The sequence below is a fragment of the Coregonus clupeaformis genome, chromosome 23 (assembly GCF_020615455.1).
Source record: "Coregonus clupeaformis isolate EN_2021a chromosome 23, ASM2061545v1, whole genome shotgun sequence".
NCBI classification, from domain to species: domain Eukaryota; kingdom Metazoa; phylum Chordata; class Actinopteri; order Salmoniformes; family Salmonidae; genus Coregonus; species Coregonus clupeaformis.
The window spans coordinates 14,821,402-14,893,490 of record NC_059214.1 but is presented as its reverse complement, the minus strand read 5'-3'; the positions used below and the strand labels follow the sequence as shown (position 1 = coordinate 14,893,490).

The following is a 72,089-nucleotide window of genomic DNA, read 5'->3' as shown; positions in this document are numbered from 1 at the left end:
AGAGCGAAAAATTATCCATTTACATGAAAACTGTTGCACCTACAAACCTTTTTAAGTCCAATGGTCACTTTAAGGACTATATAGTCACGTTTTAATCCGACGTCTAGAATTTGAACTAGTTAGGCACAGAAAATACTCAGAAAACTCAATTACTAATGACCCTGTTAAAACATCTGGTATGTGGTTCTTGGTAACGGCTGGACGGCTCATGACGAGAGTTGTTGATTTGCACAATTTCATTGAGATTAGTAGCATATTGGCTTAGATATGATGGTAGAGAGATTTGAATTTAACATTGAGCTTCAACCAATGCTATCGCACCCTACAATAATAGACCAACACATTTTCTTTCAATCAAGCTATGTTTTTTCATGTAAATAATATATTGGGAAAGAAACGGTTATATAGTACGATATATAACTTTACAGTACCAGTCAAAAGTTTGGACACACCTACTCATTCAAGGGTTGTTCTTTATTTTTACTATTTTCTACATTGTAGCACAGTCCTCTCGCTGCTACTGTAGTGTCCCTTTTTGTTACAACAACAAACAAAAACACCCATACCTCAGCTTTCACGACTTCCCAAAGGATGCAACTTTACGTGACAGCTGGGTGAGAGCAATTAGAAGAGAGGAGGGCCCTGACTTAACTATTTTATGCGGGAGCCCATTCGTCTGTATCCTGCATTTAACCTGGCCAACATCTACTTAACACCAAAAGGCTGTGCTCGCATTAAGACCGTTCTGTCGGTTCTCCTGGAAGGACTAGGGGAAGAGCCTGCAGTCTCGGGTCTCTCCCTTTATAGAGCAAGTGTGCGACTGGGAACCAATGTCTGGGAACAGGAGGTGGATGTCTCCGCAATGGACAGTTTTGGTGCCTCTGCACTGACTGCACCGGACCATGACTATGCCTGCCCTCCTCTCCCTGGTGAGTAACATGAACTTAAGTTTTCCAGATGGTTGATGATGTGTTGTAGCTCAGTGTTGTAGTTCTGCAAACAGTTCCTATAATTCAGGTATTGCATTCAGCTTTTGAAATAACAATAGCAAAACTACTAACTCGCTAGCCAGCTTGCTCTGTTCTCCCACACTGCTCTCCAACTTAAGCCACCCTCCCCTTAGTTCCTTGAACCAACATTTCTTAAACCAAATAGCACTACCATAACATACCTGATTCATTACATATGTCCTGAGACCTAGACTAACTCAGAGTTGGTTTACTGTGTCATGATACTGACAATAATCAAACTGAATAATAGTACAATTTTGCCATATATATGATCCCTTTCTTTTCTATAGGTGTGTTGGATGTTGCACTAGATCAATTCAAGGAGCTAGAGCTACAAGGCCCACAGCTCTCTGTTCACCATCTCCAGCTCCAAACATTCTGTGCATCCGGTGAGGTTCTGTGCATCTGACTTCAGGTTCTATACCCGGTTCCACTCAGAGAAGGTCTTCATGGTGTTCTGGGAATCCATTGCCCCCTCTGCCTCCAGGGTAATCTACTGGTCCAAGGCCCAGAAGGTTGGAATGGTAAGCGCAACACCAAGCCCCAACAGGAAGCTGCCACTTATTGACAAGTGTTTTCTTTACTGCTGTCGAGTAGCAGCTGGGCTGAAGGAGAAGGTGTTGGCGGACATCTTTGGCATGAGTGTCCCTACAGTGAGCCGCATTATAATAACCTGGACCAACTACCTGTATCTTGTCTTGGGGTCTGTGCCCATTTGGATGTCCAGGGAGCAGTTGCAGGCAACCATGCCTGACAAGTTCCAGGTGTAGTGTCCAGACGTCCGAGTTATCCTGGACTGCATAGAGTTGAGATGTGCCAATCCCTCCTCTCTGACATTACAATCGGATACCTTTTCATCTTACAAAAACCACACCACTTTTAAGGGCCTGATTGGGAATGCACCTTTTGGAGCCACCACCTTTTGTACCCAAGCTTTTCACTGGGTCCATCTCTGATCAGGAGATCACGCGTCTCTCTGGAATCCTCATGCTGTTTGAGCCTGATGATGGATGCTTGGCAGACAAGGGGTTCATCATAGAGAGGATCCTGTCAGATGTGGGGGCAACGTTCATCATTCCCCCATTCAAAAGCACAACTTAGCTAACGTGGAAGGACACCGAGCGAACGCAAGCCATTACACTTCTGAGAGTGCTATTGGAGAGAGCCATTATGAGGGTGAAGGAGTACCATATCTGGAACACGATTATCTCACTCAATCTGGCAGGCTCTGTCTGTCACGCCCTGGCTCTGGGGACTCTTATATGTTGAGCCAGGGTGTTAGTTTCTATGTTTAGTGTTCTATGTTCATGTTCTAGTTCATGTGTTTATATGTTGGCCGGGGTGGTTCCCAATCAGAGGCAGCTGTGGCTTGTTGTTTCTGATTGGGAACCATACTTAGGCAGCCTGTTTTGCACTTGTCATTTGTGGGATCTTGTTCCGGAGAGGTTTGTGTTTGTTAACCTTAGGACTTCACGTATCGTTTTGTTATGGTTATAAAGTACTCATTAAAAGATGTACGCATATCACGCTGCGCCTTGGTCCACTTCTTACGACGATCGTGACAGAAGATCCCACCAATTAAGGACCAAGCAGTGTGTCCAGGAGCAAACGCCGGAGGTAACGCTAGTGGATGTCCTCCTCGGTTGGGGGAAGATCACCGAGGAGGAGGCCGTCCGCTACCGGAGGGCGATGAGGGAGGATGTCCAGGCAGGAGAGGAGAAGCGGCGCCAACCGGGCCGTCGTCGGACAGGCGAGAGGCAACCCCAATAAAACATTTTGGGGGGGCACACGGCATGGACGACGGGGCTGCTGGAGGCAGCTACAGGGCGAGTTTATGGATTAGGAGAGGAGGCCACCAGGTTTGGGGGGCTGGAAGGGAGGTTGGCGGAGCCTAGAGGTAGAGCAGAGCCAACTCCCTGTACTCAGGCTAGGCAGCGTGAGACTGGGCAGGTTCCGAGGTATGCGGAGCTGCGTACTGTGCCGCGAGTGGTCCGGCACAGTCCTGTACGTCCTGTGCTAGCACCACGCACGTGTCGTGCTAAGGTGGGCATGCAGCTAGGACGGAGTGTGCCGGCTCAACGCTCGTGACCTCCAGTACCCCTCCTCCGTCCCGGATATCCTGCGCCAGTGCCACGTGCTGTAGTGCCAGTACGAGTGCACAGCCCTGTACGTCCTGTGCTGATGCCTCACACAGAGTGTGTAAAAATAGGCATTCAGCCAGGACGGGTTGTGTCAGCTCTTCGCTCCAGACCTCCAGTCCGTCTCCACAGCCCGGTCCGGCCTGTTCCTGCTCCCCGCACCAAGCCTGTGGTGCGCGTCGCCAGCCCGGTCCGGCCCGTTCCTGCTCCCCGCACCAAGCCTGTGGTGCGCGTCGCCAGCCCGGCCCGGCCTGTTCCTGCTCCCCGCACCAAGCCTGTGGTGCGCGTCGCCAGCCCGGCCCGGCCTGTTCCTGCCCCTCGCACCAAGCCTGTGGTGCGCGTCGCCAGCCCGGCCCGGCCTGTTCCTGCCCCTCGCACCAAGCCTGTGGTGCGCGTCGCCAGCCCGGCCCGGCCTGTTCCTGCCCCTCGCACCAAGCCTGGGGTGTGCGTCGCCAGCCCGGTCCGGCCTGTTCCTGCTCCCCGCACCAAGCCTGTGGTGCGCGTCGCCAGCCCGGTCCGGCCTGTTCCTGCTCCCCGCACCAAGCCTGTGGTGCGCGTCGTCAGCCTGGTCCGGCCTGTTCCTGCTCCCCGCACCAAGCCAGTGGTGCGCGTCGTCAGTCCGGCACAGCCCGTGCCTGTTCCACCGGTGCCTGGTCAGATACTGGTCAGCTGCTCCACACCGGAGCCTAAGCAATCCGCTCCACCGATGTCTAGTCCAGCTCCAGCCAGCGGGGCCAGACCAGACCAGGGCCGCTACGGGGGGAAAGCTAGAGAGTGGTGGTCACGCCCGGAGCCGGATCCGCCTCCGAGGCGGTATGCCCACCCGGCCCCTCCCCTGTTGGGTTTAGTTGGCGCGGTCGCAGTCTGCGCCTTTGAGGGGGGGTACTGTCACGCCCTGGCTTTGGGGACTCTTAAATGTTGAGCCAGGGTGTTAGTTTCTATGTTTAGTGTTCTATGTTCATGTTCTAGTTCATGTGTTTCTATGTTGGCCGGGGTGGTTCCCAATCAGAGGCAGCTGTGGCTTGTTGTCTCTGATTGCGAACCATACTTAGGCAGCCTGTTTTGCACTTGTCATTTGTGGGATCTTGTTCCGGAGAGGTAAGTGTTTGTTAACCTTAGGACTTCACGTATCGTTTTGTTGTTTTGTTATGGTTATAAAGTACTCATTAAAAGATGTACGCATATCACGCTGCGCCTTGGTCCACTTCTTACGACGATCATGACACTGTCAATCAACTGTGGACGAACTGCTGCTTACTGGTGAACTACCAGGGCCCTCTGGATCTCAAAGGTGATAAGCCAGTGTGAAAACATGCTCAAGCAGGGCACACACACAACAAATGAATGATTGATGATTTTAGTTCAATTATTTAGGACATTATAAATAACTGCTTTATACCTACATGTAAATATGTTTTTTTGTGATTATTATAAATTGATCTGTTCACAGACAAGATATGAATTTGGGATAATTTGTATATTGAATATGTATTGATAAATATGTATTATGAATAAGATGGAGTTTTGGAATGTAGTGTTTGCATAATGAATTAATCTGTTAAAGATATTTAAATTTGAACATTTTATTCAATAAACACATTTGAATATTCACTCTGTGACATGTTATGTTTAGCCTGTCATAAAATAACAAAGACCACACAATTGAATCAGGAGAATCATTCACTCTATTGCTTTAACCGACGCCCTTATCCAGAGCAACTTACAGTAGCGCGTGCATACATTTTCATACTGGTCCCTGTGAGAATCAAACTCACAACCCTGGCGTTGCAAACGTCATGCTCTACCAACTGAGCCACACAGGATAGACAAACAACAAGATCAATTCATTAATTACAATTGTTTCCACCACATACAGTTTTGATTAGTTATATGCAGTACATCATATGTACATTGCCTTGGGCAACAATGTTACAGTGCCCTGCCAAGTAGGATTGTCTCACCTGCTACACTACATCTTAAGGTACACATCCATGTAGGTGTAGAAGAAGAGGTCAAGTTTATCTCTCATCTCTGCTATTAAAGCATCATCTCTCCAACTCTCTCTACTGTAGTGTCACTTCTAGTGCTTGTAATGAAGTCGCACCAATCTAAACCGGTTACAGCCAGTTGGCCCTGAACTTGCCAGTGATAATTATGGCTGTTTTTGAGCTTGGCATGGCCATTGACAAACTTAATGTGCTTCACATCAGTTACACTCTCAACATCAGGGCACTTTATCTCAGTTAGCCCGAAGGGTGGTGCTGCAGAAGATCCATAAACTTGCCCAACAGGGCTTGCCCCAAGATGGGGTGAATCTGGGCGCACAACGAAACCACAAGGTTTGACCGAGACATTAAATAATTCAGAGTAGTTCTATAGAACCTCTGGCTCAAGCTGAAGACTCGTTCTCGTTGCTCGGTTTGCCGTTCACCTTTAAACATTCTCATGGCTAAGACCTGGCAAGATGACTCCCCACGCATGTGGCATGCCTCCCTAAACCGGCTAGCAGTCACACGTGGTTTCCTCATTTCCTTCCATAGTGGACAGGCAGACTGCTCGACTGTGCCATTCTCAATAGCAGATGACAATGCTGGTGACACCTTTAAGCTCTCCAAGTGGTAAAACTGAGTGCAAGTAAGGACAAAGTTTAAATTACTGTGCAATTGACTTTATTTTACTGGGACTTGGGGGAATGCATGAATATCTGGATGCTTTAGAATCTCTCTGGTGACAGTTGGGAGACACTGATATGACAGCACTGACCCAGGGGGCACTGGACCAAATCTAGAGTCAGCCAGAGTAATTTCTTACAGTCCATGCAGCACCTTGGCAATGGCAGACTGGTCTCATGGTCCTCAAACTTGGTCCAGCAGACAGCACTGTCATGTCAGGAAGGGGCCCTGAAACGCATAAAAAAGAAGCATAGACAAGGGATGAATGTCAGCCAAGATTGTAAAACTTTAGTGCAATAAATTTCAACACATGAGTGAAGGAAACGTGTGAGCGTAATGGGGACAGCCTTGGGATGCCAACTTGTTTAAAGAGTAAAGAGTGATTGCACAAAACTCTCCCAGCTGCACATCAACAGAAGAAGCGGTTTACGCTGACGGGCTCCTTGGGTGCTTGCAATGTGATCTAAAAGAACATGTAGGGGTAACAAAATCATCACATAGTCGTCATACACTGTTCATGATCATCTGCGGCAGCAAGGTCATGATTCCTTCTCTTCAATTCTCACATTAAAACATAACAGACCAATTGTAATAAAAGTTTACTGTACTACATTTTAATGTTATCCAGCTTCAGATCAGTAATAACAAAGGAACTAGGCCTACTGCATGTCCAGGGACATGAGAACAGATACAACCAGTTTCATTATTTTGAATATATGAACAAAATAAACTGCAACCGCAGCAACACTAAGCACTAAACTGCCGATCATATCTCATAACCTGCAGTTAATGGGGCTCCTCATTCTTCCTCATTGACCTGTGATACCTTGCCTTTACTACCACTGCCTACTCCTGGTCTACTATATTTGACACTGTACATTCACAACAGAGAAATAAAGAAGAATGTTAAGTGACAACATTAAATTGATGTATGCTAGTAAGTTACCATTGCTACTCTTAACGGTAGTGAGATGGGTCTAGCTAGCTAACGAGCTACGTTGCTAGAAACAATTAATAGATGAGTGGCTGGCCAAATAGTTAACGTTAATTAGTTAGCTAGCTAAGTCTGACAAATGTTAAGTAACATTAGCTAGCTAAATCATGTTAGCACTAACCAATTTGGTAACGTCTTAGCTACCGTTAGCTAGCTACCTAAGTTGGCTAGTTAGCTAGCTATCTCAACGGGTCGCTTCAAGTACTAACTTACCTTGATAGTTGAAGATACTGTATATTGTTCGTGGAAGAACTTGTATCCTTTATCAAGTTTAGATCTCTTCGCCTGGCAATGTTTGTGAACGATATCAGCCACATCACTCTTGCCGAACTTTGGCAAATTGAGCAGTGACTGGGTAAACTCCCTGTTCGAATTCTGGGGAAGACTACAGATGACAACCGGATATCGTCATACACTGCTTGGCGTGGGAGGAAGTTGTCTGTTACGGTCGTGAAAAAAGCCTATTCAATGTTTAAAAAGGCTTCTAAAGTTTGTAATTTCCACTTTCAGACTTGATTTGACCTAAAGAAAAATGTATCAACCCCTGCGAAAATGTCCTTTAAAGTGGAAGTTGACCCATTTTTACGTGGCCTTATTTTCAACTTTCTGTGCTTGTAGTTGATCCCACAAACCGTTTTTTAAATATTTTGTTTCGTTACAGGGAAAATTGGTCGACACATATTGCTGATTAATCACTTGCCATTATCTACAATGCATGATGAAAATGTATTTAAAGAATGTTAGAAAATGCTCCAAAACACTCCAAACCAACTCATATTACATCCGAATCCCATTCTGAATGATGTCTCTGCACTTATTATTATTATTTAAGTGTTCCACTGTCCCATAAATACATATTAACATATTTTGTTGTTGTTGTTTTCTTTCTCCTGAGGAAGCCACAGGTCATACCAATGGCTCCAACTGTGGCCACAATGGTGAGAGAGAAGATGACGTAGAGAGCCACCTCAGCATTGCCAGGTGAGATCTCCATACCCAGGAAGCCCACTCTCTGGACTGGCATGGGAGGAGCAGGAGGAGGAAGGGTGGTAGGTGCACTTATTCCTAAGGAAACAGAATGACAAGACACAGAGTTTGGAAATAGGCATGTATCACATTTTTTCATTGTATAATAATTAAATCTGAATCAAGAACAGATGCCTTCTCATGGATAGACGTTTTGACATAAATCCCACTTATTGGGGCTTTTCGTGCATTTCAGTACTGTTTAGAGGACAGAAAATATAGCAAAGTAAAGAGTATGTTCGTATAGATTCTCTGAAGAAAGTAAGGGTCAGGATTCAAACACTTGTGAGCCCCAGTGTGGGGTCAGGGAAGCTATTGCATTTTTTGATGGTGGCATAGCTAACAGCAGAGCTCTTGGGTACACGTGGAAAGTTGGGGTCAGAGCGGTTCACATAGAACAGGCCAAATCTTTCGGAATAGTCCGCATCCCACTCAAAATGGTCCCTTAGAGTCCAGGCTGTGTAGCTTTGAAGATCCACCCCATCCAGCAAATATGCTGAAAAGAGAGGAGAAAACATGGTGACGAAGGCTCTAATGTGACAGGGAAACATTTTTACATTTACATTTTAGTCATTTAGCAGACGCTCTTATCCAGAGCGACTTACAGTTAGTGTGTGCATACATTATTTTGTTATTTTTCATACTGGCCCCCCGTGGGAATCGAACCCAAACCCTGGCGTTGCAAACACCATGCTCTACTACCTGAGCTACATCCCTGCCGGCCATTCCCTCCCCTACCCTGGACAACGCTGGGCCAATTGTGCGCCGCCCCATGGGTCTCCCGGTCGCGGCCGGCTACGACAGAGCCTGGATTCGAACCAGGATCTCTAGTGGCACAGCTAGCACTGCGATGCAGTGCCTTAGACCACCGCGCCACACAAACTGGAAAAAATATAATTGACAGTTACACATAAAATACATATACAATTAAATTAGCAAAATGTACTTAAATCATATTATCAACTTGAAAACAACTAAAGAATATTGCCAATAAATGAAAAATTATGATGGCTAAACTTGAAATAGTACCTGTGTATCAGCAAAATGATAATTCATTGGACATTTCACTTCCATAGCTGATGAGAATAATGTGTGCTATGCCTTTAATGGCCTGGTTAAAATGGAAGTTTACCCCAAAACACTTCTGGGCCTTTTATAACACTAGCCTGTTTGTTTGTTAGCACCCCAGACAGTTTTTAGGGCCTGAGTAATTAGATGTAGGTAATAAACTGATTCTATCCCCGCCTTCCCCATAGAAACCCCATGCAACTTCAAAGTACATTATAAATACCTCCCAAACACACCACTCTGGCCTCCCATGACCGCAATAGTCCTTGTAATTACTTTCTCGGCACAATTTTTCAGATAACTTATTTCAGTAGGCTCATTTTTACCAATATATTTTGTTATTTTTGTATTGAAATCCAGGAAGTGGATTAATGCGCGCTGCTAGTGGGGACCTAGGTTGGGACTTCCGAGGTGGGCGTGGTTGAAGGATGTAAAGAATAATTTTCTGTTCTCACTCACAGTATTTGTCAGATGGAGAACGAAAAGTAAATTGGAGACCTGCCTTATTTTCAGAATGGTACAGTTGTGCCAGCCTTACTGAGGCTGAGTTGTTCCATTTGCGGGCTGACCGAGAGAAAAAGAGCTAGAGAGAGACAGGACCGAGCAGATGAGGAGGAAACTCAGGCTCTTCCCAGAATGCATGGTGACTGGTGGTGCAGTTGCGGGAGATGCCTATTGGCTAATTACTCACAGGATATTTCTATTACTCTCTAATATGAAAATAAATAGCCTACCTAATGACAGCCATCCAACTGTATTTTAGAGTATCCTGCCTACACCCAATAATGTAACTGCCTACTCTAGTCCCCTTCTAGTTTGTCTGACAATGTGACATGCTGGGTAGGTAAACGGTTTCTAGAACGAGTGGAAGCACGCCATAGAATGTATGGAACGCGCACTTCACAATCTGGGTCTACATAAACAAGAATTTATATTACCGAACAGTGTAAGAAGGATAAAGTCAATAGTGGTAGTAGAGAAGAACATGTTGCTTGCAATTGCCAGTTTAGCTTTTATACCAATAATATCCTAACTAGCCTGTAAACCACACACAAGAGGAAGAAAAACAGCCTCACACTTGACCAGTAACACCCTTTGAACAATGAGTTGGCTATATAGTCTTCAAGTATACCAGAACAAGAGAGCTGTCAATAATATTGCGACAGGTAGCCTTTCGGTTAGAGTTGCTGCTTCGAATCTCCGAGCCGACAAAGTGAAAAATATGTCTACGAGCCCATGAGCAAGGCACTTAATTCCTGTTAGTCGCTCTGGATAAGAGCGTCTGCTAATTTACCTAAATGTAAATGTATTGTGCTGTCATCAATACGGCTTATAAATGAATATGCTTAATGATCCCTGAGCCTGTTATATTTTATGTTGTATAGGCCTAGGCCTCTTGATTGTTATACCTAACATTGTCATGTCTTTATTTTCTGTCTCTCCAGACAATACAGACTGGTCTCTTATCGGATCAGCCTGGAGTGGATGCTGAGGGGAGAACATCTAGGTTGAGGCCAGCAATAGGTACTCCCAGCCTCTGTGGTGGCAGCAATTACATCTAACTACCCTGACCCCAACAGCAGCTTCATTGGATTCCAGGAAGTTAAGGGGGCTCATAGCATCTTATACGAATAACATTTTCAAGAAATTACATTGTAGTTCACATTATTTTTAATAAACAATTTTATGTTATTATAAAACATAAAACAAGAATTGCACAGTTACTATGCCATTCACACTGTCACTCAGCATTAGCTAGACCAGGGATTTACAAACATGTTCCTGGAGAGTAACCGTCTTGTAGGTTTTCACTACAACAGGTGAGCTTGATTAGGGTTGGGTTGGATTGAAAACCAATAGGACGGTAGCTCTCTAGGTACAAGGTTTGAGAACCGTGGGTTTATGCATACTGAACAAAAATATAAACGCAACATGTAAAGTGTTGGTCCCGTGTTTCATGAGCTGAAATAAAAGATCACAGAAATTGTCCATATGCACAAAAAGCGTATTTCTCTCAAATGCATGATCATTACACAGGTACACCAATAAAATGCCATTCTAAAATGTGCTGTTTTGTCACATAACACAATGCGACAGATGTGTCAAGTTTTGAGGGAGTGTGCAATTGGCATGCTGACTGCAGGAATGTCCACCAGAGAATTTAATGTTAATTTCTCTACCATAAGCCGCCTCCAACGTCGTTTTAGAGAATTTGGCAGTACTTCCAACCGGCCTCTCAACCGCAGACCACATGTAACCATGCCAGCCCAGGACCTCCACATCCAGCTTCTTCACCTGCGAGATCGTCTGATGCGCAGGGGGGGGGGGGACCTCTTGCTTTCTCATCCAATGTGTTTTGAGAAGGAGATGAGGAGAGAGGACGCTAGGAGTATGCAATTCAGATCTTCCCACAGAATCCTACTCATTACTCCATGTTCTGGCTCAGGCCTGGGAGGCAGCCCGGTTCCAAAACTTCACCCAGTGCAAAACACTCTTACCAGGGCGCCCGGGCCAGATTAAGGGTGCGTTCGTAAATTCACTCTGATTTCAGAGCACTCTCGTCTGAGTGTGCCAGAGCGCAGAATAACTGATGAATTTACAAACGCTCAACACCCGTTGAATATGGCCTGTGTCAGTAAACATCGGCAAAAAAGCATATTTAAATTGTTGCCAGCAGCACAATTACAGTCACCAACGTTCTGGATAACATGAAAACAGCCTAACCAGCTCTGCTATTGCGAGTAAAATGGTCAGAGTGAGGTGTTCTCTCATTTGTGTCTGGAAGTAGCTAGCAAGCTAGCCTACGTTAGCCAGTTAGCTTGGGTGCTTGACTGCTGTTGTGAGGTCAGAACGCTCGGATCAACCATACTCCTTGGCCAGAGCGTCCATTGTGCGCTCTGAACGCTCCGAGAGCAAAACGCTCTGAATTTACGAACGGACAATCTGACAACGCTCTGAATTTACTAACGGCCAGAACACACTCTGAGCGCATTAAGGCACTTCAGAGTGAATTTAAAAACACACCCTTATTGAATCCCCTCATTTAATAGAATGGGTGTTCCCATTCAAGACAATGATGGCATAATGGGTGGACTGTCGGCCATTGCGAGTGTACCCATAGGAGCAAAGCAGTAAGTAAAAGCATAAAGTAAAAGCAGGTGTACCCATCAATCTGTGCTGTGATTTGTTGAATCAACTCAACTGACAATACAAAAAATACATTCCATTGCATGAGCCACATCAGTTAACATCATTTGAAAGAATATTCTACATTACCATGGAAATTACTGCATCACGCACGGCTAGCGGTACCGATGTGCCAAGTCTGGAACCAACAGGACCCTGAACAGCTTCTACCCCCAAGCCATAAGACTGCTAAATAGTTAACCAAATAGCTACCCGGACTATCTGCATTGACCCTTTATGCACCAACTTTTTTGACTCATCACAAATGCTGCTGTTACTGTTTATTATCTGTCATTTTATTCCTAGTTATATGTAGATATCTACCTCAATTACCTCGTACCCCTGCACATCTACTCGGTACTTGTAACCCTTGTATATAGCCAAGTTATCATTACTCATTGTGTATTTATTATTACTTTTCTATTATTTCTCTATTTTCTCTCTCTCTCTGCATTGTTGGGAAGGGCCAGTAAGTAAGCATTTCACTGTTAGTCTCCACCTGTTGTTTACGAAGCATGTGACAAATAACATTTGATTTGATGACAACACCAGGCAGCCATTGAAAGTGTACCCATGAGTTGACCAGTCAAATTGCCAGGGTTAGAGGTTCAAAGCCCGTTCTATTAATTCTGATGTCTATGCCCATGAGTTTACCAGAATGAATACACCCCTGAGGTTGAGAATGGTGCTGTTCCAGGTGGTCTACATGGCAGTCACACTGCACTCAGCCAATGATTGCATGACATGTTATTGATGGCGTTCCACAACATCACACTGCCATCATTAGACTAGCTAAAGTTTGTTGCAAAGTTAGGCTGAAAAGTTTTGCCACCGGCTCCTCGTTGGTTGGTTTTTCAACCAGGGCGATGTTGGGAGGTAGGTCTGGTGTGTCAACTTTGGAGTCTGGGTCTTTGTATATGATCTGTTTATCTTCCCGCCGCTTGACAGGTTTGACGGGTTCTAAAGTTGAATGTCTTCTGTTCAGACACTCTTCTCTCTACCCAGTCCTTGGCCTGTTTGGAATACTCTACACGGTTTCTCGGATTTCCTGAAAGATGTGTAACAGAATAACAAAACAATTTTTTTATTAGTCGTAATTAGTCTTTCCTTGCATCCTCCTGATCATTTATTGGATGAGGCATGAGTGGAGGAACATTGGGTCCCCTCTTTGAAAAGGGTGTGAAAAGGATACAATGTTAGATGTGAGGAATTATGGTTCATTGTCCTATTCTCATGTCTGTTCCACCACCCTCTCCTTCTTCCATTCCCTCCCAGGCTGGTATAAACAGAAAGAGTGATTGGTGATGTTGGCTGGTATAAAACAGAGAGTCAGTTATTTCATGTCAATTCAGGGCATGAGCTGACATTCTAAATGTTTTTATTGAAATAATGTAAAGGTTGGGCTAGTTTGTTGTCATTACAACTCATGCACCAGCTAGGGCCAGAGGCATGTATTTATCTACTGTAGTTCGTGGTGTTTTTAGCTTAGCTACTACCGTAACGGTAACGTTATCCTGTCCTACTGATTATTTCGTTTTTTTAGCTTTGTGATGCAATTCCCTTTTTTATTATAACGTTACTGATAAGAAATAGTAAATTATTTTCTACTAGGCATCATTTTTCTGTAGTGCAATTTATTGCATACAATTATTTTCCCTAGTTAAAGGAGATATCCCTATTTTTCTCCCACGTTGTGGAAGCTTGGCGAATTACAACAACAGTTAGGCTAGTTTCAAACAACTCTCCGCCCTGCCCTCCCCCGCCCCCTTTCTCAACAAGCCTAGTCACTCCCCCTTTGCAGGCTCTCTTCCTATCATTCTAAAACGTGTGGATTTGTTTACAGAGGCATAGCTAGCCAGCCAGCCAGCCATTTCATACAGCTACAGCAGCAGTCTACTAGCTAACCACTGGACACACAGAATGTTGAGTGAGGAGGTGAAATAAAACGTTACACTCCAAAAAGTATGTTATTAATAATATAATATAATATAATTATATTATTATATTATTATTGTAATACCATATGGCAACGTTGTACAATTTGTCAAGTTTCCGTGATGTGTTCTGTCGGTTCCCTTGCTAGCCTTGCTAATGTTTGCTAAAACGTTAAACTCCAAAAAGTATTTGTAGGGTAATACCATATGGCAACGTTGTACAATTTGTCAAGTTTCCATGGTGTTCTGTGGGTTCCCTTGCTAGCCTTGCTAACGTTTGCTAAACCAAAGCTAGTTTGACACTATAGCTAGCTGCAGTATTTTCAACCCTTTTAAATTGTTTTGTAATAGCCAATGTATGTAAGAAAGTATTTCACATAGCAGGACATCTAACATCTAGCTAAATTCATTCATTGTATACGCAGGTTGCGTTGGACAATGTTGATCGCAGTCCAACTAGCAGGGCAAGAGGCAGGGCTAGAGGGAGAGCCAGGGGTAGAGGACAGACAGGCAGAGGCAGGGCTAGAGGGAGAGCCAGGGGAAGAGGACAGACAGGCAGAGGCAGGGTTAGAAGGAGAGCCAGGGGCAGAAGACAGGCAGAGGCAGGGGTAGATGGAGAGCCAGTGGCAGAGGACAGACAGGCAGGCAGCAGAGAGACAGAAATGAGGATGAGGAGAGGATTTTTGCTCCCCGACGTGATATAATGGCTGCCACACAGGTTTGTATTATTATGTTGAAAATGCCTATAGATTGAACAAAAATAATGTATTTTTTCTTGAATAGTATGAACAGAATAATTGGTGGCTGAATACATTTTGGTTTTTGGTATTTCTCCACACATACTACTTTCAAAAGAAACATGATCTAGTTTGATCAATTTGCAATAGAAAGCAATGTTTGAATTGGCTTAATCGTAGACCTTGACCATACATATGAGAAATTTCAGCGAAAGTCAGGGTTGGTTTTTTATGTCCTAGAGATTTAGCGGCGGCGGAATGGTGCACCTGTGGCAACTGCAGGGAGATGGCTACAGAGAGAGAACGTGTTGCGGTCAGGGACCAGACCTCTGTGTAAGCCAGCTGCCACATTTCGCACATTACTGCCTAGACAATGGATATTTACGTTTGCACAGGTGGTATAGGGTTGACGTGTTGGCAGTGGCTGATGCAGCAGAGCCTGGAGATGACACCCGGGAGTACCAGCATGCTGCCTACACACAATTTGTGATGTGACAGCATGATGCCCTTGGTGCAGGAAACCGAGTTGTTCTCCCCAGTTGCTGTGTTTGGAGAATCAGGGACCCTTTCCCTCTTCCCCATTCACAGTATACTGGGTTCCACCCCAGGCGCTAGGATTCTCAAAGCGTGGCAGGATGACATACTAGTGTTATGCCCAAAGAATGTCAGTTGCCAGACACTTATTGGCATCATGTCACGTGCTGTGAACAGAACACAACCTCTCCCTCAGTTTGCATTCTCTACACACAAACACCTGCGAGGTGCATCTTCAGGACATCAAAAACCTTCTTACTGGGCACACCATGTCATATCAAAGATTCTGAAGGTTGTTCGTTTATTTCTCACCCAAAAGTGTCATCACGGCACTTTCTCCGGCACATCAAAGTTTAAATGGGAAAATTTCAGATTGTATTTATACATCTGAAAGTATGCTTGAATAAATCATAATTTTACATTTTTATGTAAAATTTACACATTTTAGACAACATTCATCTATATTGAAAATTGGTTACCATAGGCATAATCATACGGTTCAAATGTCACCCTAAAAACAACAGTTAATGCCAATGACTTGTGCCAGGTCTATGCAGGTAAATGATAACTTACTACAAGCCTTGCAATTCAAGGAGACATGGGATGTCCAGTGAAATAAGACAGTGAAATAAGACAGAGGCGTGAAATTATTAGGTTATGGTATCGAGAAGAAGAAGGTCTGCTTTTATTATTACTGAAACAGGATACAAGTGGAAAATATAAAGATCCAGTCCATTAAAAAAATTGGAGGCCCCTTACACTTCAGTGTAAAAAATTCTAGCAAAATGTATAGCGCATAGAATTAAAAAGGTATTGTCGGACATTATTCATTATAATCAGACAGGTTTTTTACATTGACGATACATTGAAGATAATATAAGGCAAGTACTAGAAACAATAGAACACTATGAAAAATCTGGGAAACCAGGCCTGCTATTCATAGCAGACTTTGAAAAGGCATTTGAGAAAGTACGACTGGGGTTTATATATAAATGCCTGGAGCATTTCCATTTTGGAGAATCTCATAAAATGGGTTAAAATCATGTATAGTAACCCTAGGTGTAAAATCGTAAATAATGGCTATTTCTTAGAAAGTTTTGAACTGTCGAGAGGAGTGAAACAAGGTTGTCCACTATCGGCATATCTATTTATTATCGCCATCGAAATGTTAGCTATTAAAATCAGATCCAACAATAATATCAAGGGATTAGAAATCCAGGGCTTAAAAACAAAGGTGCCATTGTACGCTGATGATTCATGATTTATTTTAAATCCACAACTTGAATCCCTCCACAGCCTCATAGAGTATCTAGATACATTTTCTAACCTCTCTGGATTACAACCAAATTATGATAAATGTACTATCGACGCCAGGACAGCGGAGTCACTCACCACCTTCCGGAGACACTTGAAACCCCACCTCTTTAAGGAATACCTGGGATAGGATAAAAGTAATCCTTCTACCCTCCCCCTACCCCCCCCCCAAAAAAAATATATATATTTTTTTTTGTTGATATATTGTAAAGTGGTTGTCCCACTGGCTATCATAAGGTGAATGCACCAATTTGTAAGTCGCTCTCGATAAGAGCGTCTGCTAAATGACGAAAATGAAAATGTAATGTAAATGTATATTACGTATTGGATCAATAAAAAATACAATTTTTACATTACCATGTAGTTTACCAATAAAATGGTCTGATGGTGATGTGGATATACTCGGAATACATATCCCAAATGAAATACATTATATCACTCCAATACATTTTTATAGAAAGTTAGCAAAAATAGATAAGATCTTGCTACCACAGAAAAGTAAATACCTGTCAATTTGTGGAAAAATCACCCTGATTAACTCTTTAGTATTATCCCAGCTTACCTATTTGCTTATGGTCTTGCCTACGCCTAGCGAACAGTTTTTTAAATTATATGAGAAAAAAAGATTCCATTTTATTTGGAACGGCAAGCCAGACAAAATTATATGGGCCTATTTATATAATGAATATGAATTCGGAGGACAGAAATGATTAAATATTAAAGCATTAGACCTATCACTAAAAGCTTCAGTCATACAAAGTTATACTTAAATCCGAACTGGTTCTCTAGCAAATTAGTAAGATTGTCTCACCCAATGTTCAAGAATGGCCTTTTTCCCTTTATTCAGATTACAACCTTTCACTTTCAGTTATTTGAAAAGAAAATCATCTCCCAAATATCACTATTTCTAAAACAAGCCATAAAAAGTTGGTTGCAATTTCAATTTAATCCTCCAGAAACAACAGAACAAATAATGCAACAACTATTATGGTTAAACTGAAATATACTAATAATAAAAAAAAAAACATAGTTTTTTTAATTTAAAAAAAATAAAGGTATAATCTTCGTAAATTATATCATAGGTAGGACTGGTGGAGTTGTCGCACATGCAGCTAACAAAAACATATGGAAATGTCTGCTCTACCCAAAATTACAACCAAATAATTGCAGCATTAGCTCAAAAATGGAAGAGGAAAGTGGAAGGGTGAAAAAGTAAGGAACTTGTCTGTCATAATTGGTTAAAGAAAATTGTGATAAATAAAAAAGTATACCAGTTTAATTTAAAGACCAAAGGATTGACAGCCGTCCCATATAGATTGCAAAATAGTTGGGAAGAGATTTTTGACGTACCAATTCCATAGCATAGTGTTTGTGAACTGATATGCAAAACGACACCGGATTCAAAATATATAATTTTACAATTTAAATTATTATATAAAATTCTTGCTACCAATAGAATGTTATTTATATGGGGGATACAATCTTCCCAGCTCTGCAGATGTTGCTGCGAAGAGACAGAATCATTAGATCATTTGTTTTGGTACTGTCCATTTGTAGCTTGTTTTTGGATACAGGTCCAGGAATGGCTAAAGGATTGCAATATTTACCTGGAGCTAACCCTGCAGATAGCACTACTGGTTGATCTAAAAAGTTATAGTCAATCGATGAACAATATAATAATACTTTATAGCAACAAAAAATTATTTTCAATTTACAATCTGTAGAAACAATAAGAATAGAAGGGTTTGAAAAAAAGACTTGTAGACCTCCACAAGTCTGTTTCATCCTTGTGAGCAATTTCTAAATGCCTGAAGGTACCACGTTCATCTGTACAAACAACAGTACGCAAGTATAAACACCATGGGACCACACAGCCGTCATACCGCTCAGGAAGGAGACGCGTTCTGTCTCCTAGAGATGAACGTACTTTGGTGAGAAAAGTGCAAATCAATCACAGAACAACAGCAAAGGACCTTGTGAAGATGCTGGAGGAAACAGGTACAAAATTATCTATATCCACAGTAAAACGAGTCCTCTATCGGCATAACCTGAAAGGTCGCTCAGCAAGGAAGAAGCCGCTGCTCCAAAACCGCCATAAAAAAGCAAGACTACGGTTTGCAACTGCACATGGGGACAAAGATCGTACTTTTCGGAGAAATGTCCTCTGGTCTGATGAAACAAAAATAGAACTGTTTGGCCATAGTGACCATCGTTATGTTTGGAGGAAAAGGGGGGTGCTTGCAAGCCGAAGAACACCATCCCAACCGTGAAGCACGGGGGTGGCAGCATCATGCCTTAGGGGTGCTTTGCTGCAGGAGGGAATGGTGCACTTCACAAAATAGATGGCATCATGAGGAAGGAAAATGATGTGGATATATTGAAGCAACATCTCAAGACATCAGTCAGGAAGTTAAAGCTTGGTCGCAAATGGGTCTTCCAAATGGACAATGACCCCAAGCATACTTCCAAAGTTGTGGCAAAATGGCTTAAGGACAAGGTATTGGAGTGGCCATCACAAAGCCCTGACCTCAATCCTATAGAACATTTGTGGGCAGAACTGAAAAAGCGTGTGCGAGCAGGGAGGCCTACAAACCTGACTCAGTTACACCAGCTCTGTCAGGAGGGATGGGCCAAAATTCACCCAACTTATTGTGGGAAGCTTGTGGAAGGCTACCCGAAACGTTTGACCCAAGTTAAACAATTTAAAAGGCAATGCTACCAAATACTAATTGAGTGTATGTAAACTTCTGACCCACTGGGAATGTGATGAAATAAATAAAAGCTTAAATAAATCATTCTCTCTACTATTATTCTGACATTTCACTTTCTTAAAATAAAGTGGTGATCCTAACTGACCTAAAACAGGGAATTTTTACTAGGATTAAATGTCAGGAATTGTGAAAAACTGAGTTTAAATGTATTTGGCTAAGGTGTATGTAAACTTCTGACTTCAACTGTACGGATGTATATGTATTTATGTGTATATGAATGTATATGTATATATACACTGCTCAAAAATATAAAGGGAACACTAAAATAACACATCCTAGATCTGAATGAATGAAATAATCTTATTAAATACTTTTTTCTTTACATAGTTGAATGTGCTGACAACAAAATCACACAAAAATTATCAATGGAAATCAAATTGATCAACCCATGGAGGTCTGGATTTGGAGTCACACTCAAAATTAAAGTGGAAAACCACACTACAGGCTGATCCAACTTTGATGTAATGTCCTTAAAACAAGTCAAAACTAGGCTCAGTAGTGTGTGTGGCCTCCACGTGCCTGTATGACCTCCCTACAACGCCTGGGCATGCTCCTGATGAGGTGGCGGATGGTCTCCTGAGGGAGCTCCTCCCAGACTTGGACTAAAGCATCCGCCAACTCCTGGACAGTCTGTGGTGCAACGTGGCGTTGGTGGATGGAGTGAGACATGATGTCCCAGATGTGCTCAATTGGATTCAGGTCTGGGGAACGGGCGGTCCATAGCATCAATGCCTTCCTCTTGCAGGAACTGCTGACACACTCCAGCCACGAGGTCTAGCATTGTCTTGCGTTAGGAGGAACCCAGGGCCAACCGCACCAGCATATGGTCTCACAAGGGGTCTGAGGATCTCATCTCGGTACCTAATGGCAGTCAGGCTACCTCTGGCGAGCACATGGAGGGCTGTGCGGCCCCCCAAAGAAATGCCACCCCACACCATGACTGAGCCACCGCCAAACCGGTCATGCTGGAGGATGTTGCGGGCAGCAGAACGTTCTCTACGGCGTCTCCAGACTCTGTCACGTCTGTCACATGTGCTCAGTGTGAACCTTCTTTCATCTGTGAAGAGCACAGGGCGCCAGTGGCGAATTTGCCAAGCTTGGTGTTCTCTGGCAAATGCCAAACGTCCTGCACGGTGTTGGGCTGTAAGCACAACCCCCACCTGTGGACGTCGGGCCCTCATACCACCCTCATGGAGTATGTTTCTGACTGTTTGAGCAGACACATGCACATTTGTGGCCTGCTGGGGGTCATTTCGCAGGGCTCTGGCAGTGCTCCTCCTGCTCCTCCTTGCACAAAGGCGGAGGTAGTGGTCCTGCTGCTGGGTTGTTGCCCTCCTACGGCCTCCTCCACGTCTCCTGATGTACTGGCCTGTCTCCTGGTGGCGCCTCCATGCTCTGGACACTACGCTGACAGACACAGCAAACCTTCTTGCCACAGCTCGCATTGATGTGCCATCCTGGATGAGCTGCACTACCTGAGCCACTTGTGTGGGTTGTAGACTCCGTCTCATGCTACCACTAGAGTGAAAGCACCGCCAGCATTCAAAAGTGACCAAAACATCAGCCAGGAAGCATAGGAACTGAGAAGTGGTCTGTGGTCACCACCTGCAGAACCAGTCCTTTATTGGGGGTGTCTTGCTAATTGTCTATAATTTCCACCTGTTGTCTATTCCATTTGCACAACAGCATGTGAAATGTATTGTCAATCAGTGTTGCTTCCTAAGTGGACAGTTTGATTTCACAGAAGTGTGATTGACTTGGAGTTACATTGTGTTGTTTAAGTGTTCCCTTTATTTTTTTGAGCAGTGTATATTAACATTTTTTTTTTTTGTCATTTTAGCAGACGCTCTTATCCAGAGCGACTTACAGTTAGTGCATACATTATTTAATTTTTCATACTGCCCAACCCCGTGAGAATTGAACCCACAACCATGGCGTTGCAAACGCCATGCTCTACCAACTGAGCATCATCCCTGCTGGCCATTCCCTCCCCTACCCTGGACGACGCAGGGCCAATTATGCGTGCCCCATGGGTCTCCCGGTCGCGGGCGGCTACGACAGAGCCTGGATTCGAACCAGGATCTCTAGTGGCACAGCTAGCACTGCGATGCAGTGCCTTAGACCACTGCCCCACTCAGGAGGCGAGAGAGAAAAAAACAAATGTGGGATTGGAAGTGGAATGTGACAATTACATTGATGGAAGTTACAATCTATCTGCAATATTAAAGCTTATCTACCCCCTAAAAAAAATAACAAAAAATTATTGGTGGATCAACGGATCTAGCTTTGTAAAGACCTCTATAAATGTAATCTGAACTAACTGTTTAAAGGCCCACTGTCGTCACATGATCACCCCATTCAAATGACATCTTGTGTACACCACCTATCACAATCTAAATCAAAATAAGGTTCAGGTGTGCAGCAAGGGGTTTGGGGAGGGGGATGGTCTGCTCTGTGTGTTTCAATAGGCTAGAATCACGTTATCACTCTTATTTTGTCTTCTAAACCAATGATTTGTTTGCAAGTTGGGACGTGTGATGTCACTTTTTGAGAAGAGCCTTTTAGGAGGAGCTGCTTGCCAAATTGAATGGGGTGATCATGTGATGACGGTGGGCCTTTAATGAAGTAATGTACTCTCAAAAGTAAGGCCATGTTTACAGAGCAAAGTAAACCTAAGAAAATGTTCTGACACTGTAGGCCCTCTTCACAGCCTAAGGATATCTACATCAATCCTAATTTCATCCCATTCCTTCACTATGCCAGCCAGCCATGGAGTTTAAGCTCTCCATGTGTCCTGTCATCAGTCTCTGTGTGTGGCCTGGTACATGGAGAAAGTGCTGCATCAGTTTTGGGGGTTGGGACTGGGAGGCAGGCAGGGAGGTATCCCCCTAGTCGCTTGATAGTGGAGGCTTCACAGGGGTCTTTAGAGAGGTCCAGCAGCAGGGGTCTTGGTCCATCAGGGCCTTCACTGTCAATCTTGAGATGTATTTCAACAGATAAGTCAGCAAAAATATAATTGTTACTATGAGGGGCAAAGAATTCTGTAGTGCAAAAACTAAATGAAACCACTTCTTTCAAATTCTGTCATTGTATGTGGGTCGTTACCTGGGTTTCACACAGGGTTGCTGAGCTGGAGGAAGTTTCTGGAGCTCCTGCATGGTCTCGAGGTTCACCCAACCCTAGGGGGGAGGGAAAGAATGAGGAATGTGGAGGTTAAGTGTACCGATAACGTGAACTTATAAATTAATTAATATAATATTAATTGACTGCATAGGAATCATCTCCTACAGGCTTTGCTATAACTCACTCTGAGGTCTGATGCAATTCTACCTGATATTCCTGCCTTCAGTGTTTTACTTACCTAGGCCTCTTCTCACTTGTGATTGCACAAGTTCCTCGGTTGTTGGTGGAGGAATAGGGGGTAGGGTCTTCGGGCCTTAGGGTTCTTCTCCTTGGCATCCGGCCATCAGATTCTAATCGCTTTATCAAAAGTTGCATTGACGGTCCGGAATGTATCCATTTGTCTTCTTAGTCTTTAGTGAGTAGACACCAATGTTTAGATTTTTTTAAATACAGTCTTCTGTAGCTATAAACCAACATAATTTGAGAGTATGCTTTGTGTTATAAACTATTTAAAATGTACTTTCAAGGACACTTAGTAGGCTCACCGATCTTGCAATTGGAGTACAACTGAACAAATAAGGTTTTGCTTCACCTCCCTCAATGGTTTAGAGAATGGAGATTGGCTGGTTTTCATTACAGTGCAAATACACTTAGAAGTTTCTGTTTATATTCAATGACTACATTTCTTGCATCCCACGTCCTTGCCTACTTCTCAATCGTATGGTAGAAGACGGTCCAGGGTCACTCCCCTCGGACCCTCTTCTCCAATAGGTTTTGAGAAGGAGGCAAGGAGAGAGGATGTAAGCAATTCAGGAAATATGAATTTAGAAAGACCCTGTGTTTGGCCAATGTGTGAGTGCGAACAGGTGCGTGGGGCAGACTTGAAAAGTTATGTTGTTCAAAGCTTCCTTCTCTAACCTATTGACTTCAAATAGAGTGGGGACTTACATATTGGTGCCAAATGAACACAGACAAGTCATAATGAATTTGTCATGAAATCAACTAAATTGTAATCCTCCTTTGGCTGTGTGCATGTCAAACATAACCCTGATGCAGGGTTTGCCAACCCTCTCCTCTGTGACCAATAGACCAATATTTGTATACATTTTCTGGTGGTCCCCGAGGACAGTGCTGCAGTAATGCATAATGGACCATTATCTGTAACAAATTAGAGGGAAGGATTCTTGAGAAAATATGTAACCAACCTGAAGTTCAGATATTTTTGAAGAGCCTTCAGCCACCTTGTGTTGAGGACAATGTCTGTGAGAGCTTGATGTGCTGGAGAGCCCTTTGTGATCCATTCCTTGGTGTGGTTGTCCCCCAGGCGGTCATGTTCACAATGTCCCAGTGTCCATGTGTGTTCATTCACCACATGGTGAATAACACCTCTCCGCAGGTCCTGAAACATACAATCGCAATGCATTGATTTTTAAATAATCTGTGTCATTCCCCACTTTGCCTATTGCAGATATGATTTCAGCCACTCAGGGACAAGTGCTAGCTCACAGCTAAGCACAAAACAGTAAGTACATAATCGCTCAAACATAACACATAAATGAGAGTAATAAATAAGACAAGATAAATATTACTTACAATAAACTCCTCGTATATGTTCGCCCTTTATAGCACCACCAAAAGTGGTTGACAACCTCCTTCGTCACAGGATGAATTCTGCCTGGCCTTTAATCTGTTATGTCTAGATGTGATAACAATTCCAACACTGGAGCAACATCTTCACATCATAAAAGTTAAAAAATATATACTGTGATACCTATCATTATATACTCACTGCATGGATTTTCTTGCCCCGGTTCTTGGCTCCATGCCACATATTGAGAGAGTGCTGTATTCCGCTGTCTTTATATTTTCCTTTCACTGGGTGTGAAAAAATATGATATATATTTCTAAAACGATTCAATCTTGCAAAATAATAATTTTAGATGTGCATGTTCATAACTGAACTTACTCATGAGAGCAGGTATTTTCTTTTAGCGGGATCTCCATAATCAGCTGATCCATGGTCCTAATGAACGCCTCTTTCTCCATGATGACCGAGTTTCTCTGGGTCTCCCTCTTGTCAATGTTCACTATGGAGATGATGTCTATGGAATCATTCTCCAATATAGTCTAGGTGCAATACTGTGAACAGTAGCCTGGCGAGTCCATGCGGCCATCAGCTGAAATTGAGAGACATTGAAGTAAGAAATAAAAAAGCAGGACATCCGTGTTAAATACTTGTGGTGTACACTTTCTTTGGTTCGCAGACGGTCAATGATCACAGCCCTATTCTCCATCCAGAACAATTTTATTGAGTCAACACAGTACGAGTCTTGAATATTGAAAAAAGTGCCACTGGAAACCATCCCCATGTTCATGAATTAGAAAAGGAGGCCAATTTTTTCCTCACAAATCACTTGATGTGGGTCAGATGTGTCTGTGGATGGAGGTGCGTCTGTGGATGGAGGTGTGTCTGTGGCAGAAGAGTCTTCTAAAAGGTTGGAGTCATGCACTGTCTCTTCCACACTGATGACCGGTAGTCTACCAATGCACAGCTGTGGATGGAGAAATCCACCCGTTCTGTTTCAACACAGAAAATAATGTTGATAAACATTTTCGAAAAATTGTAAAGATGTAGCATAAGATGCACATACATTTTTTTTATACATTGCTAAAGGCATGGAATGATAAACCGCACACAAAATGAAGGAATGTATTCTTCGTCCGAGCTGCTGTCCCCAGAATCTTCAAACTCGTCAGACTCCTCTTCATCAGAATCTTCATTCACCTGTGATTCCTTTGAGGGAATCCAGGTCTCATCAGCACTACTCTCGTCAGCACCAATTTCATCATCCCAATCGATGCTATAACAAATAAGACAGAATAATAATATAATGGTAAATTGTAAATACAAAAAACTAAAGTAAGCACACTAGCACATCACAAATACTAAGAACAATCTTACACTTACACACTATTCATTAGGTCATTGACCTAATCTTCATTTACTTCTGTGGTCTCTCCGGAGATGCTCATATTCATCAGGCTAAATAGAAGTGATAGAACATAACAAAAAAAGTAAATTTACTGACTAAGATCTGTACAACATTGGCAATACACATGTAGGGTGATAATGTCTGGGAATAGTTCACGGGAAAAAAAACTTTAGTGTAGCCTGTTTTCACCTTCTGTTGCCTCCATGGTGCTCCCATCTAGCTCAACCACTCCAGGCTCCTCCATGGTGCTCCCATCTAGCTCAACCACTCCAGGCTCCTCCAGAAACTCATCCCTCCTTTAGAAAAAGACAGTTGGTTATACTCCAAGCATATAGTATCTTCATTACTGGCAAAAATGTTGAATACTAGAGAGAGAGACATGACAGTACCATAGAGATACACTCCCACATAGGCTACTCAAAGAAGCCAGGCACAAAGAGAGGGACATAAAAACACAGAAACCAACCATAAAGGATGCACACACATCTCACTATCCAATAGCCATCATTGAAAGGAATAGGAAAAAGGTATCTATCTATTATCCTATTAAAATTAAGCATGTGTTCTCACCTATCTGACAGTGTGGTGCTGGATGCCATTCCAATGCTTGATAAAGCAGGCAGAGGTTTCTTGGAGTGGATTGTGGTGGGGCATTTTCATAACTAGAAGTTGATTAATTACATTTAATTATTCACGCATGTCTCATTATTATATCACATATCTAGCTAGCTAGCTTGCTAATGTATGTCACAAACCTAGCTAGTGAGCTTGCTTGTCAACTCTCTACCAAGCTACATAATGTTAGCTAGCTAGCTAACATTGTTTCAGTAATGTTCTGTAATAACGTTAGTCACTTGGAAGTCTCAAAAAGGCGAGGCAACTATACTGCCGAGCACCATTACAGCTGCTAACGTTACAGCCGAGCGCCATTACAGTTCTATCACTCTCAAACAGAGAAATGCACATGAAACGTTATCTAGCCGCCAACAGCTTCTACCCCCAAGCCATAAGACTCCTGAACAGCTAATCATGGCTACCCTGACTATTTGCACTGCCCCCCCCCCCACCCCATCCTTTTTACGCTGCTGCTACTCTGTTAATTATTTATGCATAGTCACTTTAACTCTACCCACATGTACATATTACTTCAACTATCTCAACTAGCCGGTGCCCCCGCACATTGACTCTGCACCGGTACCCCCCTGTATATATAGCCTCCCTACTGTTATTTTATTTTACTTCTGCTCTTTTTTTCTCAACACTTTTTTTTGTTGTTGTTTTATTTTTACTTTTTTTGTTAAAAATAAATGCACTGTTGGTTAAGGGCTGTAAGTAACCATTTCACTGTAATGTCTGCACCTGTTGTATTCGGCGCATGTGACCAATAAAATTTGATTTGATGCAAAATGTAGGTAGGTTCTAAATGATCATGACTCTCAAAAACACATGCTTATGTCAGTATCCTGACTGGTTTTACATTCCATTCACAAACATCACAGATAACATTAGCTAGCTAGCTACTGTAGATGGTGCAACGTCTTGGTAATGTTACCTGTCAAGCAGAAAACAGGCCATCTCTGCATCAGACTTCAGCCCTTTTAGGGCCATAACTTCTCTCCAGCGATTAAAATTGTTACCTATATTTACTCTGGGTTTTCCCAGAGCCTTATCATTTAGTCGCTGTGCTACACTTTTTTTGGCACCTGTATCCACAACCAGTGGGGCTGGGCGCTTGGCTAAGAAATTTGCCATTGTTGATTGCGCTCGGAAGAAGATGACCACGCCTCCAAGTGACACTGCTCAAAGAGGGAGGCTGCAGCCCTCCAATTCAAAAACAAGAGACGCACCGACTTTTGTTGACCAATGGGAAAACTGCAATTTTGTAAGGGCCCAAAGCATTTAAAAAATAATTATAATTGTGAAACACTATCATTCCACTATTACTGCAGATATATTATGGAGATTTTATGACATTATAATGCATAAACTCTACATAATGCTCCTTTAAGGTCCATGAGTAGGACACAGCCCTAGCCAGAGCCTTATACTGAACAAAAATATAAACGCAACATGCAACCATTTAATTGATTTTACTGAGTTACAGTTCCTATGAGAAACTCACCTCCTGTAGCTCAGTTGGTAGAGCATGGCCGTTGCAATGCCAGGGTTGTGGGTTCGATTCCCACGGGGGGCCAGTATGAAAAATGTATGCACTCACTAACTGTAAGTCGCTCTGGATAAGAGTGTCTGCTAAATTGACTAAAATGTAAAATGAAATCAGTCAATTGAAATAATTTCATTAGGCCCTAATCTATGGATTTCACATGACTGGGAATACAGATATGCATCTGTTGGTCACAGATACCTTAAAAAAAGATGGGCCTTACAATGGGCCTCAGGATCTTGTCATGGTATTTTTGTGCATTCAAACTGCCATCAGTAAAATGCAATTGTGTTCGTTGTCCGTAGCTTATGCCTGCCTATAGCATAACCCCACCGCCACCATGGGGCACTCTGTTCACAATGCTGACATCAGCAAACCGCTCACCCACACGATGCCATACACTTGGTCTGCGGTTGTGAGGCCGGTTGGACGTCCTGCCAAGTTCTCTAAAACGACGTTGGTAGAGAAATTAACATTACATTCTCTGGCAACAGCTCTGGTGGGCATTCCTGCAGTCAGCATGCCAATTGCACGCTCCCTCAAAACTTGAGACACAGGTGCACCTCTGTAATGATCATGCTGTTTAATCAGTGTCTTGATATGCCACACCTGTCTGGTGGATTAATTATCTTGGCAAATGATAAATGTTCATATTATGTCCTGTTAACATCCTGAATATGACACATATCAGTCATCTCTATGAATTCTAAAATGTAATCAAAGAAAATAGGCAATACATTTATTGCATTGATAATGTTTTTAAAACAACCTATATATATATATATGTTTATCTTTTCTTCTATTTGTTGGCCCTGTGTCCTCCACACACCCTTTAAATATTCAGCTCTTACCTTTGTAGCAGGACAATGCAGACTGACTGGGCTGGCTGGGGTCACATGTGGGCAAAAGTAGCCTAGGGTTGATGTGCCCAGCCGGTAATACACTCATGTCCCCTGTGGACCGGCTCGTACATAAAGCATCCTCCAGGCTGCAAAGGCATGGTGGTGGTGGAAAATTGTGTTTTAGTAAGACAGTACACATATTTTCCCGACAGCCCGCCATTAAAGCTAGTTAAGGAGGGAAGTTATGCCTTCGCAGCCTAATGGAGAATGCTTTATGTATGAGCCACTCCAAGGGGGACACAAGTGTATTACCGGCTGGGCACATCAATCCTAGACGATAGTGCAGATCTAGCACCCACTATCAGCTGCCTAGGCTAGGGCAAAAGGTGTTCCCAGGACATGGGCACTTTAAAGTGAGTTACCCAGGTACTGGAAGTAGTCTCTGGAGCCCAAGGGAAGGGGAACGGGATGACTGCTAGGTGATTGGTCAGGGGTCCTGCAAGAAGCATGAAGACTTGTTGGTCATCTTCCTCTGGACATTGGCAGCCATAGAGACACAGCAGGTACAGAGAGAGAATCCTCCCTAGGGCTCTCATCTTGGTTATAGTGGAAGTCCACACAGTGCTAGCATTTTATAATGGTGTTGTTTACTAACTTGAACTCTGACACACAACACGGACCGCTACATAATCATTACATGTAGCAGTCCTCCACTGATGCAATGGTTTATGGTGCTTGTAATGATGGTTACAACCTTGAGTCTCTCTGATAGTCATAGGGATCACACAGAAGGGCCTCACAAGGAAATATCTTTGTTCAGGGCAGACCGTGAAGTCACTCTTCTTATCAACTGTATACAAGAATTTCCTCTGTGTTGACTTAGGAATTCAGCATTCTCTGTGTTGATTTCACCAACCCCTATTGTCTCACCTCCGAGAAGCAGTTTCCTTCTTTTTTTTAAACCTTTATTTAACTAGGGAAGTTAGTTAAGAACAAATTATTATTTACAATGACTGCCTAACCCGGACGACGCTGGGCCAATTGTGTGCCGCAATACGGGACTCCCAATCACGGCCGGATTGTGATACAGCCTGGAATCGAACCAGGATCTGTAGTGACGCCTCTAGCATTGAGATGCAGTGCCTTAGACCGCTGCGCCACTCAGGAGCCAGTTACATGAGTGACATAATGTAACTCTATCTGATTGGAGGTTAACTTTACAGTAATACTATTGGTCAACAACTCAGATTTTGAAACCAAAAAACCCAGATGCTTATAAAAGGGTATTGGATTCATTGTTCTTTCTCTTTTTTTCTTCCTGAACTGCTGTGGTGAGATAGTCTCTCTCTTTCTTTCTCTCTACCCCCTGAACTTTTGGGGCATGGCCTTTCAGGCTATGATTTCTCTCTTTCTCTCTCTGATCATGCTTAGAATAATGCTTTGTTAACATCATTATTGCCTTGAAACTTAAGCTTTATGTCTTGTATGTGAATCCATTCATTTTACAAAGTAATTAAATACACTTCTATTTACAATTCCATTCTCAGATATTTATTGTTTGCCTATTACTGTAACTCAACTATAGTGTTCTTGCATATTACTAAATCACCTTTATGGCGTCAGATACACTTTTTATTAGGCTAATTACTTATCTTATTACGAGTCACATGTGAGGTATTTATAATATCACATACTGTATATACACATGTCAAATATTACTGCCCATAACATTTGCAGAAGTCAAAATAATAGACTTGAAGCACTACTACATTGTAAACACACATACAGTGGCAAGCGAAAGTATTCAACCCATTTGGCATTTTTCCTATTTTGTTGCCTTACAACCTGATATCATTTGATTTACACAACATGCCTACCACTTTGAAGATGCAAAATGTTTTTTTTGTGAAAGAAACAAGAAATAAGACAAAAAAACAGAAAACCTCACTGTGCATAACTATTCACCCCACCAAAGTCAATACCTTGTAGAGCCACCTTTTGCATCAATTACAGCTGCAAGTCTCTTGGGGTATGTCAAAACTGCTCCAGCTCCTTCAAGTTGGATGGGTTCCGCTGGTGTACAGCCATCTTTAAGTCATACCACAGATTCTCAATTGGATTGAGGTCTGGGCTTTGACTAGGCCATTCCAAGACATTTAAATGTTTCCCCTTAAACCACTCGAGTGTTGCTTTAGCAGTATGCTTAGGGTCATTCACCTGCTGGAAGGTGAACTTCCGTCCCAGTCTCAAATCTCTGGAAGACTGAAACAGGTTTCCCTCAAGAATTTCCCTGTATTTAGCGCCATCCATCATTCCTTCAATTCTGACCAGTTTCCCAGTCCCTGCCAATGAAAAACATCCCCACAGCATGATGCTGCCACCACCATGCTTCACTGTGGGGATGGTGTTCTCGGGGTGATGAGAGGTGTTGGGTTTGCGCCAGACATAGCGTTTTCCTTGATGGCCAAAAAGCTCAATTTTAGTCTAATCTGACCAGAGTACCTTCTTCCATATGTTTGGAGAGTCTCTCACATGCCTTTTGGCAAACACCAAACGTGTTTGCTTCTTTTTTTTCTTTAAGCAATGGCTTTTTTCTGGCCACTCTTCCATAAAGTCCAGCTCTGTGGAGTGTACGGCTTAAAGTGGTCCTATGGACAGATACTCCAATCTCCGCTGTGGAGTTTTACAGCTCCTTCAGGGTTATCTTTGGTCTCTTTGTTGCCTCTCTGATTAATGCCCTCCTTGCTTGGTCCGTGAGTTTTGGTGGGCGGCCCTCTCTTGGCAGGTTTGTTGTGGTGCCATTTTCTTTCCAATTTTAGCATGTGACACTTAGAATGCACACAGGTGGACTTTATTTAACTAATTGTGTGACTTTTGAAGGTAATTGGTTGCACCAGATCTTATTTAGGGGCTTCATAGTAAAGGGGGTGAATACATACGCACGCACCATTTTTCCATTATTTATGTTTTAGAATTGTTTCATTTCACTTCACCAATTTGGACTATTTTGTTTATGTCCATTACATGAAATGCAAATAAAAATCAATTTAAATTACAGGTTGTAATGCAACAAAATAGGAAAAATGCCAAGGGGGATGAATACTTTTGCAAGGCACTGTACTGTATGCATGCGCGCACGTACACAACTGGACCTCTAAACCCAATTAACAGGAGGGATAAACACAGTTTAGGTAGGAAAACAAGGGTATTCCAAGTACAGCTTGATAGCATCAGTCACTTGAGGTTGTCCAAAGTCACGCTTTGGTAACATTAACAAACTATTCATAATTTATAAATAAGTATTTCATTATTTTTGAACATTTATACAATTAATTAGAACTTTTAGCATTATAATAATGCCTTAAGCATTTAAACATTTATAAGCATTTAAATGTATTATGAAATGTTACAGATTATTTTAATAGATCCATTATTCTAGATGCTTTCTTTAATGCGCCTAATTTCAAGACAATACCCTCAGTTTTACAATCATCATTATTTACATCATGCATACCTTGTTTACCATTTTCAAGTAAGGAAATGTCTAATATCACTATAAGATCACATATTTCTTTAGTTGACAGATTTTTTTGTTCCTATGGATAGCACAAAAACAGAGCTTATCACTCTTTCCCAGAGATATTGTGGTTATTTATCACATTTACATAAGTATTCAGACCCTTTACTCAGTACTTTGTTGAAGCACCTTTAGCAGCGATTACAGCCTCAAGTCTTCTTGGGTATGACGCTATAAGCTTGGCACACCTTTATCTGGGGAGTATCTCCCATTCTTCACTGCAGATCCTCTCAAGCTCTGTCAGGTTGGATGGGGAGTGTTGCTGCACAGCTATTTTCAGGTCTCTCCAGAGATGTTAGATCGGGTTTAAGTCCGGGCTCTGGCTGGGCCACTTAAGGACATTCAGAGACTTGTCCCGAAGTCACTCCAGCATTGTCCTGGCTGTGTGCTTTGTGTTGTTGTCCTGTTGGAAGCTGAACCTTTGCCCCAGTCTGAGGTCCTGAGTGCTCTGGAGCAGGTTTATATCAAGGATCTCTTTGTACTTCCCTACATTCATCTTTACCTCGATCCTGAGTCTCCGAGTCCCTGCCACTGAAAAACATCCCCACAGCATGATGCTGCCACCACCATGCTTCACCGTAAGGATGGTGGCAGATTTCCTCCAGACGTGACGCTTGGCATCATGCCAAAGAGTTCAGTCTTGGAATCTTGTTTCTCATGGTCTGAGAGTTCTTTAGGTGCCTTTTGGCAAACTCCAAGTAGGCTGTCATGTGCCTTTTACTGAGGATTGGCTTCCGTCTGGCCACTCTACCATAAAGACCTGATTGGTGGAGTGCTGCAAAGATTGTTGTCCTTCTGGAAGTCTCTCTCCACAGAGGAACTCTGGAGCTCTGTCCGAGTGAGCATCGGGTTCTTGGTCACATCCCTGACCAAGGCCCTTCTCCACCGATTGCTCAGTTTGGCCGGGCAGCCAGCTCTAGGAAGAGTCTTGGTGGTTCCAAACTTCTTCTATTTAAGAATTATCGAGGCCACTGTGTTCTTGGGGACCTTCGATGCTGCAGAAATAGTTGGGTACCCTTCCCCAGAATCCTGTCTTGGAGCTCTGCGGACAATTCATTCGACCTCATGGCTTGGTTTTACCTTGACATGCACTGTTAACTGTGGGACCTTATATTGACAGGTGTGTGCCTTTCCAAGTCCAATCAATTGAATTTACCACAGGTGGACTCCAATCAAGTTGTAGAAACATCTCAAGGATAAATCAGTGGAAACAGATGCACCTGAGCTCAATTTCGAGTCTCATAGCAAAGGGTCTGAATACTTATGTAAATAAGGTATTTCTGGTCTAAATGTTTTATACATTAGCAAACATTTCAAAAACCTGTCTTTGTTTTGTCATTATGGGGTATTGTGTGTAGATTTATGATTTTTTTTTTTTAATCAATTTTAGAATAAGGCTGTAACGTAACAAAATGTGGAAAAAGTGAAGGGGTGTGAATACTTTCTGAATGCACTGTATGTGTGCTATTTCTATGCTTTCCGTTCTTAAGTTTTGTTTTACTTTTGGTTTTGTACACCAGCTTCAAACAGCTGAAAATACTATATTTGTGGTTATGGAAATTTTATTTCACAGCGGTTTAGATGGTACAATGATTCTCTACACTATACTTGCTTGTTTTGTCACATAAACTGAAATTAGGCGAACTATTAGAATTTTAGCAACCAGGAAATGGCAGAGCGATTTCTGCGTAGTGCACCTTTAAATTATTGTTTAACTGTTTAGTTGCCTGACTAATAAAGATATTGTGTAGACATCAATGACTACGTTATTTGCATTGCACCTTTATTGGTGTTGGGAGGGGGACCTGAGACTGTAGAATGTTACTGACTAGAATGCCTTCTGATTGGGTTGATGAAAACGAGTATACACTGTGACCTAAAAGGAGTAACGACTGCCTTGTAGACCCCCATTCTAACTTAAAGACCAGAGGATCTGATGCAACAGCATCCTCTATTGGACGACTGATGATAATGACCATAGACTGGAAATGCTACAAAAGTTATGCCTTTATTTCTTAAAATAACAAGTGAAGTCATTGTTTGGTGCAGACACTAATGATTCATCAGATATATGATCAACAACTCATTTTCATATACCACAAATAAACAGGCACTTTTCAAGTAGAGTATTGACATATTATTTTAGAAACAGAGACAATGCGACATTTATATTGGATGGGGGCAGAGCCTTAGAGCTCTGTTTATGTGTTCAGAGTCTCTCCATCCTCACAGATTCCACAGAGGGTCTGTCTGACTTCCGGTACAGATAGGTCACAGCGATAACTGAGAGGACACCCGTAATGGCGAGAGCAAAGACGCTGTAGAGGGCTACCTCAGCATTGCCAGATGACAGCTCCATACCCAGGAAGCTCACGTTCTCGACTGGTAAGATAGGCAAGGTGGTGGAGGGTGCACTCGTTCCTGGGGTAAGATAATACATTAATGGAAATTAATCAGACAACGTGTTCAGATGTATCGGTAAGACAGAAAATCAAGTGCATTTCCCCATTCTGAACTTTGCACTGTTTATGTGTAAACAAAAAAGGATGTCATTACTTTTATGAAAACGCATCATCACACATGAAACGGTTAAGGAGATAGTCCTTTTGTTGCAAAACAAATACATATTTTATTGTCACATACACAGGATAGGTGTTGTTTTACAGGGTCAGCCATAGTAGTACAGCACACCTGGAGCAAATTTCGGGTTAGGCGCCTTGCTCAAGGGCACATTGACAGATTTTTCACCTTGTCAGCCCGGGTGTTTGAACCAGTGACCTTTCGGTTACTGGCCCAACACTATATTTTTCACCTTGTCAGCCCGGGTATTTGAACCAGTGACCTTTCGGTTACCGCCCCTGATATCAGTGCATGCATCTATAAATCTTAGGACACCTACTTTTGTTTACAATGACCACGGCACCTAAGCAGTGCAAAGTTCAAAATGGGTAAAATCCTCTTTAAAAAACCTTTAAGGAGTTTATAAAAACCCTTCCAATCACTTTCTGTTTTTTGAAGATTGTGTGATCTTTTATGGTTTGCAGGTGTGATATGGTATGTGTGTAAACCAGACAGAATTATCAATCACTTGAAACATGTTTTTTCCATCTGAAATGCACTGTGTGCAACAGTGTTGCATCCACTGAGATTGACAATGTTTTCACTACCTTCGGGCTCAGGATTCAAACACTCGTGAGGCCCAACAGTGGGGTCAGGGAATCCATTGCAGGTGATGATGGTGGCATAGCGGGCAACAGAGTTCTTGGCTACTCGTGGAAGTTTGGAGTCAGAACGGTTCACATAGAACAGGCCGAATCTCTCTGAGAAGCCAGTGGCCCACTCTAGATTGTCCATTAGAGACCAGGCTGTGTAGCCTCGAATATCCACCCCATCCAGCAAATATGCTGAAAAGAGAGGAGAAAACATGATGATTAAACAGAAAACTAAAATTGGTTCTATAAAGGTTCCCAGAACATTTCATTAGGTTGTGGGAATGGTTTCCAAAACACTAAAGATGGTGTTTCACTTGTAAATGATATATCATATTTCATATTATCAATACAGAAATACTGAATTGTTATTGTGGCTTGTAACCTTTGAGGACCTGATTGATGTAATTCTCATAGTAGTGAATCCTGTGGACGTCGTTCAGATCCACTGGCCCTCGCGCCGAGATCCCATTCTCTGTGATGATGATGGGCGGGTCGCCGTACTCCTCCTTGATGAAGTTGAGGATCTTGCGGAATCCAAATGGAGAAACCTTCAGCCAGCCGGAGCCAGAGTCTAGCCAGGTGCGATCAGCAATCGTTCCAGCGCCCCTAATACACACAGTAAAATGACAGAATAAGTAATTGTTCTTTTAATTAAATATGGGTTCGGAAACAGAGCAGGACATCAATTTGAAACAAGGACCTACAGAAGAACTATAATACATTCATTAACTGCACTACCGTTCAAAAGTTTGGGGTCATCAAATTGATCAGAAACACAGTGTAGACATTGTTAATGTTGTAAATGGCTATTTTAGCTGGAAACGGCTGATTTTTAATGGAATATCTACATAGGCGTACAGAGGCCCATTATCAGCAACCATCAGTCCTGTGTTCCAATGGCACGTTGTGTTTGCTAATCCAAGTTTATCATTTGAAAAGGCTAATTGATCATTAGAAAACCCTTTTACAATTATGTTAGCACAGCTGAAAACTGTTGTGCTGATTAAAGAAGCAATAAAACTCGCCTTCTTGAGACTAGTTGAGTATCTGGAGCATCAGAAATTGTGGGTTCGATTACAGGCTCAAAATGGCCAGAAACAAAGAACTTTCTTCTGAAACTCGTCAGTCTATTCTTGTAAAGGCTATTCCATGCGAGAAATTGCCAAGAAACTGAAGATCTCGTACAACGCTGTGTACTACTCCCTTCACAGAACAGCGCAAACTGGCTCTAACCAGAATAGAAAGAGGAGTGGGAGGCCCCGGTGCACAACTGAGCAAGAGGACAAATACATTAGAGTGTCTAGTTTGAGAAACAGGCGCCTCACAGATCCTTAACTGGTGAAAAAGTGTTATGGACAGACAAATCAAAGTTTGAGGTGTTCGGATCACAAAGAAGAACATTTGTGAGACGCAGACCAAATGAAAAGATGCTGGTGGAGTGCTTGATGCCATCTGTCAAGCATGGTGGAGGCAATGTGATGGTCTGGGGGTGCTTTGGTGGTGGTAAAGTGGGAGATTTGTACAGGGTAAAAGGGATATTGAAGAAGGACGGCTGTCACTCCATTTTGCAACGCCATGCCATACCCTGTGGACGGCGCTTGATTGGAGCCAATTTCCTCCTGCAACAGGACAATGACCCAAAGCATAGCTCCAAACTATGCAATAACTATTTAGGGAAGAAGCAGTCAGCTAGTATTCTGTCTATAATGGAGAGGGCAGCACAGTCACCGGATCTCAACCCTATTGAGCTGTTGTGGGAGCAGCTTGACCGTATGGTACGTAAGAAGTGCCCATCAAGCCAATCCAACTTGTGGGAGGTGCTTCAGGAAGCATGGGGTGAAATATCTTCAGATTACCTCAACAAATTGACAACTAGAATGCCAAAGGTCTGCAAGGCTGTAATTGCTGCAAATAGAGGATTCTTTGACGAAAGCAAAGTTTGAAGGACACAATTATTCTTTCAGTTGTTGTCATAACCATGAATAAATATTTTCAATAATGTCCTGTATAGTGTAGGCTCTTATGGCTGACCACTCACCTGTCTGCATCGTAGTGCTGTAGGTTCCCATACTCAACAGGGAATGCCAGGACAGTTGTGTAGTGGTTGAACCCAAAGTAATCATAAGTGCCCTTGACCCTCTGGATCTCTGCAGGGGAAAACTCAGGAAGCCTGTAGAGCGTTTGTTCAGAGTGTTTTTTCTGTGAATCACTAAATATGTATTTCTATTCATGGTTTGAATCATATCATTCCCTCAGAATAATTTAAAATTCTTCTGTGGATTTTTAAAATTAGCGCTGCTAATAAATATTTATCTTACCGTGATTTAGATAGGCCTGCTGCTAGGCTCCTCTCTCGAATGATTTTCTTCATTATATCACTGTAGTCTCCATTGAATATAGGGTGGGCAAACCAGCCGATGTAGAACTGCAAAAGGAGAAAGGAACCAATAGCAACAGCTGTTACTGAATATGAACATGGCCGTTAAAGCTGGGAAACTACAGAAAATTAATGTAGTCACTCTTCATGTAACTCTTTAGTATGTTGTTTGTTTGGACCATTATTGAGGCCTTTTGTGTACTGTGCCAATTATTATAGGAAATGTGGTACAGTGCCTTGCAAAAGTATTCATCCCCCTTTTTGTTTTTCCTATTTTGTTGCGTTACAATCTGTAATTTAAATGGATTTCTATTTGGATTTCATGTAATTGACATACACAAAATAGTCCAAATTGGTGAAGTGAAATGAAAAAAATTACTTGTTTCAAAAAATTCTAAAAAATAAATAACGGAAAAGTGGTGCTTGCATATGTATTCACCCCCTTTGCTATGAAGCCCCTAAATAAGATCTGGTGCAACCAATTACCTTCAGAAGTCACATAATTAGTTAAATAAAGTCCACCTGTGTGCAATCTAAGGGTCACATGATCTGTCACATGATCTCAGTATATATACACCTGTTCTGAAAGGCCCCAGAGTCTGCAACACCACTAAGCAAGGGGCACCACCAAGCAAGCGGCAACATGAAGATCAAGGAGCTCTCCAAACAGGTCAGGGATCAGGGAGAAATACAGATCAGGGTTGGGTTTTTAAAAAATATCAGAAACTTTGAACATCCCACCGAGCACCATTAAATCCACTATTAAAAAATTGAAAGATATGGCACCACAACAAACCTGCGAAGAGAGGGCCGCCCACCAAGCAAGGCAAGGAGGGCATTAATCAGAGAGGCAACAAAGAGACCAAAGATAACCCTGAAGGAGCTGCAAAGCTCCACAGCGGAGATTGGAGTATCTGTACATAGGACCACTTTAAGCCGTACACTCCACAGAGCTGGGCTTTACAGAAGAGTGGCCAGAAGAAAGCCATTGGTGTTCGCCAAAAGCCATGTGGGAGACTCCCTAAACATATGGAAGAAGGTACTCTGGTCAGATGAGACAAAAATCAAGCTTTTTGGCCATCAAGGAAAACGCTATGTCTGGTGCAAACCCAACACCTCTCATCACCCCGAGAACACCATCCCCACAGTGTAGCATTGTGGTGGCACCATCATGCTGTGGGGCGGCAGGTAGCTTAGTGGGTAAGAGCGTTGTGCCAGTAACCGAAAGGTCGCTGGTTCTAATCCCCGAGCCGACTAGGTGAAAAATCTGTCGATGTGCCCTTCAGCAAGGCACTTAACCCTAATTGCTCCTGTAAGTCGCTCTGGATAAGAGCGTCTGCTAAATGACTAAAATGTAAATGTAATGTTTTTCATCGGGAGGGACTGGGAAATTGGTCAGATTTGAAGGAATGATGGATGGCGCTAAATACAGGGAAATTCTTGAGGGAAACCTGTTTCAGTCTTCCAGAGATTTGAGACTGGGACGGAAGTTCACCTTCCAGCAGGAGAATGACCCTAAGCATACTGCTAAAGCAACACTCGAGTGGTTTAAGGGGAAACATTTAAATATATTGGAATGGCCTAGTCAAAGCTCAGACCTCAATCCAATTGAGAATCTGAGGTATGACTTAAAGATTGCTGTACACCAGCAGAACCCATCCAACTTGAAGGAGCAGGAGCAGTTTTGCCTTGAAGAATGGGCAAAAGTCCCAGTGGCTAGATGTGCCAAGCTTATAGAGACATACCCCAAGAGACTTGCAGCTGTAATTGCTGCAAAAGGTGGCTCTACAAAGTATTGACTTTGGGGGGGTGAATAGTTATGCACGGTCAATTTTTTAGTTTTTTTGTCTTATTTCTTGTTTGTTTCACAAGAAAAACTATTTTGCATCTTCAAAGTGGTAGGCATGTTGTGTAAATTAAATTATACAAACCTCCCAAAAATCTATTTTAATTCCAGGTTGTAAGGCAACAAAATAGGAAAAATGCCAAGGGGGGTGAAAACTTTCGCAAGCCACTGTACATGCTACGTACATGATGATGTTTTACACAGGATACTCCACTATCGTTTTACTGATGTAGTGGAGAGCATTGACTGATACAATGTGAGGCATTAGACTGTACCTGAACAACGCGTCGTGCAGCTTCTACGTCCTCCTGCTTGTAAGGGTTCCGTGGCTCTGACCAGTCTGAGTTGATTGTGATGGAGATAATACCACCCTGCTTGGTGCGGTAGTTATCGTTGTACAGGTGCCAGGCTTCGGCATGGGCTTTGATGAGGTTGTGGCCCACGATGTAGGGCAGTGTGCCAGGTCTGAAGCTGATGCCTGGCCATAGAAGGGTTATTGTTTTAACTGCATCTTGAAGACACTATTAAATAAATAGCATCTCTTTCTACAGTTATTTTAAGGGGTATAGACTTTTTTTTTTTGCTTTAGAATCTCTTTTTAAAGCTACTGTATTTAGAAGCTATTTAGCATATCAACTATACTATTTTTTACCTGTTACTACAAACACATACTGAAAACAGTCAACAATTGTTTGGCAAATACAAGCCAAATGCACATTTGTTTAGTCTGACGTAAAGGTAGTACCTGGGGCGGCAGCTCCATAGCCGTGGCCAATATTGGCTACATTGTATGGCTCATTGATGGTAATCCAGAACTTCACTTTGTCTCCAAGGTGAGTGAAGATAAAATCAGCATATTCTCTGAATCGGTCAATGATGCTGTCATTCTCCCAGCCCCCCACATCCTGCAGAGCCTGAGGGAGGTCCCAGTGGTAGAGGGTAATCTGGAGAGAGGAACATTCATGAAGAGGGGAAAGGATTATTTACCTCAAGGGTTTAATGTGTCAATTCAGGTTTTTCAAACTGTGTGCATGTGTAATTAACTCCCTTTGATATAGTAAATGACACACTATCCCAGTCATGAGCATGTCTTCATGGCCACCAAACTCACATGAGGCTGGATGTTGGCAGTGAGAAGTGCATCAACCAGTCTATGGTAGTAGTTGAGTCCAGCCTCGTTGATGTTTTTGGTGGTGCCATCGGGGAGCACCCTGGACCAGGATATAGAGAAGCGGTAGTGGGTCACCTTCAGCCTCCTCAGCATAGCCACATCCTCCTCCACCTTATTATAACTATCACAGGCAATATCTCCTGTGTCATCATTGAGCACTCTAAGAGGAGTGTGGGCAAACTTATCCCAGATACTGAGGCCCTTTCCATCTGCTCTCCAGCCCCCCTCAATCTGGACAAGAGATATAAAATGACAAGGTAAACATATTGTGGTGCTTTTATTGGTACTTTACTTTTCAGAATAGTTTTCAATGAGAAGTCACCTGGTACGATGCTGTTGCTGTGCTCCAGATGAAATCTTTACGGAAGTTTCCATAAATGGGTGTACCATCCTCCGATTGAGGGAAACCGTTGTCCCTCATGACTTGATAGTAGTAGTGGGCTGAACGTTTGGGCGTCCTGGGTCGGCTTGGGTGAGTAAAGTCCACATGGTGGAGACCAAAGCCCACTGTGTACCCATTGAGCCACTCAAAAGAGTCCATAAGAGATGAGGCGCTGTAACCCCTCACCTTCACACCATCCAGGTCATGGGCTAAGGGGACATGAGAGAAGATTTACTTTTGGAAGATTACTTTTTTTTTTACAGCAAAGGTTGGAAATTCCCAGCAAAGCAAGTGGCATTTGCTTTCCCCTTGGTATTCTGCTCAGTCTATACTCATTCATCAATGCAATCAGAAGGCATTATTGTCAGTGACATAGTACAAAGTCCCCTCCTCCCACCACCTCTTAAAGGTGAAATGAGCAACTTGTAGGGAAATATATCATTAGATCTTACCTTTCAGAGCCTCATCAATGTAGGTTTTGTAGTAGAATATTCTGTCAGTGTCATCCACCGTGGTCTTTGGAGCCGTAGGTACTCCATTCTCTGTGACATAAATCTCTGGATCTCCATACTCCTCCTTGATCCAGTTGAGGAGTCTCCGTAAGCCCCATGCTACAGCCCTCTGCCCTTTGATGGCAGTGGTGGGGGAATCACCCTCCTCCTCCTCTCCAATGTCCCGGTCGTCAATATAGGACTGAGGACTAAGCCTGGCAGTTACTTGACGTATTACCTTAGTGGTATAAGTGTTTATACAGAAGACATCAGCAGTACCTCTGATGTAGGCCTTATCATCATTGGTGAACAAGGGGAGCCTGGAACCTGGTAGGCCTTGGAGCTCACTCTTGTTGCCCACCTGCCACTTCATGGCATCGGGGTAATCACCGGTTTTGAAGATTGGGTGAGCGAACCAGCCAAGCTGAAACTGCAGGGCACGGTCTGCAGCCATGACTTCCCGGGGGTTGTTGACATCTTTGGGCTCAGCCCAGTCTGCGTTGAGGGCGATGGAGACCAGACCGCCTTGGGATTTGCGGTATTTCTTGTCATAGGTGTGGTAAACCGTGGCATGTGCCTTCAGAAGGTTATGAGCGACTCTATATGGTGCATCCCCAGGCTTCCTGACATTTGGTGGGATCTGCCCCAGACCGTATCCTGACCATGCAATTGTATAGGGTTGGTTGAAGGTCAACCAAAACTTTACTTGCTTCCCAAAGGTGGAAAAGCAGAAGTCACAGAAGTCGTTGAAGATCTCAACCATCTGAATGTTGTCCCAGCCATCAAGGTCCTGCAGGGCCTGGGGGAGGTCCCAGTGGTAGAGTGTCACCATGGGGGTTATGTTATAAGCTAGTAGGCCATTAATAAGCCTGTTGTAGTAGTTAACACCCTTCTGGTTCAAGGAAGTGCGCCGACCATCGGGAAAGATCCTGGACCAGGACAGGGAGAATAGGTAGGACTTAACCCTAAGGGCCCTAAGCATGTACAAGTCTTCCTCTAGCCGGTGGTAACTGTCACAGGCTATGTCACCATTGGCATCTTCGGTAATACTGCCAGGCTTGTGGGTGAAGGTATCCCATACACTTGCACCCTTTCCGTCAACATTCCAGCCACCTTCTATCTGATAGGCTGAGGATGTCACTCCCCATTGGAAGCCCTTTGGAAAGGTGCCGTAATGGTAGAGCTTCCTCTGGAAATTGGACTGACTGGAGAACTTCTCCCAGACAACCTTGGATCTGGAGGGAACCTCGGACGGGGGCAAAGTGGGTTGACGCATAATGGTTTGAAACTTCGGTTCTTGTTGTGGACTTCTTTCTCTTGTATCAGCAAACCCATTTCTCTTGATAACATCAGAGTAGAAATAGGCTGACTGCTTTGGGGTTCTGGGCCTGTCAGAGTCTTCAAAGTTGACATAGTGCAAACCAAACCTTTGGCTGTAGCCCTTTGGTCCCTCAAAACCGTCCATCAGTGACTGCACAGTGAACCGCTGCACGTCCACTCCATCCAGATTGATTGCTGTTAAAAGACCACCAAAGTCATCCTGGTAAACAATCCTTATAAACAATCAGTAATTCTTACAAACAGTCTCAAAAGACTCCTTCTGTACAGGGCTAGGTGACCCCTGGTCTAACAAGTTCCAGAGACTTACCTTTCAGTGCTTCGTTGATGTAGCCCCTCAAGTACTCTGTACGCTCTGTGTCATTGATAGTGTCCCCGCTATACCCTGTGGGCATCCCATTTCCAGTTATATAGACGGGAACCTTAGTGACATTCAGATACTCTGCGGAGACATAGTTGAGCAGCCTACGGAGGCCCCAGGGTGCAGAGTGGATCCAGTCAGACGCTGTAGAAGGCCAGGCGTGGTCCACATGAGCTTTGAAGTCTCCCACACCCTCTGGTCCAGGCACGCAGCCACCATCACTGGCGTTGACCAGACGAGAGGTGTAGTGGTTCAGCCCCAGGAAATCTGCCGTTCCGCGAATTCGCTTACTCTCTGCTGCAGTGAAGAAAGGCAGTATGGCAGGCACAGAGAGGGAACAATCCCGCCTTTTCTGCTCAATCTGAGACTTCAGCAAGGCCGGATAGTCCCCATCCACAAAAATGGGATGGGCGAACCATCCCAGCGTGAACTGCAGGTAGCGGTCTGCAGCCACTACGTCTTCAGGCTTGGAGGAAGAGCTTGGAGGCTCAGCCCAGATGGAGTCCAGGGCAATGCCTACTTTGCCTCCCTGGTCCTTTCGGTACTTGTCGTTGTAAACATGCCAGGCTTCAGCGTGGGACTTGAGCATGTTGTGAGTCACCTTTTGGGGAAGGGGGAGGACACAAAAAGGATAAAAATCATCCAAGAAATAATTACAATTAACAAAGTCAACAAAGGGCTATAGGGGAAGGAGTGATGCCAGTTCTCTCACCTGGTAGGAGGCAACCACATAGTTCTTTATTCCAGGGGGATGCTGACCAGTACCATACCCAGCATGGCTAATCACCCAGGGGCTACTGAAGGTGTTCCAGGTCCTAACCCTATCTCCAAACCTGAAGAAGCAGAAGTCGGCATATTCTTTAAAGGCTTCTGCAATGGAAACATTGGTCCAGCCTCCATAGTCCTGGAGTGCCTGGGGAAGATCCCAGTGGTGCAGCGTCACAGCAGGTTCTATACCCGCCTCTATCAGCGAGTTGATCAGGCTGTCATAGTAAAGCGCGCCTTTCTCAGAGTGGCTCCCCCAGTGGCCAGAGGGGAAAATGCGGGCCCAGGAGATAGAGAACTGGTAGGTTTTGACAAGGAGACCTCTCAGGAGGTAGACGTCATAGTCCACTTTATGGTAACTGTCACAAGCCAGGTCAGCAGTCTGATTCTCAAAGGCTTGGTGCTCATGGCCAAAGCGGTCCCAAATGGTCTCACCCTTCCCATGCTCAGACCAGCCACCCTCGACTTTAAAGGACTCACTGGAAGTGGCCCACTGGAAGCCATCAGGAAAAGACTCATTCAGGAAGATGTCCCGCTGGGAAATGGTCTGAGTTCCAAACTTATCCCACACGCTCTTGTAGTTTACTGACAGTGCATCCCCAGTGTGGTCTGAAAGACTAGCCGAGCAAGAGAGGTGAAAGGCAACGTTAAATACAGTCCCTTCAGAAAGTATTCACACCCCTTGGCTTTTTCCACATTTTGTTGTGTTACAAAGTGGGATTAAAATGGATTTGCCAACAATCTACACAAAATACTCTGTAATGTCAAAGTGGTAAATAAAATACTAATATATCTTGATTAGATAAGTATTCAACTCCCTGAGTCAATACATGTTAGAATCACCTTTGGCAGCGATTACAGCTGTGAGTCTTTCTGGGTAAGTCTCTAAGAGCTTTGCACACCTGGATTGTACAATATTTGCCCATTTATTATTTCAAAAAATTCTTCAAGCTCTGTCAAGTTGGTTGACGACCGTTGCTAGACAGCCATTTTTAAGTCTTGCCATCGATTTTCACGCCAATTTAAGTCAAAACTGTAACTCGGCCACTCAGGAACATTCAATGTCATCTTGGTAAGCAACTACAGTGTATATTTGGCCTTGTGTTTTAGATAATTGTCCTGCTGAAAGGTGAATTTGTCTCCCAGTCTGTTGGAAAGCAGACTGAACCAAGTTTTCCTCTAGGATTTTGCGTGTGCTTAGCTCTATTCTGTTTCTTTTTATCCTAAAACACTCCCTAGTCCTTGCCGACGACAAGCATACCCATACATGATGCAGCTACCTCCATGCTTGGAAATTTGCCCCAAACATAACGCTTTGTATTCAGGACAAAAAGTTAATTTCTTTGCCACATTTTTTGCAGTATTACTTTGGTGCCTTATTAAAAACAGGATGCATGTTTTGGAATATTTTATATTCTGTACAGGTAGCTTAGTGGGTAAGAGCGTTGTGCCAGTAACTGAAAGGTCGCTGGTTCTAATCCCCGAGCCGACTAGGTGAAAAATCTGTCGATGTGCCCTTAAGCAAGGCACTTAAACCTAATTGCTGATGTAAGTCGCTCTGGATAAGAGCGTCTGCTAAATGACGTAAATGTCTGTACAGGCTTTCACTCTGTCATTTATGTTAATATTGTGGAGTAACTCCAGTGTTGTTGATCCATCCTCAGTTATCTTTTATCACAGCCATTAAACTCTGTAACTGTTTTAAAATCACCATTGGCCCCATGGTGAAATCCCTGAGCGGTTTCCTTCCTCTCCGGCAGCTGAGGTAGGAAGGGTGCCTGTATCTTTGTAGTGACTGTGTGTCCAAAGTGTAATTCTACCAATAGGTGCCCTTCTTTGCTAACCATTTGACACCTCCCTGGTCATTGTGGTTGAATCTGTGCTTGAAATTCATTGCTCAACTGAGGGACCTTACAGATAATTGTATGTGTGGGGTACAGAGATGGGGACTCATTTTAAAATCATGTTAAACACTATTATTGCACACAGAGTGAGTCCATGCAATTTATTATGTGACTTGTTAAGCACATTTTTACTCCTGAACTCCTGAACTTAACTTGCCATAATAAAAGTGTTGGATACTCAAGACATTTCAGCTTTTCATTTTTAAATAATTTGTAAGCATTTTCACTTTGACATTATGGGGTATTGTGTGTAGATCAGTGACACAAAATCTCAATTTAATACATTTTAAATTCAGGCTGTAACACAACACAATGTGGAAAAAGTCAAGGGGTTTGAATACTTTCTGAAGGCACTGTAGATACTGTATATACAGAGGTATGAATACACACTAAAAGACAAAAAATACTTTTCATATTCAATTATGCTAATAGTAGACCAAATAGTGCATGTAAACAACAAGTGTATTTTTACCTATTCAGAGTGTCCACCAAATCCAGCTCCCCAAACAAGTCAACCATGTCACATCCCTGAATTTGCAGGACCCCATTTTGCAGAACTGTAATGATTTCAGACCACACACAGGGGATTGTTCTTCAAATTACTCATAAATGATTTGATATGAACATCGGGTTACATTTTATATTATCCATATTTGCAAAATCCATAAAGGATACATTAAGTATAAGGGATATATTCACAGTTTTTAAGTGAGTTGGTAATTGAGACAGTTTGGCTAGAGGTAGAGGGTTTGAACACTGTATAGCTTCAAAACATTAAACTTCAAATCATTAAACTTAACTATAATTTAATCTCATCGATGGTCAATCCTTGCATCCATAGTAGATACATTTCTCCAGTCCTATCCATCAGCTGTTAACCAGAGAAGTGGTGGGAAAACCACTTTGTTGTTGTTTGAATACCAGATTGCCCTTTAACTAGGTAGATAAGCACTTTGCAGCGTACTCCGAACCATGATAACAACAAATCAGAATTACATAATGCCTTTACAATCAAATTGGACTATGACGTTTTATATTAGATAAAATCTTTGTGGAGATAATGTCAATAAAATGATGGTCTCTGGCACTGTAACTACTACAAATAACTCTTGATTTGAATCCACCATCTGGTTTTTGAGATGTCATCACCACCACGTTTATTTGACAGTGTAGAGATGTCTATAATGTGACACTAGACTTGAGTATGGGTGCACTGTCTGTAAACAAATATAATTTTAACCATTGTGCTGAGGTTGAATGGTATGATCATACACCAGTGATTAGTCTGATGGTCTACAAAGCATGTGTGTGTACATTTATGCAGCTTCAAATGATTTACCTTCCAGGATGTTACTGAGTGGCTGGAACTGACTGAAGGAACAGCCCTTGATATTCATCTTGTAAATCACAATGGGTATCTGCCCATTCGCCTTCTAAAACATGACAAAGGGATCGTCATTCAGGCGCTGGCTTTTATGAGACAATTATGAGTTGCAGATTGATGGTTGTGTGTTTTCATCTAAATTAGAGAAATCATATTAGGACATTCTGTATTCAGCCTCTTCAACCTTCAAACTGTATATACAGAATGTCCCATTTTTCACAGTTTTCCATTTTGGGGTAAAACATTTAGTTTCACACACACAGTTTACAATAACTTACAAGGATATTGGCAATTAGACATTTAATACACTTTTGTGTGGAGGCTCTCTTCTTCCTTTCATTAAGACACACTTGATCAGAACATGGAAGAGTAGACTACCTGTAATCTTCTCATCTCCTCTGCCAGGTTTGATTTAGAGGTGCAGTTGTATTCAATTTGCACTGACAGGAAATCTAGGGACTCCTGAATGGGAAATATGTTATCACCATCACAGCAATACAGTGGGTGCTTTGGAAAAAGTATCAACCCTGTGCAGGTTTCACATTTTGTTGCTTTGGAGTCTGACATTTTTTACATATTTAATTGTCCAAATGTCAAAGGTACTGTACCATACCTTAATGGTAGCCTCACTTTGGTAAAGGATGGGAACATCACTGGCCCTTACTCCAATCGACACATGCCTCCCTGAGAGGAGAGCATAGAATGGAGAGGGCTGATGTGTTATAAAAACAGTGACAATGTTAGCAATCCAGGTCCACATTTTAAAAAAATTATAAAAAAGTATTAAATGTTTACATTTATTTAAGGCTGTGTGAGAGAGAGAGAGAGAGAGAGAGAGAGAGAGAGAGAGAGAGAGAGAGAGAGAGAGAGAGAGAGAGAGAGAGAGAGAGAGAGAGAGAGAGAGAGAGAGAGAGAGAGAGAGAGAGAGAGAGAGAGAGAGAGAGAGAGAGCGAGCATGCAGTGTTTCACTTTTCCCCAGATCCTAACCCTTGCTATCTAATGGCATTCACAACACTTGGCAAGAAATAATCTCTTCTGATAAGGAAAACAACATACATGCAATCATGAATGATAATACTTCAAAAGTCAAGGATGGAACATAACTGAGGCACAGTCACTGACCTCTTTCACATCCGGTTGACTGATATTTTGTGAAACAATTGTTTTAAAATGTATGAAAACGTGTCAGTTCCAAACAATTCAAATACCTTGTAGCGCTAAGATCTTCGTAACAGGTGCAATACACATCACTGCATTCTTTACTAGAAAGTAGGCTGGCCCTCTTTTATTTATAAAGCTTTTACAAAAACTCACACCATACTGAACAACGTTAATTACCTTTAGATGTACGAGTTACCATGCCCTGTCTAAGGGATGGCTAACTCTGGAAATCCATTCGGTCTCCTCAGAGTTAGGTAAATCAGCTTTTAGTTTATTTGCACCCCATTTATGGAACAATCTACAGTTTAGTACAACTGGATGTACTAGTGCCTCACGGGCTGGTCAAAATGTTGATTGGGGACCTCTTTGCTGAGGAATGTGATTGTTTTTCTTAAATGTGTTTGTAATTATGTATATTTGTATTTTATTGTATTTTGTAAATTGTGTGCATGCAGGGCTCCCTTGCGAAAGAGACTTTGGTCCTAAAATAAAGGTAAAATAATTGTTACATCTGTGAACTGTTTTCCAAAACCCTGTGAATTATGTACAGTTGAAGTCGGAAGTTTACATACACTTAGGTTGGAGTCATTCAAACTCGTTTTTCAACCACTCCACACATTTCTTGTTACCAAACTATAGTTTTGGCAAGTCGGTTAGGACATCTACTTTGTGCATGACACAAGTAATTTTTCCAACAATTGTTTACAGACAGATTATTTCACTTGTAATTCACTGTATCACAATTCCAGTGGGTCAGAAGTTGACTGTGTCTTTAAACAGCTTGGAAAATTCCAGAAAATGATGTCATGGCTTTAGAATCTTCTGATAGGCTAATTGACAACATTTGAGTCAATTGGAGGTGTACCTGTTGAGTTATTTCAAGGCCTACCTTCAAACTCAGTGCCTCTTTGCTTGACATCATGGGAAAATCAAAAGAAATCAGCCAAGACCTCAGGTAGAGCACGGCGCTTGTAAAGCCAGGGTAGTAGGTTCGATCCCCGGGACCACCCATACACAAAAATGTATGCATGCATGACTGTAAGTCGCTTTGGATAAAAGCGTCTGCTAAGTGGCATATTATTATTATTATTTTTAAAAATTGTAGACCTCCACAAGTCTGGTTCATCCTTGGGAGCAATTTCCAAACGCCTGAAGGTACCACGTTCATCTGTACAAACAATAGTACGCAAGTATAAACACCATGGGACCACGCAGCTGCCATACCGTTGAGGAAGGAGACGCATTCTGTCTCCTAGAGATGAACATACTTTGGTGCGAAAAGTGCAAACCAATCCCAGAACAACAGCAAAGGACCTTGTGAAGATGCTGGAGGAAACAGGTACAAAAGTATCTATATCGACAGTAAAACAAGTCCTATCTCGTCATAACCTGAAAGGCCGCTCAGCAAGGAAGAAGCCACTGCTCCAAAACTGCCATAAAAAAGCCAGACTACGGTTTGCAACTGCACATGGGGACAAAGATCGTACTTTTTGGAGAAATGTCCTCTGGTCTGATGAAACAAAAATATAACTGTTTGGCCATAACGACCATTGTTATGTTTGAAGGAAAAAGGGGGTGCTTGCAAGCCGAAGAACACCATCCCAACCGTGAAGCACGGGGCCCCGTGTAGCTCAGTTGGTAGAGCATGGCACTTGCAACGCCAGGGTTGTGGGTTCGATTCCCAGATGAAAAACATTTAATAATATGTATGCACTCACTAACTGTAAGTCGCTCTGGATAAGAGCGTCTGCTAAATGACTAAAATGTGTTAGCATCATGCTGTGTGGGTGCTTTGCTGCAGGAGGGACTGGTGCACTTCACAAATTAGATGGCATCATGAGGAAGGACAATTATGTGGATATATTGAAGCAACATCTCAAGACATCAGTCAGGAAGTTAAAGCTTGGTCGCAAATGGGTCTTCCAAATGGACAATGACCACAAGCATACTTCCAAAGTTGTGCCAAAATGGCTTAAGGACAACAAAGTCAAGGTATTGGAGTGGCCATCACAAAGCCCTGACCTCAATCCTATAGAAAATGTGTGGGCAGAACTGAAAAAGTGTGCGAGCAAGGAGGCTTACAAACCTGACTCAGTTACACCAGCTCTGTCAGGAGGTATGGGCCAAAATTCACCCAACTTATTGTGGGAAGCTTGTGGAAGGCTAGCTGAAACGTTTGACCCAAGTTAAACAATTTAAAGGCAATGCTACCAAATACTATGTAAACTTCTGACCCACTGGGAATGTGATGAAAGAAATAAAAGCTGAAATAAATCACTCTCTACTATTATTTCACATTCTTAAAATAAAGTGGTGATCCTAACTGACCTAAGACAGGGAATTTTTACTAGGATTAAATATCAAGAATTGTGAAAAACTGAGTTGAAATGTATTTGGCTAAGGTGTATGTAAACTTCTGACTTCAACTGTACATCTTCTACCACATGCTAATTAAGATTTTACCTTGGCCAGGAAACAGGTGATGGTAGAGGTGGTACACGTTGGCGTGGGCATAGAGGGCATGTTTTAGCTGCATCTGCACCTCATCCTTCAGCTCTTCAAGGTGGCTCAGCGTCACCCAGGAGTGTGCCAGTTCTCCATACGCCAGAAAAACAAATTCAGCATATTGCTGAAATACCTCTGGCAGCTCTGCACTTTCCCAGCTCCCATATCTGGATCTAAGGGCCTCTGGTAAAGTAGAGCGATGCAAGACCACAAGGGGTTTGAGGCCTACTTCCACTAGTTGTTCCAAGAGGGTCCGGTAGCAGGACAATACGGGCTGACTGGGCTGGCTGGGGTCACCTGTGGGCAAAAGTTGAGCCCAGGACAGGGGAACTTTGAAGTGAGTTACTCCCTGACTCTGGAGATACTGAAAGTAGGGTCTGGAGCCCAAGGGAAGGGGATGACTGCAGTCAAAGGCATCAATGGGTTTGGTGCTCAAGTCCGTCCTCAAGTAGTTGGTGAGAGGGCCTGCTAGTAGCATAAAGTCCTGTGGGTCTTCTTCCTGACACAGACAGCCATAGAGGCACATCAGGTACAGAGAGAGAACCTGCACCAGGTTCTTCATCTTGGAGGTGGAAGGTGTACTGCACAGTAAGCCTTTTATAGCAATGCTGTTTACCGGATTGAACTCTTGTATTGTTTATGTAATCATGCTAGATAACGCACGGCAGAGTTATATTGCAGTTGTGTTTATAATGGTCTAGAACTTGTGGACTTGCTGAAAGAGTCTGATCATTTATTTCTGGGGCTTTGTCTCAATTGCAAAAAATGCTGTTATTTTTGTTTCCACCTCTTCATCTGCACTATTTGGACAGTACTTGACAGATGAATACAATATAGTGGAAGCTCAGACAATCTGGATCAAACCTTCATAGGGCGTCATTTGCCAACATCCCAAAAATCATGATGGCCCGAAACATGTTAGGAACACTGCAGCTAGGAATTGCATCGATATGATCAGATCATTACTGTGAGTGCCAAGGTATGTTGTTTGCACATTTCAGTGTTCGTTTTGCAGACAGAAGTGTCCCCTATTACATAGGCTACATTATATACACCAGCCAAAATGCTGCATTACATACAATTTACAGATACCGGAGACATGAATTCATTAGAAAATGTTTATTTAAGAAATTGAGCAGAAAAATACTATTCATACAAAAGTATTTAAACAAATTGTTTGAGATGACAGTTGACACTTAATGGCACTGCTGATATAATGAGTGTGCACTGATGGCATCATAAGATCACATTCAAGGCAATGGGTCGTTTCAACCATAAAAAGATAACAATGATAACATTTACAACCGTCGCTGAGACTGCAGCATGGTGGTCATTATTAACGGCTTGAAGGCTTATGAATTTGACTTGCATCAATGCCTCAATAATGAACACTGAACCGAGCATAGATTTTGAATTGCATAGAGAACACAAAGCCACAAATCTACATGTCCCAATTTCAGGAGAAAACACACTGAACAAAACAATATAGAAAAATAACACTGAATTGTGGGGTACTTGAGTTGCTTTCTGAAAATGCTGATCGACAGATTAAATGCTTCGTTGTAGTGTATTTTCTTTACCAAAAAAATCTTGGGTCTCTCTGGGTCATGTTCAGTAGGCACAAATCGGGACGGGAGACATAGGCTACTGAAGAGGAATTACAGGAATTTATCCTGTAAGTATGAAAATGTATGCAGTCACTAACTGTAAGTCGCTCTGGATAAGAGTGTCTGCTAAATGACTAAAATGTAAAATGTATAAGAAGGCAGAATTACATTTTCAGTTTCAAAACATTGCTACGTTGTGCTCTACTGAACACGACCCGGAGTTCAACTGGTGTATGGCATAGATGAGTAACCCACAAATCGCGGATGGTCCTCAATGTGTAAAATAACTCCCAATCTGTTGAGCCCCTCAGTAAATGTAGACATCCGAAAAGACAGTGAACTTCATAGTTGTTACACTTAACAATTTGGCCATCGTGACCTTAAAGGCTTCATCGTTCACTTTCAAAGTGTCAATGTCGTCCAAACACTTTCCATATAAAACTAACAAAATGGAAGAAATCAGTATCAAAAGCATGTTTAACATTACCAGACAATATAACAATTTACATGAATTCAAGCATTACCCAGGTTTTTTATCCTCTGGATAAAGGTGCCAAAATAGGCTTCCAGTACCCAGATTTGGTAACAGTCATATTTATGGGAGGGGGGATTCATGATCAAAGTAGGTACTCTTTCTGCAAACTACATATTGCTGTGCTACAACTCAAATGTAACTGTTGTTTCTGGTGGTTGACCCAAAATAGTTAACCATTTGCTCATTGTAAGCTGTTGCACATGGACAATTATCACTTCTAATACCTCCAACTTTTACCATACCAGTTCACATCTCCAAACACTGACTCACCGTGGTTCCCTATTCCTCACAAAACACAAACATCAACTTTGACATGGATTTGCGACACACTTGGCTTGCCCATAACTTCTTGGAATGGCTGAAATGTAAACTCCAGTGTTAGGTTTAAGGCAAACATGAGATTGACCTCTCTAAACTCCAGCAAAGACGGAAAAACTACAAACAAAAGGAAATGGTCAACAAAAGAGCACTGCTACCCTGAGAGACGAATAGGAATGTTCTGAAAACAGTTTGTGGACACTCTGGATCTTCAGATGTGCTCAAGAATAGCTGGGTAGGAAGATGCTGCTCGTTCAGTTTGGCATGTTTCCCTTGAACGTTCACTGGCCTCAACACTGAAAGATAGATGGATTCATCCTCCTCGAGTCACATACACACAATACCTGTCCCCACACAATGCTCCCTGGTACCCCCACTGTCCCAGATGCAAGAATCTATCCTGAGAGGGCCAGGTGGGCCAATGATGAAGTTATGCTCGTAAACCTGAAAGCAAAATGGAAGAAGAAAAATGACGTCAGTTTTAGTAGACAATAAATTGAATCTATACACAACATCCATTCATTGATTCCATCTGCTATAGAATTAAAACATAGATACAGTGGGGGAAAAAAGTATTTAGTCAGCCACCAATTGTGCATGTTCTCCCACTTAAAAAGATGAGAGAGGCCTGTAATTTTCATCATAGGTACACGTCAACTATGACAGACAAATTGAGAAAAAAAAATCCAGAAAATCACATTGTAGGATTTTTTATGAATTTATTTGCAAATTATGGTGGAAAATAAGTATTTGGTCACCTACAAACAAGCAAGATTTCTGGCTCTCACAGACCTGTAACTTCTTCCTTAAGAGGCTCCTCTGTCCTCCACTCGTTACCTGTATTAATGGCACCTGTTTGAACTTGTTATCAGTATAAAAGACACCTGTCCACAACCTCAAACAGTCACACTCCAAACTCCACTATGGCCAAGACCAAAGAGCTGTCAAAGGACACCAGAAACAAAATTGTAGTCCTGCACCAGGCTGGGAAGACTGAATCTGCAATAGGTAAGCAGCTTGGTTTTAAGAAATCAACTGTGGGAGCAATTATTAGGAAATGGAAGACATACAAGACCACTGATAATCTCCCTCGATCTGGGGCTCCACGCAAGATTTCACCCCGTGGGGTCAAAATTATCACAAGAACGGTGAGGAAAAATCCCAGAACCACACGGGGGGACCTAGTGAATGACCTGCAGAGAGCTGGGACCAAAGTAACAAAGCCTACCATCAGTAACACACTACGCCGCCAGGGACTCAAATCCTGCAGTGCCAGACGTGTCCCCCTGCTTAAGCCAGTACATGTCCAGGCCCGTCTGAAGTTTGCTAGAGTGCATTTGGATGATCCAGAAGAGGATTGGGAGAATGTCATATGGTCAGATAATATTTTGGTAAAAACTCAACTCGTCGTGTTTGGAGGACAAAGAATGCTGAGTTGCATCCAAAGAACACCATACCTACTGTGAAGCATGGGGGTGGAAACATCATGCTTTGGGGCTGTTTTTCTGCAAAGGGACCAGGACGACTGATCCGTGTAAAGGAAAGAATGAATGGGGCCATGTATCGTGAGATTTTGAGTGAAAACCTCCTTCCATCAGCAAGGGCATTGAAGATGAAACGTGGCTGGGTCTTTCAGCATGACAATGATCCCAAACACACCGCCCGGGCAACGAAGGAGTGGCTTCGTAAGAAGCATTTCAAGGTCCTGGAGTGGCCTAGCCAGTCTCCAGATCTCAACCCCATAGAAAATCTTTGGAGGGAGTTGAAAGTCCGTGTTGCCCAGCGACAGCCCCAAAACATCACTGCTCTAGAGGAGATCTGCATGGAGGAATGGGCCAAAATACCAGCAACAGTGTGTGAAAACCTTGTGAAGACTTACAGAAAACGTTTGACCTGTGTCATTGCCAACAAAGGGTATATAACAAAGTATTGAGAAACTTTTGTTTTTGACCAAATACTTATTTTCCACCATAAGTTGCAAATCAATTCATTAAAAATCCTACAATGTGATTTTCTGGATTTATTTTTCTCAATTTGTCTGTCATAGTTGACGTGTACCTATGATGAAAATTACAGGCCTCTCTCATCTTTTTAAGTGGGAGAACTTGCACAATTGGTGGCTGACTAAATACTTTTTTTCCCCACTGTATACCACGCAAATTACTACTGAAGACATGTATTTACTTTGACGCATTGGCAGAGCCTAGCTACTCACCTTTCTCGCAGGTGCTGCTTTGCTTCTCCTGGGCAAAGTTGAGGCGGTTCTGCTCCACGGCCGTCCCGTTGGACTCTGGGCTGTTGCTCCGTGACGTGCTGCTGTTGTCCTCATTCTGGTAGGCCAGGTCCAGGTGCTGCTGGGCCAGCTTCAGATGCCTTCTTAGCCTCTCCAGCTCCCGCTGAGACGCCTCGTCCCCAAACGACTCACGGCCCGAGTCGCCCAGGTTGTAATCCAATCGCATGCCCTTGGGGTCCTTCTTCAGCGCTGTGTTGTAGCCCGGAGGAGCTGTGGGTACCTGGCGGCCACTTAGTGAGGGACGCTGACTGGCCAGTTGGTGGGGAGTTGGGGGGCGAGGACGAGGGCGGCAGTAACAGTCCCGTATGCCGCTATAACCCAGGTGGAGGATCTCCAGCACGGTGAAGAGCAGACAGAGGGCACTCACCGCATACATGATGAGCAGGAAGATGGTTTTCTCCGTGGGACGCGACACGAAGCAGTCCACTGTGTGTGGACAGGGTGAGCGCGTGCACATGTACGAGGGAGACACCTCCAGGCCGTAGAGGATGTACTGGCCGAACAGAAAGGAGACCTCGAAAGCAGCACGCGACAGCAGCTGGAACACGTACACCTTCATGAGGCCGTCGCGCTTGATGCGCCGGCGCCCGTCATGCTTCTTGCTAGGCTTCTCCTTCTTCTCCAACTCGATCTCCTCCGAGATCATGGGGTCCTCCTCGCCATTGTCCTCCGCCTCCTCGTAGTTCCGGTTGGTCCCTAGGCTCACCATGGGCATACTCTTCCCGCGGGGCCTGTACTCATCGTCGTCCATGCGGGCGATTTTGTGCATGGCGAAGCCCAGGTACATGATGGTGGGGGTGGTGATCATGATCACCTGGAAGACCCAGAAGCGGATGTGCGAGAGCGGTGCAAAGGCGTCGTAGCACACATTCTCGCAACCGGGTTGGTGGGTATTGCACACAAACTTGCTCTGTTCATCGTAGTAGATGGACTCGCCTCCCACAGCAGTCAACACAATGCGGAAGACGATGAGCAGCGTGAGCCAGATCTTGCCCACAAAGGTAGAGTGGTTGGATATCTCGTCCAGGAGACGCGTCAGGAAACTCCAGCTCATGGTGCATCCGGAGTGGGGGTAGAGGGACTCTCAGATCTATATGGGGGAAAGAGGGAGGAAAAATTAGCCTGAAAGCAAGGCAGTACCTAGAATCAATATCCTAAAATTATTGAATGTTTTACTATTTGATTTCTCAAGAAATGTGTCTAACCGGGCTCTACAGTGGCTTGCGATAGTATTCACCACCATTGGCATTTTTCCTATTTTGTTGCCTTACAACCTGGAATTAAAATGGATTTGTTGTGGGTTTGTATCGTTTGATTTACACAACATGCCTACCACTTTGAAGATGCAAAATATTTTTGGGGGTGAAGAAAATACATTTAAAAAATAACAGAACACTTGAGCGTGCATAACTATTCAACCTCCCCAAAGTCAATACTTTGTAGAGCCAACTTTTGCAGCAATTACAGCTGCAAGTCTCTTGGGGTATGTCTCTATAAGCGTGGCACATCTAGCCACTGGGATTTTTGCCCATTCTTCAAGGCAAAACTGCTCCAGCTCCTTCAAGTTGGATGGGTTCCGCTGGTGTACAGCAATCTTTAAGTCATACCACATATTCTCAATTGGATTGAGGTCTGGGCTTTGACTAGGCCATTCGAGTGTTGCTTTAGCAGTATGCTTAGGGTCATTGTCCTGCTGGAAGGTGAACCTCCGTCCCAGTCTCAAATCTCTGGAAGACTGAAACAGGTTTCCCCCAAGAATTTCCCTGTATTTAGCGCAATCCATCATTCCTTCAATTCTGACCAGTTTCCCAGTCCATCCCGATGAAAAACATCCCCACAGCATGATGCTGCCACCACAATGATAGTGTTCTCGGGGTGATGAGAGGTGTTGGGTTTGCGCCAGACATAGCGTTTTCTTTGATGGCCAAAAAGCTCAATTTTAGTCTCATCTGACCAGAGTACCTTCCATATGTTTGGGGAGTCTCCCACATGCCTTTTGGCGAACACCAAACATGTTCGCTTCTTTTTTTCTTTAAGCAATGGCTTTTTTCTGGCCACACTTCCGTAAGGCCCAGCTCTGTGGAGTGTACGGCTTAAAGTGGTCCTATGGACAGATACTCCAATCTCCGCTGTGGAGCTTTGCAGCTCCTTCAGGGTTATCTCGGGTTATCTTTGGTCTCTGTTGCCTCTCTAATTAATGCCCTCCTTGCCTGCCTGGAGTTTTGGTGGGCGAACCTCTCTTGGCAGGTTTGTTGTGGTGCCATATTCTTTCCATATTTTAATAATGGATTTAAAATGGTGCTCCGTGGGATGTTCAAATTTTCTGATATTTTTTTTTATAACCAAACCTTGTTCTGTACTTCTACACAACTTTGTCCCTGACCGGTTTGGAGAGCTCCTTGGTCTTCATGGTGCCACTTGCTTATTGGTGTTGCAGACTCTGGGGCCTTTCAGTGCAGGTATATATATATATATATATATATATATATACACATACACACACACACTGAGATCATGTGACACTTAGATTGCACACAGGTAGACTTTATTTAACTAATTATGTGACTTCTGAAGGTAATTGGTTGCACCAGATCTTATTTAGGGGCTTCATAGCAAAGGGGGTTTCCGTTATGCATTTTTTTTTTTTTTTTGAAACCAGTTATTTTTTTTATTTCACTTCACCAATTTGGACTACTTTGTCTAGGTCCATAACATGAAATCCAAATAAAAATATATTTAAATGACAGGTTGTAATGCAACAAAATAGGGAAAACGCCAAGGGGGCTGAATACTTTTGCAAGGCACTGTATAATGACATCAGCCTCAACTGCCAGGAAGCGTGCAGCACATTGCTGAACAATGATGAGAGGGATTCCTCTTCAGTACGAGAGTTTGCAACAGTGTGTGAGCCAAAGATAAAATCAGATTCAGTGCCCACAAATACTACAATATGGAAACTGCCAAAATAATGAATATAAGAACTCTTGCCTGCAGAGGAGCAGTACGTTAACTACACCAACAAACTGAAGTGTGTAGATGTGTTATACGCCTGCCTGTACTAATAAAAAGATAAATGTGTCTCTGGTGATGAAGGCCTTTTTCGGTTTGACAGTGTAGGCCTCTTTTTCTATGGAAGAGGACAACAATGTGGTGATCCATCAGCAAGATATCACTAATGTCCACCAGATGGCATTAACAGCAATGTAAGTGTCTCAAAGACTGCTCAGTGGATAATGTACGTTTTCACTCTTGAGAAGGCACATGTTCCCCCAAAGATCTCATGCAAAATGACTATATCACTAGGCGCCAACTAGAATGTTTTATCTCATTAAAACAGCTGTAAGACTAAATCATGTACCAGCTTGAAATTCTAAGCTTGGGCTTCTTCTTATTTGTGACAAAAAACATCTAGGGCTACAAACTCACTCCCTTGTTATATAAGGCAGCTAAGGCTGCGTTTACACAGGCAGCCCAATTCTGATATTTTTTTCTGCGACCAATCCCATTAGATCTTTTCATATCAGATATTTTTCAGAGCTGATCTTTTGATTTTGATTTATTAGGATCCCCATTAGCAGAAGCCAACGGCAACAGCTAGTCTTACTGGGGTCCGACACATGACGAAAAAGATATAACAGACAAAAGAGTTTACAATTGACAGACAGTACCAGTCAAAAGTTTGGACACGCCTACTCATTCAAGGGTTTTTCTTTATTTTTACTATTTTCTACATTGTAGAATAATAGTGAAGACATCAAAACTATGAAAAAACACATTTGGAAACATGTCGTAACCAAAAAAAGTGTTTAACAAATCAAAATGTATTTTATATTTGAGATTCTTCAAATAGCCACCCTTTGCCTTGATGACAGCATTGCACACTCTTGGCATTCTCTCAACCAGCTTCACCTTGAATGCTTTTCCAACAGTCTTGAAGTACCCTTACACAACCTTGGCCCAAGCAAGTCTCTTCTTCTTATTGGTGTCCTTTAGTAGTGGTTTCTTTGCAGCAATTCGACCATGAAGGCCTGATTCACGCAGTCTCCTCTGAACAGTTGATGTTGAGATGTGTCTGTTACTTGAACTCTTTGAAGCATTTATTTGGCCTGCAATCTGAGGTGCAGTTAACTCTAATGAAGTTATTCACGCAGCAGAGGTAACTCTGGCTCTTCCTTTTCTGTGGCGGTCCTCATGAGAGCCAGTTTCATTCATCATAGTTTCATCATAGCTCAGCTGGTAGAGCACGGCGCTTGTAACGCCAAGGTAGTGGGTTCGATCCCCGGGACCACCCATACACACAAAAAAAAAAAATAATAATGTATGCACGCATGACTGTAAGTCGCTTTGGATAAAAGCGTCTGCTAAATGGCATATTATTATTATTATTATGATTTTTGCGACTGCACTTGAAGAATCTTTAAAAGTTCTTGAAATTTTCAGGATTGACTGACCTTCATGTCTTTTAGTAATGATGGACTGTCATTTCTCTTTGCTTATTTGAGCTGTTCTTGCCATAATATGGACTTGGTTCACCAAATAGGGCTATCTTCTGTATACCAACCCTACCTTGTCACAACACAACTGATTGGCTCAAACGCATTATTTAAAGAAATTCCACAAACTAACTTTTAACAAGGCACACCGGTTAAATAAAATGCATTCCAAGTGACTACCTCAGGAAGCTGGTTGAGAGAAAGCCAAGAGTGTGCAAAGCTTTCATCAACGCAAAGGGTGGCTACTTTGAAGAATCTCAAATATATTTCGATTTGCTTTAAAAAAAAAAATGGGTTACTACATGATTCCATATGTGTTATTTCATAGTTTTGATGTCTTCACTATTATTGTACAATGTAGAAAATAGTAAAAATAAAGACAAACCCTGGAATGAGTAGGTGTGTCCAAACATTTGACTGGTACTGTACATTAAAAAACATTAACATGTACTGTGTGTGCATATATCAGTTACACATACGTCAGTACATACACACAACAAGTAGGTCACATGGGGGAGAGGCATTGTGCTGTGAGGTGTTGCTTTATTTGTTGTTTTTTTAAACCAGGTTTGCTGTTCACTTGCACTATATAAGATGGAAGGAGTTCCATGCACTCATGGCTCTGTATAATTCCTTGAATTTGTTATTGACCTGGAGACTGTGAAAAGACCCCTGGTGGCATGTCTGGTGGGGTAAGTGTGTGTGTAAATTGACCATGCAAAGAATTTGGAATTTCAAACACTTTCTTATCAAAACAAGAAGTGACGCAGTCAGTCTTTCCTCAACTCTTAGCCAAGAGAGACTGGCATGCATAGTATTAATATTAGCCCTCTGATTACAAATGAAGAGCAAGACATGCCACTCTGTTCTGGGCAAACTGCAGCTTAACTAGGTCTTTCTTTGCAGCTCTTGACCATATGACTGGACAATAATCAAGATAAGATTAAACTAGAGCCTGCAGGACTTGCTTTGTGGAGTGTAGTGTCAAAACAGCAGAGCATCTCTTTATTACGGACACACCTCTCCCGTCTTTACAACCATTGAATCAACACTGAATAAAAATATAAACGCAACATGTAAAGTGTTGGTCCCATGTTTCATGTGCTGAAATATAAGATCCCAGAAATGTTTTATACGCACAAAAAGCTTATTTCTCTCAGATTTTGTTCACAAATTTGTTTACATCCCTGTTAGTCAGCATTTCTCCTTTGCCAAGATAATCCATCCACCTGACAGCTGTGGCATATCAAGAAGCTGATTAAACAGCATGATCATTGCACAGGTGCACCTTGTGTTGGGGACAATAAAAGGCCACTCTAAAATGAGCAGTTTTGTCACACAACACAATGCCACAGATGTCTCAAGTTTTGAGGGAGCGTGCAATTGGGGGTCCTGAGGAGTATTTCTGTCTGTAACAAAACCCTTTTGTGGGGAAAAACTAATTCTGATTGGCTGGGCCTGGCTCACCCATTGCGTCACCCCTGCCCAGTCATGTAAAATCCATAGAATAGAGACTAATGAATTTTGACTGATTTCCTTATATGAACTGTAACTTCAAATCTTTGAAATTGTTGCATGTTGCGTTTATTGTTCGGTGTATGTATTTGATTTTTTTTTTTTAAAGGGACACTTTTGGTTTCCTTAGCCTGTAAGCAGTCTATGAACAATGTATTACAGTAGGCAGGTTTCCATTGTGGGTTCGATTCCCACGTGGAACCAGTACCTGCTAAATGACTAAAATGTAAATATACTACATATTCTATCCATATACTGTTGATATTGTCTACAAATACATAGTGCATTCGGAAAGTATTCAGACCCCTTGACTTTCTCCACATTTTGTTATGTTACAGCCTTATTCTAAAATGGATTAAATTGTTTTTCCCCCATCATCAATCTACACACAATACCCCATAATGACAAAGCGAAAACAGGTTTAGACATTTCTGCAAATGTATAAAAAAATACGTAAATAACTTTTTACATAAGTATTCAGACCCTTTGCTATGAGACTCGAAATTGAGCTCAGGTGCATCCTGTTTCCATTGATCATCCTTGAGATGTTTCTACAACTTGATTGGAGTCCACCTGTGGTAAATTCAATTGATTGGACATGATTTGGAAAGGAACACACCTGTCTATAAAAAGGTCCCACAGTTGACAGTGCATGTCAGAGCAAAAACCAAGCAGAGGTTGAAGGAATTGTCCATAGAGCTCCGAAACAGGATTGTGTCGAGGCACAGATCTGGGGAAGGGTACCAAAACATTTCTGCAGCATTGAAGGTCCCCAATAACACAGTGGCCTACATCATTCTTAAATGGAAGAAGTTTGGAACCACCAAGACTCTTCCTAGAGCTGGCTGCCCGGCCAAACTGAGCAATTGGGGGAAAAGGGCCTTGGTCAGGGAGGTGACCAAGAACCTGATGGTCACTCTGACAGAGCTCCAGAGTTCCTCTGTGGAGATGGTTGTCCTTCTGGAAGGTTCTCCCATCTCTGCAGCACTCCACCAATCAGGCCTTTATGGTAGACTGGCCAGACGAAAGCCAATCCTCAGTAAAAGGCACGACTGCCCGCTTGGAGTTTGCCAAAAGGCACATGAAGGACTCTCAGACCATGAGAAACAAGATTCTCTGGTCTGATGAAACCAAGATTGAACTCTTTGGCCTGAATGCCAAGCCTCACGTCTGGCCACGTCTGTAGGTCTACAATCTTGTCCCTGACATCCTTGGAGAGCTCCTTGGTCTTGGCCATGGTGGAGAGTTTGAAATCTGATTGATTGATTTCTTCTGTGGACAGGTGTCTTTTATACAGGTAACAAACTGAGATTAGGAGCACTCCCTTTAAGAGTGTGCTCCTAATCTCAGCTCGTTACCTGTATAAAAGACACATGGGAGCCAGAAATCTTTCTGATTGAGAGGGGGTCAAATACTTATTTCCCTCATTAAAATGCAAATCAATTTATAATATTCTGTCTCTCACTGTTCAAATAAACCTACCATTAAAATTATAGACTGATCATTTCTTTGTCAGTTGGCAAACGTACAAAATCAGCAGGGGATCAAATAGTTGTTTCCCTCACTGTATGTGTGTGTGTACTCCGGACTCCGACATTGCTCGTCCTAATATTTCTAAATTCCATTATTTTACTTTTTAGATGTGTGTATTGTTGTGTATTTTAGATATTACCGCGCTGTTGGAGCTAGGAACTCAAGCATTTCGCTACAACCGTAATAACATCTGCTAAATATGTGTATGCAACCAATAACTTTTTAATTGAATAATTTTCCCCACACTGCTCAAAAAGACAAAAACATGTTTCCCTGACAAACCATCTACTACTTTTTCCTTCACGTGAATCCATCTAAATTCTCCCTTCCATTCTTCCCTGTATTGCACTTGCAGTTTCTGTGGGCCATTATAATTAACTGCAGCATTCTCCTCTACCCTGGCTGTCTCTGTTGCTGCAGTCACTGTCTCAGTCTCATTTGCAGAGGGGTTAAAGAACCCTAGTAGTGTTCTTTGTGTTAATTGACTCGTCATTGTTTATCTTGACTAGACATTCCATTCATTCATTCATTCAAGCTTTTCCCTTTTAAAATTCCTGTGGTTTAAACGTAACCTAGCAACGGAAATGCCACTGACAGCTACTCCCGCCACACACACAGGCAGAGCGAAAGCTTATGGTTTGGACAGTTTGGAAGATGGATGAGATATTTCAGATAATCACAGCGAGTCTATTTAAATATAAACATTTGGAACTTAAAATCGAATGTCATGTCAGTGCACCTACGTTTTCAGTACACTTTTATCTGCCTTTAAATGTCTTTCTGCGTGAAAAACGCAGAATTCTGCATTAAAGCAAACTCTGAAATCAAAATAAGGATTACCCAGCAATAAAGAAATAAATAACCCACTGCTGGGTCAAAAATACATGCAAAACAGCAACACAGCAAAAGAGTAAAAAGTAGGGGTGTAACGGTACATGTATTCCGACCGTTCAGTCCGCACTGTGAACCCGAATGAATACATTACAAATAAAAATTAAACATACTAAATAAAAACACTAGGCATAGGCTATGTGCCTACGCTGCATTGTAGGACTGCCTCGAGTAAATCTTGAAAAAACATTTCAGCCTTTTCCGTTAAAACAACTACAACCTATGTGCACGTTGTAATAAAAATGATCATCTTAATTGGTGCATTTCAAAATGTCAATTTGTGAGGCGCAGCAGGGAAGTAGCTTTGTACCATGGCGAGTTGTGGGGTCGTTAAACCAGAAGTGCAGGATCCGCCATCGTTTCAAATCTCCAGTTTGGGAACATTTTGCCTTCCCAGTAGATTACAACAGCGATGGACAGAGAGTTGTTGATAAAACGTTAACAGTATTTCGCCACGATCAACTAGAATAGGCTATGCAGCTGCCAACACCTCAAATATGCTGACACATTTATGCCGACGTCACCTCAGTACACCGGAGCAAGACTGAAACACAAAGATAAAACATCCTCTCCCTTGGCAGCTGATTCTGCCGGGCCAAAGAAATTACAAGAGTGATAGGTAGGCTGTTTATATTTATTTAGTCTTTGGTTTATAGCCACCCAATCTCAGTGGTTGAGAATAGGTGGATTCAGCACCTCGTAAAAGTGCTCGAGCCACGTTACGAAATTCCCTCTTGCATTTTTGTTTTTGCAAACTTTACCCTGTAAAGCTTTAAATTAAATTGGCCACTGCATCCTGTGTTGTGCTTACTTAACAGTGAAAACCCATCACATTACCACGGAGTGGGAGATGTACTGTGCTACAGACACACCCCCTTCATGAGAGTCACAAGCACTCATCTGGCACTGAAGCAGGCAGTGTCATGGTGCGTTCGTAAACAAGAGGGAATTTACAACATACAACTGGGACAAAATCCATTTGAACGGCCCTCAAGCTGGTAATTGCTAGTGGGAAACTCGTCTATCATCCTGAGCACCCACTTCTCCCACATGGTGACCTCTGACGTCACCTACTAAGGAAAAGGCATCGCCTCTATAACAGCATTTTCTGCAGTTAAATGCAACAAAATATTACTTTTAAAAAGCAATCTTTTAAAGTTGTTTTACAAGCATGAAAGCTGTACTTTTAGTTTATGACACAGCAACTAATTGGTATTTACGACTTCACAACTGTGCATGCTTCAACTTTGAAAAGTCGATTTAATTACACTTTCCTGTGGATATATTGTCTCACATTCCTACCTGCAAAAAGGACCAACCGCGCAGACAACCGGTAAAGTTAAAATATAATATTGTAGAGGTCGTGAGAGGACACTTTCCTGATCCAAGCAACCTTGGCAAAAACAACAAAATATATTACAAATTTCTTGATTTATCTTACATTAATTCTAAGATAAATGTACACTTTTGAGGCTGTGTACACACTGTACAAAACATTAGGAACACCTGCTCTTTCCATGACATAGGCTGACCAGGTGAATCCAGGTGAAAGCTATGATCCCTTATTGATGTCACCTGTTAAATCCAGCTTGAGCAAACCGAACCCCCCCTTCCCAGATAGCATATGAACAGGTCATAAGCCATGGCAAAAATGTGTATAATAGAAGAATATTAGCTTTACGTTTTCAAAATTCTCTCAGCCTCATTGCAAAATGTGTAGAATAGCATGAGATTAACGTTAAAAACAGCAGACCCCAGACCTTGCAGGGGGCCCTGCGAAACACCACTGCCTGCAGTGGCACAAAGTCAATTTCTGCAGCATGAGACGAGCTAAATTAAATGTAAAAGGCTTTGAAAATAAAAAGCTTGCTGTACGCTCAGTGCTCCATTGACATTTGTCAACTACTTTCTGGTGGAATGTATATATTATGAATGTATTCATTAAAGCAACATTTTCCATTTAGATGTGTTGTTCCTTGCCTTACTGTGTTGGCAACCGGTTTATGAAAGCAATAAGGCACCTCGGGGCTTAGTGGTATATGGCCTATATACCACAGCTAAGGGCTGTATGCAGGCACTCCGCGTTGCGCTTAAGTACAACCCTTAGCCGTGGTATATAAGCCATATACCACACACCCTCGGGCATTATAGCTTAAGTATTTTCAGTGAATTAACTTTTCAATTGTGCCCCCAAATCGTTATGAAAATCTGAACATATATGCCTGCAATTCTACATCACGAGCATTGTAACCACAGCAGCTTCATCCAGGAGATCCATAATCTTTCTGCCACAGCACTGTGAACCGCAGCAGATTGTAGCTTCGTGATTGGTTTAGTAAGGGACCGGGACCAAGGCGATTAGAGTGGACTTCAGACAAGGCAGACTGGACAGGCAAGATCATTCTACGTGCTGATCAAAGTCTATGAACTCAATTGTCAAAAGAGCAGCACGGCAACTTAAGTGCTGTTTTGTAAACATAAACGTCAATAAATAAATTTGCAGTTACACATGTCCCAGAACGCTTCCTTATGACAGCATGTGATAATAGGCTATAGCATACTACTACTGATTTATTCTAGGGTTGGGCGGTATTCAGATTTTCATATCGTCATACCGTCCTTCTCTCATGCCAGGATTTATGTATGGTATTATCAGCTTTGTACACAAGGGGGTGCCACCCACAAAAAAGGGCCATTGGGCGTCTATTACCAAAATGCTAGAAAACTTAGCACAAGTAATAGCGAATTTCCATGGAGGCTGCTAGCTAAGTATGCTAAAGAATGAAAACGAAAATAAACGCATTGCAAAGACAGGCAATCCAGCTACCGAATGTCATTTTTGGTGAGTCTGGACATTTACAAGCAAATGTTAATGAGAGACATTGTGCAAATGAACAAAGTTTTGACGCATGCTTGTCTGAAGGAAGAACAGTACTGGCTCTGGAGCAGCATGTGTACAAGCTGTGTCTGTGTGGAGTCTAGAGTTGCTAGGGCAACGGGCCTGCCTGATCTGCTCGGAGAAGATGGGGGAGGAGCAGACAGGCCGAGAACTGCGAGGAGAAAGAAATGCTAGGAAATCCAAAGATAGCAGTGGCAGCTGTACAGATAACTCATCCAAAGGGCTTTGACTTCTCAAACATGGCAGAAAGCTAACACAATATGATGCCCCATCACCTTATTAACTCAGCCACTTAGATAACTAGCAAGTTAAAATAGGGGTTGCGTTAACGCAGAATTCTTCATTTTTCACACAGGAAAAAATTCAAACCAGCATATCAAATATCTTGCTGTGTTTTGTAAATGCATAACTAAGATGCTTCTATTGTAATTTCTGCTCAGCATCAGACTAATTTTGTGCTTCAGTTGCACTTCTCCACTCAGATGAGAATTTACGACCATGCTCTGACTGATGTATTGCAACTTTTCTCCAGTGCTTTTCTCAGTGTAGCCAGCCTACTTTTCTCCAGTGCTTTTCTCAGTGTAGCCAGCCTACTTTTCTCTGATAAAATGCTAGATTAACTTTAAGAAAAAAAATTGGAAATGTAGCTTGCTACATTCTTTCTATGATAAACAGAAATATGACGTCCATGCATTGTTTTTTCAAAAAAAAATGACCTTGCTTTTTAATTGTATGCTCACCTACTTGTGTTGCTGTAAGCCAAATAGCACTGCACTCCTGTTGTCATCTGATGAAAAGCCATTTTCTGCCGAATGTGTTGCTAATGTATTTTCTGTGAAGGAAAACTATAGTTGCACGTCCCTGATCACTCTATTTAAGCAACAACAACAAAAAACTTGACTCAACATAAAACGCGACCCCTGTCACACCACTGGACTCACCTGCTCCTGCTTTCTCCCTTTGTGCTATTTAAGAACAAACACGGGACTGGCTGAACTGGCTGGCTGAACTGTTCTGGGGAACTACAGTAAGCTTCATAATACAAAATAATGTGACAGGTGAAATTTAGAACGCGATCTGCTTTATCTTCTAACTTTTTGCACAAGTTGACTGCAGCTATTTACTTCAAAAGTAGCTACAAATATAAAAATGTATCGAAAAACGTATAATAAATAGTTAAGGTAATAAGGGTATTGAAAAACCATCCCGTGGCCATTTCCAAATACCCTGGTATATACGGTATACCACCCAAGTCTAATTGAATCCACCACTTGCATTAGCCCAGATCCATAAGCTACATTATATTCACCTTGTTTGGTCATTGGCAATTTAGCAGTAGATTAATTAGGCTGTAACAATAAAAAGGCACATTTAGCATGAATTTCGGTAGGGTGACCTGATAACTGTATTATCAACATAATTTTGCCCAAACAGATTGTGAACCCAAATGTGTAACTGATTCTAGTGTGGGGACAATACATTGATTGATTGAGATATATACACATTGATTGATTGAGATGTGTGTAATATATATATATATATATATATATATATATATACATACACACACACAAAAGTATATGGACACCCCTTCAAATTAGTGGATTCGGCTATTTCAGACACGCCCGTTGCTGACAGGTCTATAAAATTGAACACACCACCATGCAATCTCCATAGACAAACACTGGCAGTAGAATGGCCTTACTGAAGAGCTCAGTGACTCAACGTGGCACCGTCATAGGATGCCACCTTTCCAACAAGTCAGTTGGTCAAATTTTAAATTGCTCCTAGACGTTTCCACTTCACAATAACAGCACTTACAGTTGACCGGGGCAGCTCTAGCAGGGCAGAAATTTGACGAACAGACTTGTTGGAAAGGTGGCATCCTATGACGGTGCCACGTTGAAAGTCACTGAGCTCTTCAGTAAGGCCATTCTACTGCCAATGTTTGTCTATGGAGATGGCATGGCTGTGTGCTCGATTTTATCCACCTGTCAGTAACAGTTTTTTGAAGGGGTGTCCACATACTTTTGTATATATAGTGTACCTCTAGGTGGAATTTCCAACGGTCCTATTTTAAAGGGATCGTTCACCCAAATTAATTCCATATTTACATGTTGGTTTCTTATGAACAAGGAGAGATTAATATTGGCATCTAACTAATTCAATGTCCCCCAGTTACCATATTCTAAATTTCATGCCCAAATAATCTCAAAGTAACTTCAAACCAAGTTATCGAGTTGAGTGTTTATTCAACTTTAAAAGAATCCTAAATACACCTGACCTGGTGATTTGTTAAACATTTTTATTCCACCCATGTGCCTAAAACCCCCGCTAGGGGTGATAGCATTGACATTCACGATAAGAAACCTCACTCCAAGTTATCTTCAAAACTTGGCACCCCTGATAAAATATGAAAATATTACATGTCATGTCTCAAAATCGATATCTTACCTCTACTGTTATATTGTTTTATTTTATATGAAAGATGACGAGTTCAATGGTAGGTTGAGCCTGTATGTAGCCTTAATTCTCGCACAGTATACAGACTAGCTGACGCGATTTTCCAGATTTTTGACCACTTTTCTATGGTCTCCATTGATTTAGACGCCCTATTTTTGACCATCCTACAAGGGTAACAACTCCAATAAGTGTTTAACGTATTATGACCATTGGTTTTCTTAGAGGATTATCACAATTAACATATTTACCCATTGGTCAAAAGATGCGGTTTTGATCGGACACCCCCTGGGTCCCTCAAACTCAACTCTGGACCTCGAAGCCAGTTCCACCGCATTAAAAAAAAAAAAAAAAATGTTTCCCTATAAATCAGGGATTGGTGTGTGCAATTAATTATCAGATAGAACAGAAATCCAGCAGGCTCCAGACCTCGTAGGGTAAGAGTTGAGTATCCCTGCCCTAGGTGATGAAATCCGCATTCTACTGCTTCCATCACCTTCACACAATGAAGGAACAAACTACTGTACATTCAATACTATCTATTGGTTAGCTAGCTATTTAGCTAAATAGCTCTAGTAGCACTAATCAAACAATAGACCGATTTGCTAGCTAAACTAGCTAGCTACTTATCTGTACCAAATGTTAAACGCAGTACATTTGGAGAAAAACTATTGCTTCAAGCAGCCAGCAACCAAAAGCTAAGCGTATACAACTACGTTAACGTAGCTAACGCACAACATTTGTCAAATGAAAAACAGCCTGGACACAAATTAATGCTCCGTTTTGTTGGTTGATAAACGTTTATTAATCTTACCTTGAAGCCAACTCCGTTTCTCAATTCCTCGAATTGAGCCTGTAGTCGAAACCCCAACAAAATTCTGAGCACTTTTCCCTCTTTCTCTCTACAATAGACAAAAGGCTCACTAGTTACCCCATGCGATTGGCTAGAGCATGTGACCCCCTCTCCTCCGTCGGGGTTGTAGAAAAATACGGGGGGAGACAAAGAACATCCCCAAATCCACTCCACCCCCTATTCAGGACCTTCTCGTCAAATCTGAGACAAGGATGGTCGACATTCTTCATTCATGATGCAATCATCATAACCTTAGTCGTATATTCGAGTTTTTCATATACACTTCGATACATTGTGCCCCAGCAGCCAGCCACCGAAACAGGTTTAGCCTTGTGAGTACATTTACATTTTAGTCATATAGCAGACGCTCTTATCCAGAGCGACTTACAGTTAGTGAGTGCATACATTTTCATACTGCCCCCCCGTGGGAAACGAACCCACAACCCTGGCGTTGCAAGCGCTATGCTCTACCAACTGAGCTACAGGGGACTACCCTGCCGTTTACTTTGCAACTAAAAGACAGCATTGCAATTTCTCAAGAAATAATGTCCTTCTCCTGAGTTCATAGCCTGTGGCTAGCCTGGAAGTGAGGGAATGTGAATTTGATCAATGTATTCTCACAATAAACTATGTCCAGAATTAATAAGAATCTTCTAACTATCATATATCCAAAATGTAGAATTTGTACACATCTGTCATAATGAAATGTAGGCACCCCTATGATAGAGATTTCAGAAAAAATCATGGCAATTTATTTTTGTGACTTTTCTGTTAGACATGCTGTGACAACAGCCTAGTCATGCTATGATACATTCTTAAAGTCTGCTGAGTTTTGCCTGCATGCTGGTGATGTGGGCATTTGAGATGGGCTACAATCCTCATTGTTGTGGGATGTACAGCCACAAGCCCCCAGCTGTTATGTGGCACATAGCCTTCCTGTTGGAGTTGGCATTCAGATGTTGTTGTTATTTGATACTTTTCCTCCTTCTTCACACTTTCTTTGGCAAGACGGGGGAGGGAATAGGGCAGCGCACAATTGGCCCAGCGTTGTCCGGGTTTGGCTGGTGTAGGCCGTCATTGTAAATAAGAATTTGTTCTTAACTGACTTGCCTAGTTAAAAATAATTTTAAAAAAAACTTCCTCCCAGACTAGCTTCCATATAACCTTTTATCCTCCAGTGTCATCAGTTGGCACCCTCAGGAAGTAAGTCATATGCACTTCACAGTCTTCTGTGAGGTGGAGATGCTGATTCCTGGGAGAAAAAAAAGTGTGGTATTTTCATCCACACAATGACAACAACTAGACAGAAATTCCTTAGAAGTCTGCTAGATTGGGAACATTCTGTATATTTCCCTCTTAAATTATTTCAGCAATTTAACAGGGTAGCCTACCATTTGGTCGCCAACCAGTCAGTCAATTATCATGGTCTTTGTTCTTCCTCTATTCACAGAATGCAAGCCTACAAGGCACAGTATTGCACAACATCACTCTGTAGGCAATTGCAAAGTAAGCAGATGTATTGTGTTCAATAAATTGCTTGCGAAAGGACTTCATGATTGTGGATGTCAGTTTTGATGTCTGACCAAGGCGGTTTGCCGCTCAAAGCCCATCATAATGGTCTTCATTGTTTCATATGTGCTGCAAACAGGTCAGAGATGGAATGTGTCCCCCTTCTTAGGGAGATTTCACAAGCATGCTTTTATTCATGGTCC

The 72,089-nt window shown here is 42.5% G+C and overlaps 2 protein-coding genes and 1 long non-coding RNA gene across 3 annotated transcripts; all 3 read right to left on the bottom strand.

Moving 5' to 3' along the window:
- Nucleotides 1-25,487: 25,487 nt before the first annotated feature.
- LOC121537118 lies at nucleotides 25,488-26,154 on the bottom strand. Its single transcript, XR_005994982.1, has 3 exons — nucleotides 26,071-26,154; nucleotides 25,690-25,796; nucleotides 25,488-25,550 (listed from the first exon to the last, which is right to left on the bottom strand). It is a non-coding gene; the product is annotated as an uncharacterized LOC121537118 (long non-coding RNA).
- Nucleotides 26,155-34,075: 7,921 nt separating this feature from the next.
- LOC121536644 (lactase-phlorizin hydrolase) lies at nucleotides 34,076-51,314 on the bottom strand. The gene is made up of 17 exons (XM_041844052.1): nucleotides 50,939-51,314; nucleotides 47,928-47,998; nucleotides 47,693-47,776; nucleotides 47,270-47,363; nucleotides 46,403-46,487; nucleotides 43,974-44,643; nucleotides 43,211-43,862; nucleotides 41,524-43,077; nucleotides 41,012-41,280; nucleotides 40,630-40,920; nucleotides 40,264-40,462; nucleotides 39,794-39,996; nucleotides 37,614-37,720; nucleotides 37,334-37,465; nucleotides 35,678-35,901; nucleotides 35,251-35,487; nucleotides 34,076-34,504 (listed from the first exon to the last, which is right to left on the bottom strand). The coding sequence occupies exons 1-17, from the start codon at nucleotides 51,009-51,011 to the stop codon at nucleotides 34,293-34,295; spliced, it is 5,157 nt and encodes a 1,718-aa protein (XP_041699986.1). The 5' UTR covers nucleotides 51,012-51,314; the 3' UTR covers nucleotides 34,076-34,292.
- Nucleotides 51,315-52,084: 770 nt separating this feature from the next.
- Nucleotides 52,085-70,671, bottom strand: LOC121536645 (gap junction gamma-1 protein). Its single transcript, XM_041844053.2, has 3 exons — nucleotides 70,339-70,671; nucleotides 55,656-56,823; nucleotides 52,085-53,884 (listed from the first exon to the last, which is right to left on the bottom strand). The coding sequence occupies exons 2-3, from the start codon at nucleotides 56,785-56,787 to the stop codon at nucleotides 53,871-53,873; spliced, it is 1,146 nt and encodes a 381-aa protein (XP_041699987.1). The 5' UTR covers nucleotides 56,788-56,823; nucleotides 70,339-70,671; the 3' UTR covers nucleotides 52,085-53,870.
- Between the last annotated feature and the right edge of the window lie 1,418 nt (nucleotides 70,672-72,089).

What these genes read in the sequence shown, in the direction of transcription:
- LOC121536644 (XM_041844052.1), bottom strand. Translation starts at nt 51,011, where the DNA reads ATGCAGCTAAAACATGCCCTCTATGCCCACGCCAACGTGTACCACCTC. An exon ending in ATGTGGTTGCCTCCTACCAG is followed by an intron (nt 43,863 to 43,973) that starts GTGAGAGAACTG and finishes CTTCCCCAAAAG; the next exon opens with GTGACTCACAACATGCTCAA. An exon ending in CTGCACGACGCGTTGTTCAG is followed by an intron (nt 37,721 to 39,793) that starts GTACAGTCTAAT and finishes CTCCTTTTGCAG; the next exon opens with TTCTACATCGGCTGGTTTGC.
- LOC121536645 (XM_041844053.2), bottom strand. Translation starts at nt 56,787, where the DNA reads ATGAGCTGGAGTTTCCTGACGCGTCTCCTGGACGAGATATCCAACCAC.